This window comes from Liolophura sinensis, chromosome 6 (genome assembly GCF_032854445.1).
Source record: "Liolophura sinensis isolate JHLJ2023 chromosome 6, CUHK_Ljap_v2, whole genome shotgun sequence".
In the NCBI taxonomy this organism is placed as follows: Eukaryota; Metazoa; Mollusca; class Polyplacophora; order Chitonida; family Chitonidae; genus Liolophura; species Liolophura sinensis.
The window spans coordinates 32,624,743-32,696,831 of record NC_088300.1 but is presented as its reverse complement, the minus strand read 5'-3'; the positions used below and the strand labels follow the sequence as shown (position 1 = coordinate 32,696,831).

The following is a 72,089-nucleotide window of genomic DNA, read 5'->3' as shown; positions in this document are numbered from 1 at the left end:
TCACAGTTAAAGATCTCGACGTTCAACGAGGTCGAGATTGGACATTTCTCTCCGGCGAAAATATAGCGACAGATTTTAATACTGAGTATGAGATAAACTGTAGACGGATATACCGTCCATTAGACATGAACAGGCCCACATGCAGCTCTGAAAGCGGTGGAACTTTGAGGGCTGGAAGAAAATTTTTGATGGAAATCAATCTCAGGATATCATTTGTGTTTCAGTGTAATGTTCAATGAAGACCACTTCCACCAATAATGTGTGCATGTCTGTACGCCACATGTGGAAAAGATTGTCAATAACTTGTCAAAGGTCAGTGATTTACGCCGGGCACTCCGGTTCCGCCTCTCTTAAATCAGGCTGCCATGGTATAAGCGCAAAATTCTTGAGGATGACTGGCCCCGACAACTCAGTAAGTAGAGCGTCCGGTTCGGGGGCGGTAGATCCCGGGTCAATCCGCCTGGCATTCAGCATGAAGAGGATAGTGCAACGACTGGTTGACCTTCATCGTCATAAGACTGAACAAATTGTTAAACACGACGTTAAACCCCAAGCATTCACTCACTCACTCACTGTGTACGGTGTTACGCAACAATACAATAATTAAACACCAGATTTATAATCTAAATGGTAGTTGCAAGTTGGAGTTTTATACGCCTACACTGAAGAGAAAATTCATATCTGAGTAGCCACACAAACTAATAACACATTTGCCGTTTTTGTGAAAATGGCCATGGGGTAATGGAACACATACTCAATGCGCCAAAGACGCCCTGGTCCAAGTAAGTTGTTCGGATAAGTGTTAAGTGGTTGTGGATGCGCTTCCAAGCTCTTTAAAGTTCAAATCGAATTTGTGCCATTATTTTAGAATAGCCCGAATAATTACTTTTGACAAAATTTCTACGTAGTCTGTGCACGTGCTACCATTCAAACAGTTCCTAAATATATAATATGGGTTGCATTATAGCTTTTTAGTATTTTAGAATCATTTTACCACTATGTAAATGCGATAGTACAAGCCTGATATTTACAGGGAGGCAATCATTTGAGCTATGACAGGTAACCACAGACAATTTGAAGTGATTAGCGAAAATGGACCTATTTAATACCTTTGCTATGAACCTCATCCAGCTTCATTTCCTTACACTTTTTGCTTCTAATATCACTGTGATATAGAGATATTTACAAACATAGTATCTGTAATTTAATCTGATACTGCCGCCATTGGCTTTATTCATTTAAGAATTATTATTATGTTTGTTCTTCTTTAAACTAAAAAGTTCCAGGATATATTTTCATCAGGACTGTCATTGATTGGTTGGATGACTGATTGAATGATTCTTTCATTTCATTAACTCATCCATTCATTAATTCATCCATTCATTCATCCATTCATTCATTCATTCGTTCAGCGTTTATCGCCATTCTCAGTGTCTCTATCTTCGTCGCCATCTGCATCATGAGCAGTTTCTCTGATCAACGCCGTGAAACTCTCTATTTTCGTCATTAATCGCTTTGTGAGAATTTTCTCCAACCCACGCGATGAAGCGTTTTGTATTCATTCTATCCACTTTAGGAGGAGTATCACCTGACGGATAGGACAACAGACATTGTATTAAAAGCTACCCTACTTATTGTTTGAAAATACTGGTATGGGTTTCAAGTCCAGGCCTGGTTTCCAGACTTTTATCCCGTTAATTACGAAAGTGAGGAAGTCAGTATGAAGCGATATGAATATAAAGAAATCAGTCACAACTTTAAGACATTATCTGCCTTGGTAAAAGTCGTCGGGTCTTTTAACGTATCAGGTGAGAAACTCATTATGGATTTTTCCGGATTTGTTTCGGGAAATATTCGATACCTCTGTGCATTATCAAAATGTCCATCACTGTCTTCCATGTTAAATGTAATTTACATTTCACAGTCCAAAGGTGCCACGCTGATGAACGATCTGATTGAGATTGATGACCGAATTTCAGGAACAGCGTGTGTATATACTGTCTCGGAAAATACAAAGCATAATAACAAATGACCATTGGGGTTTCGGGGGGAGGGGTCTGTGGCCTAGCTGTTAGTGTACTCTCGCGCGTAATAACCAAGGAGTCTCTCACCACTCTCGACGATTTGTCGGTACAAATCCAACTGAATTCATCTGTTGGCAAAACGCGAGTAAGTCTTCCAGCAACTTGTGAAGTAGGATATGGTGGGGGCAAAGTACGTGTTACATATAAGCAATGTGTTTACAACATGTAATGTCGATATTTTTATCTAAAGAAACCGTTTTAAAGTTTCATGGTTTAATACGTTTAATTATCTTTTATTTCTCTCGAAAACTGACCAAACGCAAATCACTCCATTATGGTGTCATTCATTTCTGTACTCCATTTTCAGTGTTATTTATTTCTTTCCTATTCTTTGGACGCCTGCGGCGCTTCGTTATAAAATTTCAGCTCTTCCACATTTACCGGTCTAAATTCAACCACAATGACTCGATAAATAGTCATTATTTCTAAAAATCACGCTGACGCAGGGCAAATTACACAACCTTACTCCGCCGTTTCTCTGCAGTCTGTCGTCCGCTGTCAACACCTGCTCGAGACCGCCGTGGAAAGAACCATACACACACAAAGCAGAGGGGTAAACCAATTAGCATGAGTTTGTTGTCGTCTGCGTCAATGAATTTGTGGCCTGAACACTTGTGATAACCCCATGCTTTGAACTGGTGTCGTCCAAGGCGAACTTTTGTGAAGCGAGGCGTGAAGCGGGTATGTTCTGAAGCGTACGTCTCTGCTGAAACGTGCGTTCAATGTAGTAGAAAAATCCAAAATATTATAGAATTATATTTATTTGTGGGTATCATCACATTGCCATTGTTTATTTGCTTCTTTATATTCTGTATGTGTTGGTATGTGTTTTAAAATTATATACCTTCTACAGTTACCACTTATAAGCTCATTGTTATCATACTTATAAGCGGATTGCATGTTACTGTAATTCTAGAAGGGCTTTTATCACCTAGTACAATTTTTAAACCTTAGTCTGTGTAAGCCACGTTTCTAAGATTTATTTCATTGGTGTTTTTACGCCATATACTGAAGAATATTTCACTCATACAACGGGTTTGAGAGGGAACTAGGAAGAGCCTGGGAAAACCCTCGACCATCCGCATCTTGTTGCCAAACCTTCCCACATATGGCCGGAGGTGAAGGTAGAATGAACTTAGTAGCATAGCGACTGCATTGGTGAGAGGCTCTCGGTTATCCCACTGTAGATGACCAACTACAGCGTATCCCTCTGTGGATGACCAGTTCAAGGCTATCCGACTGTGGATGATCAGCTCCAGAATATCCCACTGTGGATAACCAACTCCAGTTTATCCCATTGTGGATGACCAGCTCCAGGATATCCCACTGTGAAAGACCATTCCCAGGATATCCCACTGTGGATGACCAGCTCAAGACTATCCCACTGTGGATGATCAGCTCAAGACTATCCCACTGTGGATGATCAGCTCAAGGCTATCCCACTGTGGATGACCAGCTTCAGGTTATACCAGTGTGGATAACCAGCTCCGGTTTATCCCACTGTGGATAGCCAGCTCCAGGATATTCCTCGGTGGATGACCAGCTCAAGGCTGTCCAACTGTGGATGATCAGCTCCAGGATATCCCACTGTGGATGACCAGCTTCAGGCTATATCACTGTGGATGAGGCTATACCACTGTGTAAACCAGCTACAGGATGCCTCCATTTGTTGACCAGTTCAATGATATCTTTCAGTGGACGCCCTGTTGTTGCCTATCCTTCAATTGATGTGCAGCTCCTGGATATTCCTGCGCGAATGACCGACTGAAAAATAATTCTCCGTGTATCACCTGTGGCAGGTTATCACTACACGCTGACCAGCTCCAGGATGCCCCTCCTTGGATGAACGGCTGCAGGTTATCCCTGCGGGTTGACCATCTCCAGGATACACCTCCCCCCCCCCACCCCACCCCCCCACACACACACCCCTTGGATGTCCGGCTGCAGGTTATCACTACACACACCCCTTGCCCGGCTGCAGGTTATCACTACACGCTGATCAGCTCCAGGATAGAGTTCCTTGGATGAACGGATGCAGGTTATTCCTACGGGTTGATCAGCTCCAAGATATCCCGTCTTGGATGAACAGCTGCAGGATATCCCTACACGCTGACCAGCTGCAGGACACCTCTCTTTGGATGAACGGCTGCAGGTTATTTGTACGGGTTGACCAGCTCCGGCATGCCCACATATGGATGACCGGCTGTAGGACATTTCATCGCATGTTACCAGCGCCGTAGCCGTGTGACTTTTTACTCAGAAAGAAGAAATGGATGTTTTACCTGCGAAAAGCAACTCCATGGGTCATTCGGTCTGTCGATAGGTCCATCGGTCCGTCAAATTTATGTCACCTTATCTTATAAGGGTCAGCGCTAGATGACTTGGACATTTTTTAGGGTCTGGTCTAAGTTGGAAAGCATCTTAATGTGATTGTGAACAATGTGCTAACTTGTGCTCAAACTCCTCACTCGTTGAGCCTCATTCGACTTCATAAAACTAAATAAAATGTCCTGATGCCGTCTATAATATATTACATGTACTAGGTGTAACTAATTAACTCGGTTTAGCTGACTGTTGTTGATCGCTATAATCAGAAATTTTTCACTTACACCACAGTGACAAGACTTGGGGAAACTGGGTTACACTGAGTGGAATCCGGACTACCGTGAAGAAACCGAATTACCGTAAGGAAATCTGCTTGACGTGAAGACACCACTACCTTCATCCGATCGATTTAACGAAGTCATTTCTGACTTACGTTAAATGTTTGGAAAACGACTTTTGCAGGTTATTTTGGGGCCCTGAAAATTAAAATCACTCCATAAATTTTGAAATGACAAATGTGTCAAAAATGCCAACTTCCAGTGTCAAAAAATAACCAGTGTTTTTGAATTTTGACATTGAAATTGTCTTTTTGGGATCAACCCCTGTCATACATCCATTGCCGATCTAAAACGAGAGCTGCATTCTAATCGGCAACCGAATTGCGACCTTAACCGAGATTAAAGTTATAATGCAATGAGATACATTCATGCGAGACCGTGGAGAACAAGGCGAAGAAAATAGTGTGCTAACAACATAGAAGTCAATTTATTTATTTGATTGATGTTTACGACGTACTTAAGAATATTTCACGGCGAAAGGAAATCGGGTTGAGCCCAGGAGTTAATTAATACAAAGCTCGCAACATACATATATGCTCAGATACGTAAATGTCCAACATTTACAATTGTTCTGCTGCTTAACAAACTGTAATTTCTAGTTATTGTCATTTATAGTTCTCAGAATGTCTTCCATTGCTGTTCGTTTCCATATACCTTCACATTTTATCTTTCACCTCGTCGTTTGTTTGTCAATGTTACAGGCAAGTGAAGTGTCAAGATGGGCGCGGTCATGAATGGGTATAAACGCAAGACAACATAACACATCTTGTATATTATGTCTTTATTCATCTCGATATCACACCTTTCCAAATGTTCGTGTGAACACATCTAATACTGTTCATCAAATTCATCAAAAAACACACACGGCTGCAAAGCTTACGCGAATAAATAAACAAGGCATACTGAGAAATCTATGTGAAAACCATTAAGAGATTTGAGAAACAGGAACGCAAAAATTGGTTTACCGCCAACATGCTTCACCTCGCTGGTTTGGATAACGGAGAGGAAAAAGGTTCTTTCTATTTTACTACATTTGTTTATTTTTCGTGTCTAAGAACATTAAAGTAAGTACAACAAAATTAGAAATAGAAATTAGAAATTTTTTATCTAGGCTTTGTTTGCTCATTTAATACAGTAACGATAATGGTACATGTGAAATATTCTTGAGTACGGCGTAAAACATTAATCCAATAAATAATAAACACAGTAACGAAGAACCGCAAAATATCTGACCATTGCACAGATGGGTAGCCTCCCTTAGTTGTTCGAACTTGGCAGAGAAGGAGATGGGGCTTAACAGTATATACGCTGTCCTGTTCATTTACACGAGCCAATACATCTGTATGTATAATGACTACCAGCTCTAGTTGCATTAGAGAATATGGTCAACAGACTTTCATTTCCAACATACATGTGACTGATCTGGGAGTTTTCTTTTCTTTTAACCTCGAGTAACATCTGGTAAAAGGGCAAACAAGAGTGGACGTCTGCTTTTTGCTACCAGTTCTCTGAGGGGGCGGAAACACCTGGAATTCCATATCCGTGGTTAGGATTAAACCATCGCCAAAAACCCCACAAACTGTTATTGCCGTTATAAATTATGACAAACTGATCGATCTAAAAAAAAAGTGCTTATGGCCTTGTGCTAGTATTGTGCATTTAGCTCTGTTTTAATATATCGTCACTAGTAATGCCCTACATCATCCTGTTGATAAAGTTAGTACCCATATTCAGTCGTCACACTTATCATAAAATGACTTCCTATTCATGACGAAATATAATATCTGTTATCATTGGAAGCTTACATTCCATACGAATAAACTTGCTGATAATGAGGTTAATAATTATACATCCAATCGTAATTGTAATAACACAAATTGTTTTTTGTTACTCATTAACAATAAAAATTGTTTAGTATACGACGCTAAAAATCAAAGCATACATACCTACTCATTACCATGCACGGTATCTGCTAGAGGTTTTGGAAATCTTAAAATACAATTGAAAGATCTCCACCATTACTTTTATGTGCGAAACTAAATTCATATATGGCTCAAAAAAATAATGGTATATATCAATTAGTCTTGCAAGCAGTAAAGCAAAACCGTCAATGCTCTCAAAATAACCATATTTACAGTACTACCTTCCTGGAATATCATCTCGTTATCAGAAAGGGCAATTTTTGCTATGGTCCAACGGGCCATTGTTTGGTGATTTTACCAATTTAACCTGCAATCCTATATGCACGCGACTTGTATTATGACATATACAACTATATCCAAATATCCTTGATTTTATCGTTCCAGTCCAGATCGTCACCATGTCATGCTTCCCTTACTGTATCCTTCAATACATGCACCCATATAAGTTTGTTTGGTTATTTATTTGATTGACTGATGTTTTACGACGTATTCAAGAATATTTCACTTATACGACGGTGTCCAGCATTACGATGGGAGGAAACCGAGCATAGCCCGGAGGAAACCCACGATCATCCGTAGGTTACTGTCATACCTTCCCAGGTACAGCAGCAGTGGAAGCCAGCATGAGCTGGACTTGAACTTGCAGCGACCGCCTTGGTGAGAGACTCATGGGTCATTGCGCCGAACTGGCACGCTAACCAACTCGACCACGCCCCCCCTCCCCCATCAACAGTATATACACATTTGCATGCATTCTTTAAAAAGATAAAAAGATAAATACAATTAAGTTTCAGTGTATATAATTTTTCCGTCCACACATCGCCTTCAAATATGCATCGATGCGGATCTATGTACAATTAAAACAATAATCTGGTAATTTTAACAGAAAGTCTGTTGCCCGAGTCATGCTAGAATGTATTCTGTTATTATGTATAAGACAAGACTGTGTAATATTTACATAATATCCTATTAGTCTAATACAATCCTTATGTTAGATTAATAGAATACATATGCTATATTTAACAGAATAAATTTAACAGATCACAGTACTGATCCATCCCGTACCGTAAACATGACATGATGTATCTTCAGTTTGCCTACATGTGGGCCTAAACCTGGAGTGGTGTCGAGAAAAGTATTAGTGAATGGTTTATCATTTGTCTAACTCTCACTGATTCAAGCCAGTAAAAAGCTGAGCTATCCCAATGCATGACTTTTAAGTTTCGCTTTCCCGTTTTTCGACGTAGGTTCTCGCCCAAAACTGTGCTAATATTACAAATTAGCCATTCGTGGTACTTTAATTATAATGTATAATTTCTGTTATAACTATACATTAATTTTAGCCTGTAATAGCGGATAATTGCGGAAGTCAAAACTCGATCTGCGTATTATTATGATTATATGCGAATTACTAACTACGCCGATTGTGAGGATGGACGTGGAGTCATTTGGTGTGAGTACATATACTGTCTTCTTGAGGCAGGGCAAGTCGCCACTGAATTATCATGCCAAAGACACCAGACATGTCAACCCACCCACTCACATCATCCTTTTTTCGTGCTCTAGCCCCTCAGTGTTGAGCGCCAAGCGAAGCATCAACAAGTGTATACCATTTTTTAAAGTTTAAGGTATGGCCCGACCTGGATAGATTTTCTCAAATGATGTGTGCGCGTCGAAGGAAATTTGTAACCGAATCTTTTGTGTCCACTACCGAATTCAAAATTGCAAATACCGGCATGATAATTGCAAATTACCGAATACAAATAAAGATGTTTACCATATATCTATGAAAGATCGCAATCTTTCAATTTACCATCTCGACGAAACAAGGTCTGTTATATAAAATGGTCTAAGATATTTGCCAAACATTCCAGTGCTCCTTTCTTTCCCAACTAACAAGGGTTAAATACGAAAATCCAATGCATTCCTTCGTCACAATATTATAGTTGAACAGCGTACACTGACGTTCAGATTTTAGGCATGTTCTCGCGCACATTGTAATGCTAAAAGCCTTGCCTTGGAAAGTTGCTTGGCCAAGTGCTCTGCTCCCTGAAAAAAAAAAGAATTTATTTGTTTGGGGGTTTTTTGCAGTCGATATGTTTCTTAACGACGCATTTTACACTTGCAAAACAATTGTCACTTATATGGGTGGGAGAGTTGAGAGTTATTTATTTTTTTATTTACTTATTTGATTAGTGTTTTACGCCGTAAGAATATTTCACTTATACGACGCAGGTCAGCATTATGATGGAAGAAAGCCGGGCATAGCCCGGGTGAAACTCACGATCATCCCTAGATTGCTGGAAGACTTTCCGACGTGCGACTGGGGAGAAAGCCATCTTGAGCCTGGACCTCAACTCACAGCGACAGCACTGATGAGAGGATCCTAGGTCCTTGCGTCGCTCGAGTGCCAGACTGGCATTCCCACTTCTGGGGCCATTTTTACAACAACAAAAATCTGAAGGCTCAACCCATTTCAAAAGGAAAATATTTGGTTATCGACTACACCCTTTTGTCTTAGATTTTGAAAGATACCCTCAAATGCTAAGTCGCATCCCAAAAGTTGGCTAGGAGGAAACAAATTCGGCTATAAAAGTGTTATGAGTTCTATTTTTAAAAGTCTTTAATTGCTTGGAGAAGCATAGGAATAAATGATATTGTATCAGCAAATGAAGGTATTTAAGGCTCACGACCCACGAGAATGCATACGTTGTTGTTGTTTTTGTGTCGACTGTGTGTTGTCAGAGTAATAGCCCTTCGTTTGAAAACTTAATCAAAAACGAATGTGAAGAAGAAATTATCATCTTTTCTTGCTGTTATAGCTGGGATGAATAAAGCAGTTCATACGCAGTAATTTAATGTATTTATATTCTGAAACCAGTTTAACGATTATTATCATTCTATCGATCACATTGTTGCAGAGATTTACCACAGCCGACAATGGTAAGCCGGCTAAGCTTTCCACGGTTTTACTTCTGTGAAACAACCTATATAGCCAGAGGTTTTCTCTGTTATCTGCTTACAGCGGTCGGTTCAGTGATTCTTAGCTACTAACAGGCCTTAAACGGGCATCTGACGCTTATGAGTTCCACGAGAAAAAGCGAACTGTGGAGTCGCTCAGTCTTCTAGAATATACCTTTCATCTTTCCAACATCGCTGAAAACTGTTGAGTGCTTGTCTTTGCATGATTCTGTCCTATTTTCGTACTTTACATAATTTCTTAGTTCTTTGGTAGTTTGTGTTGTACGTCGTTTTCAGAATTGGCCTTGCGATTATTGACCTGAAACGTCCTTATAGGTTGACGGTTGGTACACTAATGTTTCGACGCATAGTTGACGCATAGAATCCGTCTACGTGTATTAAAATTGGATTAGACAAAGTAAGTGAGTCAACATAAAAAAGTAAACTTGCATTAAGTATAGGATCTACAATTCAGACTCCAGCGATTCTTTATAAGACGTCAAGATCAAAATATGACATGTAAGAGAGTAATATTTAATAAACGAGAATAATATTTAATAAACTCCTTGATTTCCCATGGTACACCATATACCACAACTCTAAATTAACTTCTGACGATACCCACCTTTAGCTACTTTCATGAATGTCGCTGAACGTTGAGTGACTTCCTCTTCTTCATCGGTTTTTTTCTTTCTTTTGGGTATACCAGTGGAGACTGTTGTTGGGTATTCTGCATATGTCGTCTGGTCAGTGGTTGTCTCATCTTCCTTGAGTGTCGTATAATCGGCGGTTGTCGTGTCATACCTCATTGTCGCATCATCAATGGTTGTTCCGTCATCCCTGAGTGTCTTTTCATCACCATCGGTTCGTATTTCTTCGTCTGTTGAAATCGTTGGAGCTTAGTGACACAGGATTCGGATAATTAAACACAGTAAATATAGCGGAGAAGATGAAATCCGTCATCACAGACATGCCAATTCATTCAAGGTAAGGATTAAAAATAAGCCATAACAGCCTTACGATGAATAAGGGAACGAGAAAGGATCGGCTTAAGTGCTTATTACACTTCATCAGTCAAGGCTGTGCGCAGCAGAGTAAAACCTGGTGAAACTATTGGTTTGCTTATTTATTTTGTTGTTGCTTAACGCCTTATTCAAGAATTCTGACGATGGTGGTCAGCTTAGTGGAGTTGAGGAAATAGGAGTTCCCAGAGTAAACCATCGACCTTTGGCAATTAACTTACTGACGCGCATTTCCCAATATGCTCGCACCACTGGTAAAGACAAGTAGCCCTGAACCTACGTTAAACTGTTCAATCAGTCACACAAGCGTCGTCGACGGCTTATTGTCACCCATGCGTCACAATCAGTTAGAGTGGGCGTAAGATGGGGTGGGGGGATGGGGTGGGGTCTGCAAATTCGCTGTGCAAGGCCGGGTGAAACAAAACCACGCACCTACCCGGTATCGCCAACGTCAACACCAGTAAATAGACAGGCCCATGTCATTACGACAACAGAGTAAGGTCACCGTGCAAAATGACTTTTCCACCGCACGGTATGGTAGGGCGATACTTGCCTAACTTTCAACGTGGTAGTATCAGTGTCTAGTTCAAACTACCTACAGAATGTCATTAGTTTGGTGGAACAAAGAACTCAAGCTCCATCAAGAATATATAATTCAGAAGATCAGTCTAATCTTGTTTACACAGTTTTCCGTATTCTGTACACCACCCCATACTACAAATGACAGACTGTCACTACATTGATGTAAATGTAGCCTCATATGTCAAAGCGTGCCTAGTGATTCCAGTGAAAGCTAAGATTTGTTCTGATGGCATATCGTACACCTAAGAAAGAATGTGAATAACAAGGCGACAAAACTGCCACATCATTTTCTTGACCACGCTTACAATCTCAGGCTGACGTGTTCCACTGTCAGTTCTTCATCACATACATCATCGTTTCTTCGTTGTGGTTTAGATAACGGTTCACTGTCAGCACTATATCCCATATGTCATCGTTTCTTCGTTGTGGTTCAATTTGTGGCTCATTGTCAGCACACATCACATATACCATCGTTTCTTCGTTGAGGTTCAAATTGTGGTTCATTGTCAGCACTATATCATATATATCATCGTTTCTTCGCTGAGGTTCAAATTGTGGTTCACTGTCAGCAGTATATCATATATATCATCGTTTCTTCGTTGTGATTCAAATTGTGGTTCACTGTCAGTAGTATATCACATATATCATCTTTTATTTGCTGTGGTTCGAACTGTGGTTTCATTGACAGCACTATATGAAATATACCATCGTTTCTTTGCTGTGGCTCACTGTGGTTGAATGTTATATTCGTGAATGAAGATGTCATCATTATATGTCACACATATCATCGCTTCTCAGGTGTGGTTTAGAATGATTCCAACAACTCTTTTGTTTTTACTTGCCTAGACTCGTTGTCACAAAACTTCAGTGACGCTAATCTGAATCTAGATGACATCTTTAACGAGAAATACAGTTTACGAAGTTTTGTGAAAGAGATCCCAGAACTTCTCAATTCCAATTTCTTGTTTTGATTCTGACCAAAAGGCCCCTCTGGTACAAGTGAGATCGCTTATTATATTCTGTATAATACAGTAATGGTGGCATGTTCTGACGTCACGTTAGAGAGATTAAACGGTAAATGGCGGGGGGGGGGGTTGTTTGTTTGTTTGTTTTTGTTTTGTTTTTTTGTTTTTGGGGGGGGGAATAATTTTATAACACCTCTGAACTGATTAAGTTTGTAACTTAAATTTTGTCACATTGAGCTTACTATTGCATCCATTTAACACATATCCCCAATTTCACATTTTTGTTTTATTTATTGAATACGATAATAAAACGTGGTTTGCTAAGCCTTAGCCGTGATTCACAAAAAACATGTACTCACCAGTTTGGCAGATATAATTTAGCGGTGTGTTACAATACTGACGAGATATTCTGTAGATACCAGACAAAGTGCCACCAAAATGACAAAGCGTTGCACACAATGCTGGTGGTCCAGGGTGGTCAGACGAAAACAAACTTGTGTCCATTTCGGAACCTAGTAAAAAACAAAACATGATGCTCACCTTACCATCATTACCTTCCCGGCATGTTGGTAATCAACATTTAAGCCTTGTAAAAGATAAAAACAAACGCTCAGATGTATTTTTCGACTAGGACTTTAACATGTGAAAATTCAACATGTTGTTTTCGCGCCGTTTGTGGCATGACTGAACCTTGTAGCCCACCTTGTAGGCAAAAGCATGACGCAGTGCCGCCACTACATGAATCCTTTTACACATGTCCCAATGTTTACCAAAAAAAAAAACACGAAATACTGCAAAATTCTCCTCTCAATTAAAACTTTATCTCAAGTGTTTGAACATAGGATCCTTAGAACTCAAGTGCTTTGTCAAGCTCTGATGACTATCAGTTGTTAACCAATCAAATGAACATTTTTCTATAACTCCAGACGCATCGCTACCCTTTTTGCCATCTTGAATGAGCGCGTAAAGTACTAGTGACGCGATGTTTCTTTAAAGTCTGTTTCTGTTAACTGGTCGCCTTTATTGAGCTCTTTGTAGAATGCCTCATACTCATCTTCATAATTAGCTTTTATTCAGTGAAACACAACAAGCTCTACACACTGGCGTGTTGCACATCGATATTATTGCAACGAAAATGCAGTTAGAATACATTTTTTCTTGGCAACGTTACACTCCCATCATCTCCTTTTCGACACCAAGAACTGAATGGAGCGGTGGAAAAATCCGTCGTGCAACAAGGAGCCACATTACATGCACTCTGAGGACTACTTTATATGACTGAAAAATTACTGAGTACGACGTTAAACCCCAAGCACTCACTCACTCACTCCCTCCCTCCAGGAACTCATTGCCTCGGGTGTATGACAAGCCGTTTTACTTTTTCTAAGTCTAAATTTGTTGCTATGTTGAAATAAATTAACTTTAGATATCTTGAATTCATACCATGATATCATAAAATGGATTTATAATATCATGAATTGGATTTAAGACATCATCTATTCATTTCATGATATCAGGAATCGGGAACATTTCTTGATGTTTTGAATTGAGTAGATGACATCATTAATTAAAGTAATGTAACTTGAATTCATTTCATGTAAGTGATTTCAAGATATCAGAAATATATTTTTAATAATATCGTTAACTGAATCCAATATATCTTAAATTATTTTAACATATCTAAAATTTGGATTAAAAAGTAAGACAGCTTGCAACACGGATGAGGTCATTATTGTTACAAAACGAGGGCGTACTGGATGGTTTATTTTGACATTGAGCAACAGTTACTTAAACTGTGATCGATTTAGTTTAATCCATGTTTCTGACACTCTCACTTGTAAAATTGTTTTAAGTTTTAGTATAATGAAACCATAACAAATTTATCTGATCTTTTATAGCTATATATGATCCCATGGAAGCATCTCTTCAGAGATCCATGTTGGGAAACCTTATTTAAAAATGCAGTGTAATCTTTTCGCGGAAACAGTAGTGTAGGCTTTAGGCGCAGCTATAATAATGACGTCACCCGAGTTAATGCAGCGCTCTTCTCTAAAATAGGCTTATGAAGTTTAACATCATAAATTAGAAAAAGTATTATAACAGGATTTTCTGAACAATAAAATGAACGCCCAACATATCAATGTGTAGAGCATGTGGTGTTGGGTGTCACTAAAGAAAGGCAATTTAGGTAGGAGTACGAGTGATAGCTGAGAATAGGCGACTAGCTAAAGTAAAAGAAAGCTAAAATATGAACTAAGGCTCATCATAAAGACAGCTGAAAACTATGCATAAAAATACTCTCATTTACTTTTTTAAAAAAGTGTTCAAAGACATTCGGATATTTGAATACTATGTTGGGCTTTATGAATCATACAGGCGGCTTTTTTTCCTGATGTCCACCAGAAGGAAGGAATTTTTGGGAACATTATATCTTTTAATAATAATAATCTTTTACTCATAGGTACAAAGAGTTATTCCAACATTCAGTGTTGTGCTTAGAGTTGGGAAAACTGCATGTGACGTCAGAGTTCCTAATCTCTCATAGTATGGTCCATAAAGCCCACCTTAGAATTCAAATGTTCGAACGCCTTTAGCTCTATTCACAAAAATAAAATAAATGAAAGCATATTTATGCATAGGTTTACTTGGGCTGTTTATTGATGCAGACCTCCTAAGAATTCCAGGTCAAAACTGACTTACAGAGTAAACAAACCCGTCAGAAAAAGAAATGATTGTGGTCGTTCAGTTCTGTTTTCACCCGTTGTCCGAAAAAAAATTAGATTATTTGTTATCTTTTCTTTTTTGGCAGTTGAGCAATATTCTAAGAACAAATACTGTGAAAGCAGATAACAGTAATTTAAAAAAAAAAGAACAGACGTACAAAGTTATGCTTTAAACTTTAACTTTTCTTAAAGAGTTTTATAACAAGTGTTATTGATGTTGGACGGCACACTTACCATCTAGCCATTGCCATGTTCCGTGAGGAGCGGAGAGTCCTATCCAGGCACAAGGATTTTCTCTTTGGAACATTACCATGTACATAACAGTGTTTTCTTTATCTCGCCCGGTCAGCCTAGCCAAAGATCCTCTTTTCATCTTACAGGATTCGACAGCATACCTCCAAGTTGCTACTTTCTTGTAAACAGTATAACATTTCTTTTCATCCAGTGTATGATAACTTCTTGATAATTCATCCTTGGCTGTACATCTTGGGAAGCTCCATCCTGTAGAAAGTTGTAGGGAAGAAGTACTCACATGATATGTTAGGTAGGGATTTATTTATTTATTTTTTGATTGGTGTTTTACCCCGTACTCAAGAATATTTCACCTTATACGATGTAAGCCACCATTATGGTGGGAGGAAACCGGGCAGAGCCAGGGGGAAACCCACGACCATCCGCAAGTTGCTGATAGACCTTCCAACATAAGAGGAAGGCAGCATGAGCTGGACTTGAACTCCCAGCGACAGTGCTAGGTAGGGATATCTCAGAAATACTTCTACAAAAACATATTCTACCAGATATATTCCAGTTCAGGAACAGTGCTCGCAGCTCAGACACACCAAAATATTCGGCGGTATGTATAGGTTACACAAGCGCATTGATTTGTCTTAATTTTATGTAGTAAATTTGCAAACATTCTAAATTTCTTGTACAAACTCAGACACAGGGCATGCCGAAGGTTATGCATCTGGTATGATTGTCAAGGGGCAGTACTCCACCGGTTGCCAGCTGTGTAACAACGTAACTCGCAATAAAAAGTCACTCTGAGAGTTGCATTTCGTAATAAATTATTACTTATTATAACTCCCAGAGTGGCTTTTTATATTGCGCTATTACAATAAAAACTCAATTTGTAATAATGTTACAAAAAAGTACTGAGAATCTTTATCATGTAGGTGTTACTATAGCCCCGAATGCCGCCATGATGAGCAGCTACGCGCATGCCCTACTTTACATGGACACAAACCCCATTACAACTTCCGTTTTTCGGTAGGGTTTGTAGTTTTATGAATTTTACGGTATAAAGTCTTTTTTTGCTCCCAGGGGTCCATTTTTGGTGCACAGGTGCATGCTTGGTATTAAAATGCTGGAAACTGTCTAAACTTTGAGGAGGTATGAGCTTTATTGATGAAAGTTTGAAATTCTGGGTGAGAGGACACAAGGTGTGAGGTAGTGATGAGGCTGCGAGTGACGTCCCCTTGGCGTTGCTAGGCACGTCTCCCATCTGCCGGCATGGAAAGGTCCAGATTTTGACGGTCAACCTATGTCAAGATTTTTATAGCTTCTTTCTCACAGGCTGGGCCAGGTATGCACCAAAGCTCATTGGCCACGGAATGTTTGGGACTGAGCTACAGCGCTAGACGTTAACATTGTCGCTTATGGAAAATTAATGGGGGTCCGAGGCCACATTGTAGCAGTGGGAAGATGGCGGCAGTCGCCGAGGAGCATTTTTCGTGGAAGCCTTCATGTCTATAATAAATCTATTCTAAATCGAGTAGGGCCGTATGGTGGCGGTGCGGTGGGTGCGGAAATTAGATCTTTACGTTGGCGTCTTTTATTTGCGCTAAACTTGTTCGATAACAAAGACAATCGGCCTGGACCTTCACTGAGTACGAAATTACATTGTAAGTGTCGAGACGCCAACGACGCTGGGCCAGTATAAGAAAAGGAGATGGAGTCTTTGGGGCTAGAGTTTCTAGTATTCACGTACGTGTATACACAGGTATAAAAAAGCTCTAATCTAAGGAGATTGGAGATCCATGCTCTGGTTTTATTCTCAACGTTGTAGTCTTGCGTGATGGTTTATGATATGTATTGTGAATGTTCATGATAGATATGGTAAATGAAAGGTATGACAAATATGAGAAATGACGTTACATACTGCGTTATCATAAATTGCGTTCCAGGCGCTAACGCAAATTGTAATGAAACCGAATTTACAATTATCATTACAATTTGCCACTTTAAGTGGCTTCTGTAATAAATTATTACATATTACAACTCTAAGCGTGATGATATGTTATATTTGTTACATTTTGCAATCCTAAGGGTGTCTTTGTAAATATAAGAAAAATGACGAAAACTTCATTTATGAACTTGTGTTGTTTATTGCGTTATTACAAATGGCCACTCGTGGAGTTTCAATTTGCAATAATTTATTACAAAAACCCATTATCACTTTTGCGATAATTATTACAATTTGCGTTGATACACAGCTATCACTTTGTCGTCACCAATCTGGTTTTACTCCTTTGCCGTACGTTTTTAATTATGTTGTATTTCAGCATCCCTTTTGCATTGCCTTAATGTTATTACATGTTAAATGTGATCACAACACAGCATTTTGAGTAATTTCAAACCAGTGACCCAAATAAATTGCAAATGATATCCCTGCATTTTTTTTCCTAACTCAACTTAAGCCAGCTGAGGTAAATTGACAAGAGGCCGTATATCACCGGTTACGTGTCACAATTTGCCAGCTATCACACTGTGGTCGCTCCTCTGGTTTCACTCTCTTTACTGTATGTCTTTAATTATATATGTTCAAGCAATACATGTGGTAGGCTATGGATCTGGTATGGGCAATGTCAGACAGGTCACATGAACAAGCCACCTATGTCAAGCGGTGACTCAGGGTCAATCTCAAATTGGGTTATAATACTTTTAAATGAGCAATTATGATTCGTACCCGCTGGACGCGGGTAGATAGATTTACCACCGTCAGTACACTTAGACTGCGTGGAACTTCATATCTGATATTCTCAGCACAGCGTCCCAGTTAGATAATATCTAATTCTGTTTAAGCCATGGTGCTAGGGGGCCTGTAAGTTGCTACGATTTATGCATTTGCATGACCAGTCAGAATAAAACCCTGGCTGAGGTAAATTGGCAAGAGGCCTATTTCACCTGTTACGCGTGACCATCACATTGTGCCGCTGCCACTTTGGTTTTACCCTCTAACGCTTGTCTCTAATTATATTATATTCTACTTTGTTTACTTGCATGACGAAAAAAACACTAGCATGGTCTTACATTTTCGTTTTCGAATAATTCTTGCAGAACCATGTGACTGTTTTACATTTTCTGGTATGAAGACGTTTATATTTCTGGTGAATATAAACTTTTTCTGGGTTTTAAGCGTTCCAGTTGTACAAGGGACATTATAGAAGTTTCAGTATGAACTCACAAACACTATTTAAATTTATGATTTGCCTTGGGAGAAATGACTCGTGCATTAGATCACGACGTTACGTTATACCTTAGAAAGAACCGATCTTGTATAGACATGGACATACTAACATATAGTTACCCCACGGACTTTTTTGTTCAACCTCAGAAATAGTATGTATAATTTTAAAATATTACAAAATATCACTTAATGAACACTTTTTGCCTAGTTATGACAACTAGGAAATGGTTTAGGAGCATAGGCCTTGCGTTATTAAAGCAGAATAGGAAATGGAGCGAGTACTAAAAGAAATTCAATGTCAGTAGTGTTATGCTGTATTTTACCACAATGATGGTTTTCCAATGACAAAATTTATCTTTGCAAAGCGCACACATTTGAAGAACATATTTACCTGGACTGACCAGTATACTGACAAGCACTAAGGATGTCCATAACCTCCTGAATAGCATATTTTCCATCTTTGGCACAAAATACTCGAGTCCACCAGCGTGCTTAATTCTTGGTATAAATGTCTCCAAATTCGCTCAGTTTTATTATTTTGTCTTCCCTGTTTGTTTGAATTCCCTTAGCAACCCATAAATCCCCCGAGACCATACAGGTCGTGAGTGTCATTTGTATAGTTCATTGTACGTGTTTGTCTTGGCACGGTATCATGTTTTGGACATGTTTCGGACATTCACTGACCACACTAGCAATTATACCCTATTGTTTTTGAGATAAAAGAAATTGACTTCCATAAATGATGGATGATCGCCTTCTTGAGGTGATTAAGCAGGATAAGTGTATCTAATGTCCTACACGTTCGGGAAAACACACAGCGAGCCTCCCAGCGTTACAAATAATGCCGGCCGGCGTCGTATAAATGAAATATTGTTGAGTACGGCATAAAACTCCAATAAAATAAATAAATAAACAAGTCAAAAGGCCCCAAGTTTAGGGTAACAATATAGATTTGGTGCAGAGTTTTTTGAATCTGTTCATGTGGCCAAATTTCTTAACTGGTGAGTATATTGTCCGATATGATGGTTATAAGTTCATAATACAGAAGACATGTACAGCGTATCAGCTTTTTAGCTTCGTTCATTTTACTCGTTGTCAGTACACAACCAAAGTGGACTGACAATCAGCTGTGCCATTACAAACATTACTAACAAACTTGTCGATCGCTATAAAGGGTAGAACTCTTGCTGTCATGTCGTAACCGTTCCAATTTCAGCTACTTGCACATAGTGCAGGAATTTCATAAATATAACCAAAAGATATGGACCAATAAAATTATTTTAATTAAATTTATCATTTAAAATACAAACCATACTTAAGACATTTCTTCTGGACGATTTAATTTGATTCGATAATGCTTTTATTTATGGATCTGTATCCACATTTTAGTACTTACCCTTTTTTTGTATATTTTTTCTTCTTCCTTTTGATTTGTCATTCAGCATTTGATTCAGCAATTGCAGTTTTCGGGCCACGCTTCCATGTTCCTTATATTGCAAGTTTCAACAACTTTGTGAACTTCACTTCAATAATTGATGTTCCTCACAGTGCAGGTTTGAACAAGTGCAGTTTTAGGGCCACGCTTCCATGTTCCTTATATTGCAAGTTTCAACAACTTTGTGAACTTCACTTCAATAATTGATGTTCCTCACAGTGCAGGTTTGAACAAGTGCAGTTTTAGGGCCACGCTTCCATGTTCCTTATATTGCAAGTTTCAACAACTTTGTGAACTTCACTTCAATAATTGATGTTCCTCACAGTGCAGGTTTGAACGACTGCAATTTCTGGGCCACACTTTCATGTTCATCTCAGCGTGTACATTATTGGTAAATGTCATTTGTATCCTTTAGTCATGTTTTTGAAGCTATTGCAGAAATCATCTGGCATAACCTGTTTTCGTCAGATAGATGCATTTTGCCTCAGGATTAAGTGCTGTGTACTTTTTCTGCTACAAATACGATATTGATCGGTAAACTATAAAATGATATAACTTTTATTTATCTACCCCCATCCTCAAGATCACAAGCAGAAGCTTTTTCAAGGCTTGGTATAGAAATTCAAGTACCTTTCTGTAAAGACATGTAGAAACTATGGGGTGAATTCACTGTGACAAGAAAAGACTTGTCTGTCTTAGTCAGCTTTCCTCTTCCGTGACATGTCATTTCTATATACAATCGGATTGTTTCTACATTTTTGATTTGATAGATATTCATACATATATTTTAACTACTTCGGCTATAAACTTTGCATATGCCATGAAATTTACATCTATGCCTTTAAATGCCAAACAGAATTATTCTTTCCATACATTTCTCTCTTAATCTCTAAAATAATAGTCAGCCTTGAAGACAATTTACCTGTGCATAGCAGAAATCTTCGAAGTGTGTGCCTAAAAAATGAAAACTGTAAAATAATTTAGAAACTACTGTAGTTTTGTGTCAGTACATGACTCTCATCTCCGCTGCTAATTCAGTGCACGTTAGGTAATGGAGAAAAGACGAGCAACAGCCGATACTTGAAAAAGAATCGAAAATGCGGGGAGCGGTGGGTGGATTCTTTTTCAAGAATCAACTGTTAACAGTAGTTGTTTCTCCTACTTAAACGTGTTTGTAGTAATGTAACAACTATCGATTCTTTTTCAAGAATCCTGCGGTGTCCTTTTAAACAAATAATAAAAGAGGAATACACGTTCATGCCGGCCGAGCCGCATTATTTGCATAGTGGAATATAATACGTGACACGGTTGATCTTTCGTGACGGTGTTACATGAAGTTTTAGTGCAAAAGCGTTAGAGCTTTTAGCCAATGGGAGTCCAATCGGTTGTACTCTATACAGGTTACCATATGAGCATACGCTGGGTGTATAAGATTATGGACATTGATGGAAAGTCAGTCCGAACTGACTGAAGCTTACACATTATCTGGGAAAGTCTGATGGTAGATTATGCAATCCTTGTCACCTTGACCTAACCAGGCCTCGAGGTATCCAAAATGTTGGTAATCAGAATGCCACAAATTTAGACCCACCCGTTCACTTTAGTATAAACTTTGTTGTTCATATTTGTGCCTAAGAGAATTGATGACGACACTCTGCCCTTTCTCACACTGGCAACATTTGGCGCATTTCAAATGAAGGCCAAGAACGAAATTGTTAGAAAATAAATTTCACACTGATCAGAAACAAATGGACCCTTCAAATATAACATTATTATGAGCGATTAAACAAAGGATTGACGTCACAACAATTGTTTAAAGCCGTCTAATAGGAAAACGATGTATGGTCTTCCCGGATAGCTCAGTGGGTTATTGGAATGTTTTAAAGCCTTGTCTTCGTGGGCTCCCGCTCTACCGTACACCAGTCTAAGGTGCACTCAGGTGCTACGTCGTAACCCATCACCATTTAAACCACAAATTCGCAAGCCTAGATTCTTGAGAAATAATCAACTGTGCAGACAATAGCGTGACTTCACAGCAAACGTTCAGGTTGTAACAGAGTGTAGTTTCCAACAACGGCGATGCGGCTTCCAGCCCAATCGATCATTTGCCCCCTTGTAACCTTTATCGCAAAGGCAGGAGTGAACAACAGACAACACAGCATGGTGTTCGAATTACTTCAGCCTGGTTTTTCTCTACATACATATGGCGAGATCATATTCAAAATGACTTTTATTGCTGGTGTGTTTATTTATTTATTTGATTGGTGTTTTTAGGGAATATATTTCTTTAGCGTAATGACCCAGGAGCCTCTCACCAGTGTGCCTCTCACCAATGTAGTCCTTGTGAGATCAAGTCATGCTCATGCTGTCTTCATCTCCGTCGGTACATGGGAAGGTCTGTCAGGAACCAACGGGCTCTGTCCGGTTTCATCCCACCATAATGCTAGCCGCCGTCGTATATATGAAATATTCTTGAACACGGCGTAAAACATCCATCAAATAAATCAAATAAATAAATTAGTACCAACAAGACGAGCCCAGTGTATGTGTTCCATACTGGTGAAGATCTGCGAGATCTGCTATTAACGTCATGCGAGAAGATCTAAACAGCACAATCAGCCTTGACGATTAATGCCACCAATACCTCAAACGCAAGCTTATTTATAGTCTTCCCTGTCCGGCGCTGGGATAGAACCAACGCAACAAACCACAGAAGCCGTTATTCCCTAATCAAGTGAACAATTCACCGTTATAGTGTTCATAGTCTTGATTTGGTATTAGGTATTTATTGTACACTCCTTGTTCACATTAATACTCCACATATCATACCAATCACACTAGTGACAATGAAGTATCCACTCACCATAGTAGTAACACAGCATGGTATCTGGTAGCATTCTTAGAAAACCGGGGCCTCCGTGGCTCAGTCGGTTAGCGCGCTAGCGCAGCGTAATGACCCAGAAGTCTATCACCAATGCGGTCGCTGTGAGTTCAAGTCCAGCTCATGCCGGCTTCCTCTCCGGCCGTAAGTGGGAAGGTCTGTCAGCAACCTGCGGATAGTCGTGGGTTTCCGCCGGGCTGTGCCCGGTTTCCACCCACCATAATGCTGGCCGCCGTCGTATAAGTGAAATATTCTTGAGTACGGCGTAAAACACCAATCAAAAACAAAAAAAAATCTTAGAAAACCATATCTTAAAACGCTAGCCCTGATGATAATGCAGAGATACCGACATCCCATACTCATTATAGTGAAACAAATGAATAAGCTATTTATTACACAGCACGGTATCGGTTAACATTATTGGAATTCCAAATATTACGCCACGTGCCATTTTAATGATACAGATTCATTAAAAACCATGATATTTGTTAGTATTGGAGCTCAATATTCATATTATGCCAATAACCCAGCTGATATCGAGGTTAAAACCTTCATCCATTCGTTATTACAAAAGAATCTGCTGTCCGTCACAAACCATATGTGTTAGCATTCTTGGGACACTTAAAACTCGTTGAAATATGCCAGGTTAGTGGAAAGTAAATTTTATTTGATACCATATATAACTCGAAAAATAGACCCAATTATTCTCGCAAGCTTTAAAGTAAAATATAGTATGTTCTCCAAATAGCAATATTTACAGTGGTGCATCGTATTGGAACACGATGTCGTCACCAGAAAAGACACCCACCTCTGAGGCCGAGAGCAGAAGCATCGCGATTGACAACCTTTGTCAATAAGCGATTGCTTGCTGAATCCTAACGTAGATGTACCTATCAATTCCAGCTTCCTCTCCGGCCGTACGTGAGAAGGCCTTCCAGCAACCTGCCGATGGTCGTGGGTTTCCCCCGGGCTCTGCCCGGTTTCCTCCCACCATAATGCTGGCCGCCGTGGTATAAGTAAAACACCAATCAAATAAATGAAATAAATAAAATAGATGTACAATTCTACGCACACTTGGCCTGTTTCATTGTTTTCAGTGGTAGTGCGTCCAAGTAGTGCTGGTGTATTCACGACGAGTGCTTTTGTGTTCACGATTAATGGCGGTATGTTCACGACTAGTGGCGGCGTGTTTACGACTGATAGTGTTGTGTTAACGACTAGTGCTGGTGTGTTCACGTCTAGTGCTGGTGTGTCCACGTCTAGTGGTGGTCAGTTCACCATTAGTGGTGGTATGTTCACGACTAGTGGTGGTGTGTTTACGTCTACTGGTGGTGTGTTCACGTATAGCGGTGGTGTGTTCACGACTAGTGGTGGTGTGTCACAACTAATAGTGCTGTGTTCACGACAGGTGGTGGTGTGTTCACGACTAGTGGTGTGTTCACGCCTAATGATGGTGTGTTCACGCCTGGTGGTGGTGTGTTCACGATTAGTGGTGGTGTGTCACAACTAGAAGTGTTGTGTTCACGAAGGGTGGTGGCGTGTTCACGACTAGTGGTGGTGTGTCACAACTAATACTTTTGTGTTTACAACTGGTGGTGGTGTGTTCACGACTAGTGGTGTTTAGACGCCTACTGGTGGTGTGTTCACGACTAGCAATGGTGTGTTCACGACTAGTGGTGGTGTGTCACAACTAGTAGTGCTGTGTTCACCATTGGTGGTGGCGTGTTCACGAGTAATGGTAATGTGTTCACGGCTAGTGTTGGTGTACACGACTAGTGGTAGTGTGTACACCACTAATGGTGGTGGGTTCACAACCAGTGGTGTTGTGTTCATGAGTAGTGGTGATGTGTTTATAACTAGCGGTGATGTATTCACAACCAGTGATTGTGTTTCCATGACGTGGTGGTGCGTCCATGACTTGTGGTGGTGCGTTTAAAACTAGCGATGGTGTGTTCACGTCTAGTGGTGGTGTGTTCCAGCCTACAGGTGGAGTGTTCACGACGAGTGATGGTGTCTTCATGACTAGTAGTTATGGTGTCGTCACAACTAGTAGTGTTCTGTTGACAACTAATGGGGGTGTTTAGGACTAGTAATGGTGTGTTTACGAGAAGTTGTTGTGTGTTCACGGCTAGTGGTGGGGTGTTCACAATTCGTCGTGAAGTGTTCGTAACTACTGGTGGTGCGTACACACCTAGTAGTGGTGTGCTCACGACTAGTGGTGGTGCGTTCGCGACCAGTGTTGGTGCGTTTACGACTATAGGTGGTGTCTTCATGACTAGTAATGTTCTGTTCACGACTAGTGGTGGTATGTTCATGACTGGTGGTGATGTGTTTACGTCTTGTGGTGGTGTACTGATGACTAGTGCTGGTGTGTTCACGATTATTGGCAGTGTGTTTACGTCTAGTAGTGGTGTGTTCACGACTATTGGCGGTGTGTTTACGTCTAGTAGTGATGGTGTCTTCAGGAATAGTTGTGTTCTGTCCACAACTAGTGGGAGGTGTTTATGACTAGTGGTGGTGTGTTTACGAGAAGTTGTGGTCTGTCCACAATTAGTGCTGGTGTGTTCAGAACTAGTAGTGTTGTGTTCACGATTAGTGGTGGTGTGTGTTAGGACTAGTTTAGGTGTGTTATTGCCTAGTGGTTATCTGTTCACGACTTGTCGTGATGTGTTCGCGACTAGTGGTGGTGTGTCACAACTAGTAGTGCTAGTAGTGGTGGTGCGTTTACGACTAGTGGTGGTATGTTTACTACTAGTGGTGGCGTGTTTACGTCTAGTGGTGGTGTGTTCACGGCAACTTGTGGTGTGTATACTACTAGTGATGGTGGGTTCACGACTTGTGGTGGTGGGTTCAGGACTGGTTGTAGCGGGTTCACGACTAGTGGTGATAAGTTCATGAGTAGTGGTGGTGTGAACACGACTAGCGGTGATGTGTTCACAACAAGTGGTGTTGTGTTCATGACTTGCGGTGGTGCGTTCACGACTTGTGGTGGTGCATTTACGACTAGTGATGGTGTGTTCACGTCTAGTGGTAGTGTGTTTACGACTAGTAGTGTTGTGTTTACGAGTATCGGTGATGTGTTCACGGTTCACGGCTAGTGGTGGTTTGTACACGCCTAGTTGTGATATGTTCATGAGTAGTGGTGATGTGATTACAACTAGCGGTGATGTTTTGACAACCAGTGGTGGTGTGTTCATGACTTGTAGTGGTGCATTCGCGACTAGTAGTGGTCGGTTCACGACTAGAGGTGGTGTCTTCATGACTAGTAGTGATGGTGTCTTCAGGACTAGTGTTGTTCTGTTCACAATTAGTAGTGGTGTGTTTACGAGAAGTTGTGGTGTGTTTACAACTAGTGTTGGTGTGTTCACGACTAGTAGTGTTTTGTTCACGACTAGTGGTGATGTGTTCACGAGTAGTGGTGATGTGCTTACGACTAGCAGTGATGTGTTCACAGCCAGTAGTGTTGTGTTCATGACCTGTGGTTTTGCCTTCACGACTTGTGGTGGTGTGTCCATGACTAGTAATAGTGTGTTCTAGTGGTGGTGTGTTTACGACTTATAGTGTTGCGATTACGACTAGTGGGTTGTATTCAGGATTAGTGGTAATGTGTTCACGCCTACTGGTGGTGTGTTCACGCCAAGTATTAATGTGTTCACGACTAGTGGTGATGTGTTCACCAGTTTTTGTGATGTGTTCGCAACTAGTTGTGGTGCGTTCACGCCTAGTGGTCGTGCGTCCACGACTAGTGGTCGTGCGTTCTTGACTATAGGTGAGAATGTTCTGTTCACGACTAGTGGTGTTATGTTCACGTCTTGTGGTGGTGTGTTTACGGCTAGGGGTGGTGTTTTCATGACCAGTAGTGGAGTGTTCATGACTAATGGCGATGTGTTTAAGGCTAGTGCTGGTGTGTCCACGACTAATTGTGGTGGGTTCACGACAAGTGATGCTGGGCTCAGGACTGGTTGTGGCGGGTTTAAGACTAGTGGTGATGTGCTCATGAGTAGTGGTGGTGTGCTTACGACCAGTGGTGTTGTGTTCACAACCAATGGTGGTGTGTTCATGACTTGTGATGGTGCGTTCGCGACTTGTGGTGGTGCGTTTACAACCAGTAATGGTGTGTTCACGATTAGTGGTGGCGTGTTCATTATTTGTGGTAGTGTTTTCACGACTAGTAGTGTTGTAATCACGACTAATGGGGTGTGTTTAGGACTACTGGTGGTGTATTCACGCCTAGTGGTGGTGTGTTCACAAGTGTTGGTGATGTGTTCGCGACTGGTGGTGGCGGGTTCACGACTAGAGGTGGTCACGACTAGTAGTGATGGTGTCTTCACGACTAGTAGTGTTCTGTTCACAACTAGTTGGGGTTTTTACGCCTAGTGGTGGTGTGTCCACGACAAGTAGTGTTGTGTTTACGCCTAGTGGTGGTATCTTCATGACTATTAGTGTTCTGTTTACTAATAGTGTGGTATGTTCACTGCTAGTGGTGGTGTGTTCACGACTTGTGGTGTGTTTACGACTAGTGGTGTTGTGTTTACGGCTAGTGGTGTTGTGAAGTGGTGCCTTAACGTCTAGTGGTGGTGTGTTCACGACTAGTTGTGGTGCGTTCACGTCTAGGGGTGGTGTGTTCACGATCAGTGGTGGTGTGTTCACGACTAATGGTGGTGTCTTCTTGATTTGTGGTGGCGTGTTTGCGACTAGAAATGGTGTGTTCACGACTAGCAATGGTATGTTTACGACCCGTGGTGATGTGTTCGTGACTTGTGGTGGTGCGTTCACAACCAGAGGTGGTTTGTTTACGACCAGTAATGGTATATTTACAAGCAGTTGTGGTGTGTTCACGACGATGGGGGGGGGGGGGGGGGGGGCGTGACTTGTGGTGGTGCGTTCACGACTAGAGGTGGTGTGATCACAGCTAGTAGACTAATTGTGTTTAAGACTAATCGTGCTATGTTCGTTACTAATTGTGGTGTGTTTACGACTAGTAGTGGTGTGTTTGCGACTAGTGCTAGTGTGTTTACTACCAGTGTTAATGTGTATACGACCAGTGCTAGTGTGTTTACGACCAGTGCTAGCGTGTTTACGACCAGTAATAGTGTGTTTACGACCAGAACAAGTGTGTTTACGACCACTGCTGGCGTGTTTAATAAGTAGAGGTTTGTATCATAAACACGTGAGAAGCCATTGTACAACGGCTATGGTATACCACTAATCCGTTTCATGTAGTCCATTATGTAACGGAATCATCTAGGCAATGCACCAGATATCCCAATTCTCCCTTTCTTCAAAACCAACTTGTCCGTTATGCATAAATCCCTTACATTCCTTCGTCTTCGTGTTATAGTTGAACATCGCACAGTTGTGTCCCGGATTTAGACAAATCCTCGCGCACATAACTACGGAAAAAGAATTAGATCGGAAAACTGCCTGGCCAAGTATATAGCTCTCTACAAAACAAAAGAGAAAAGCGGGATTAATTCATCATTAGTCTGGTATTTGCTATGCATCACTGCCACCATGTGCAGAGAATGCATGTGTATAAAGTGTTAATAGATACAAAGGTTCAGACTGACACTGTGTTTTCTGACATAACTTCCTGCCTTATCACCGTGACCCCACCGGCCCCTCGTTTTTCAAGACTTCCGTACAAATTTTGCGGGTGGTGGCAGTGGCGTAAAGCGAACGTATGCGCTTTACGTATTATTGACCAAACGAGAGCATCGAGTTAGGCTGAGATACAAATTTCCCATTAGCGTGCAACTTTATTGAGATTTTTACCACGAGAGGTGGTAACTATATAATATTTTCAGTATTTCTTGTCTCTCGTGCACGAAATCTCACCGTTTGTGGTGGTTCTGAGGAAAGTGTTCAGCAGGTGATGTCCAATCAAGTATGACTACAGCCTCACGTGACACCATTACATCTACAGTCCACTCATCAAGGAGAAATTGGTTAAGTCATAGTCAGATTTACGTTGCCTCTACGCTGTTTAAACACAGCAATATAACCGTAAAGAATTTAAGGATTAAACAGTTGGGTAGATGTCAGAGAAGTTAAACTAGAGTGCCAACTGTTCGCCAATTTAGTTAACGAATACTGTGATTATTCACCATTTTAATTATTCCACTCTGAATTTTCACACCATAGTCTGTTTCTTTAACCAGTCCCCTTAAATCAGTCGTAATCACTACAAAAGTTGCCTTTAGTCAGTGACACGTGGCAAAACAATCTCTACACATGGATATGTTGAAAGTCCATATTCGATTTCGACGACAAGAACTCATTAAGTGACGATATAATTATTCATCAACTAGCGGCATGCTGGATATTGGGCGGAGTTCAGTATTTTTTACCAAAGGGCTGGTAGGTGGTGAGTTACCTAAACTACTATCTACTCTCATTTAAAGTTGAAATAGTTCGCACGTATACTATAACTTTCAAAAATTATAATGTGGAGGTGAGCCATGATCATTTATTCATTCAATCAAATGTGTATATGATCTCACGGCACCATTTTTAAAGTATTTGGTATGACCCCACTTCGAGGCGGACGCTCTTACCATTAGGCCACTAAAGCGGACCATTACACAAGCCCCCAATATGATAGCTTGGTAAAGTACAATTTGTACAGTTGGTACTCACCACTGTGTGTTTTCGTAAATCTAGATGAACGCTGGGTGACATCTCGTCTTTTCTTCTCTCCGCGTAAACTACTAGAGGCGGCTGTTGTGTATGTCCCCTCGCCAGCGGTTGTCGCGTCATCATTTAATGTCGTGTCAACTCTGAGTGTCGTGTCATCATTAGTTGTCGCTTCATCCCTCAGTGTCGTATCATCATTTGTTGTTTCATCCCCCAGTCTTGTTTCATCATCGCCGGTGGCGTCTAAGATTTATTTAAACAGAAAAGTAATTATTTAGAGCATGTAATAATAATGTAATTATTTAGCATGTCTAACAGGGACATGAAGTACCTGTTTTGGCGAATCACGTGATCGCAACCAGTACGAAGTGAGTCAAGAGAAACAGATATGTCCATGTATACAGGGGCTTTTATTACTTGACAGTAGATCTATATAAATGAATGTGCAATTTTTTTTTCGTCTTGTTATTCTCGTTTTTGATTTTTCGGGTAAAACAACGAGTTTGAACCATTTTGCAAATATTTTATTGGAGTCAATGTAACCATCACATAGACAGAACTGCAGTTAATAAAATTAAAGACATACAGCATGGAGAGTGAAGCCAGAGCAGCTACGTCACTGATATCTGGCAAAATGGTCACACGTAAGCTCGTGTCAGTTTACCTCAGCCAGGATTTCTTTCTAACTGTTCATGTAAAACATAAATTGTAGCAAATTGCATGCACGCGAGCACCATGGATTAAGAAGAGATAGGTAAAATCTGGGACTAATATGACTGTTACATCATTGGGTAAAACAAATGCCGTAGCGTTAATTGCAATTATTAGATACACTTAAGCCTGGATGGCTTGATCCCCTAATGATGTATTACCTTAAACCTCTAATCATATACACCCTTAATCCTTTGATAATATACAACCTTAAACATCTGATGATATACAATCTTAAACCCCCAATGATATACAACCTTAAACCCATTATTATATACAACCTTAAACCCCTGATGATATGCAACATTAAACTTCTCATGATATACAATTTAAACCTCTAATGATATACAACATTAAACCGCTCATTACACACAACCTTAATCCTCTGATGATATACAACCTTAAACCTCTGATAATATATAACCTTAAACCTCTAATGATATACAACCTTAAACCTCTGATGATATACAACCTTAAACTTCTGGTAATATATAACCTTAAACCTCTAATGATATACAACCTTAAGCCCCTAATAATATACGACTTTAAACTCCTCATGAAATACAATTTTCAAGTGACAATTTAAATGCATAGTTCAGTAAAGTTACACTTTACTGTGAATCTGTGAGTTTTTCTACCGACACATGGTACAAAGTCGATTTTTTTCATACCCTTTCACGTTAGTTTAGACACAGTTTCCCACAGTAACACGTACTTACCATATTGGCATATAAATTTCAAGTACACTCTGCAGTACTGACGAGATATTTCATATATGCCGTTAAACTCCGAGCCATAACGGCAAAGGTTTGCACACGATGATGGAGGCCCAAGGTGGTCCGACGAAAACATGCTTGTGTCCATCAAAGTACCTAGAAAATGAATGTTCCTATCATGTTTAGGAAAAGACATTTTACTAACAGGCATCTTACCAAGGGTAAGGACAAACAAACAAACAAATAAGTTTTTGTCTCCCTTGATTGTTGATGAAACAAGTCTGTGTAGTGCTTATATACCAGAGATCAGCTGTTTTGATAGCTATTCTGATTCTGATTGAAGTTTAATTAGATGACCATTGGAATTAGAAAAACAGTGTAATAAGTAGGGTATCTCCAGCGGGGGGCCCTGTAATATCAAATTTATAAAACGAGAGTTCTAAAATTTTGTTTGTTTTGAGAATTTTGAGAAACAACCGAATTTTTTGACTCGGGTGTAACAAATTTTATATCACAGGGTCACGAGTTTGGAGATTCTACTTATCCCATTAATGGAACATCGAGAACGTATGGAAGTATGCCTTAAATCAACGAGATTGTTTTGTCTTGTGGCTCTGGTTTCTGCGCGGAGTAATTTTAGGTGTGACGGCAGTAATTCGACCTCAGACCAAAGCGCAATATTTCACCGCACGATGAAATGGTAAACATCGAAAGGTTAGGACTACAGGGTGTTCATTAATATTCATGCCGTGACGCGTGGTATCAAGTGATTGCATTGTAGCTCTTCAACAGGAGTGTACGAATCGACGAATCATCCTGATAATTAATGCCATGTCGCTGGTGTTGATTGCATATGTTTGTAGCTATTTCCAACGCATTTTGTGATGTACTGTTATATTGTGCCAATCTGATGCTAGCTTCCATCAATAATTACTTTGTGTTGTGTGGTAAGCAGTCCTGAAGCGTCTTTCGCGCTTTCAGGCTGGGCATCATTGTGGAGATGTATTGGAAATAACGATGGCTATGTCTCTAATACATTACACCGATCAGCTCAATTTAAGTAACTCATTACCTTTTTCGAGGGTTTCAACGACCTCCCACACGTGTATCATTATCATCTACACCTCTTACCTTCTTACTACATGTATACCTCCTTGTAGCTCTTGCCTTTCTACCCATACCATATATATACACACACCTCCCTGTAGCTCTTACCTTCCTACCTATACCTCTCTGTAGCTCTTACCTTCCTTATACCTCCCTGTAGCTTTTGCCTTTCCACCTATACCTCCCTGTAGCTCTTACCTCCCTACCTATACCTCCCTGTAGCTCTTATCTCCCTATCTATATCTCCTTGTATCTCCTACCTCCCTACCTATGCCTCTCTGTAGCTCTTACCTCCCTACCTATACCTCCCTACAACTCTTACCTCCCTACCTATACCTCTATGTAACTCTTATACCTTCCTATCTATACCATATAGACACACACCCTGTAGATCTTATACCTTCCTATTTATACCACATATACACACACCTCCCTGTAGCTATTACCTTCCTGTCTATAGCATTATATCTATACATCTCCCTGTAGTTTTTCCCTCCCTATCTATATGTAGCTCTTACCCTCCAATATTTAGCCCCCAGTAGCTCTTACCTTTCTATCTATACCATATAGGCACACACCTCCCTGTAGCTCTTACTTTCCTACCTATACCATATAGACACACACCTCCCTGTAGCTCTTACCTTTCTATCTACTGCATTATATATATACACCCCTCCCTGTAGCCTTTACCTTCCTAGCTATAGCATACACACATTTCACCAGTAGCCCATATATTCTTACCTATAGAATTTAGTACACACACCAATAAGAATCAAATAAATAAATAAATATATATGGTTTGGTATTTGAAGAGTCGGGAGTTGTCCAGGCATATGTTAAAGTTTGCAATGATCAGTCTTGTGTATATCATATACCAGAGCTTTCAGCATTCATGGTGACACCTTTCACAGAAATATTTGCGTTCTCTGTTCATGTCTGTTAATGAAGTTTATGAACTGTACCAACATAGTTGTATTTTGAAAATCTAGTAATAATGAGTATTCAGTGACTTTGGATTACAGAACTATTAAATATTCTGGTACAACATGTACCTCTCTAGCGGTACGTTGGAAGGTCTCTCGGCAACTCAAGAATATTTCACTTATGTGACGGCGACCAGCATTATGGCAAGAGAAAACCAGGTTAGCCCCGGGGAAAATCCACGACCGTCCGCAGGATGCTGGATGACTTTACCACGTACGACCAGGGAGGAAGCCAGCATGAGCTGGACTGTATTCATAGCGATCGCATTTTGATGAGAGGCCCTAGGCCATTGTGCTGGGCTAGCACGCTAACGGCCCCACCACTGAGGCCCCCATATGAATAAATAGCTATTCTGATGCAATTTGCCATTAGATTTGTATAGCTACATCTAGGTATGATAAATAAATGATCAGATATGATAAACCGTTTATATGTACGCCTTATATATGAGGCATCAATTAAACACCTTGTATACGAAGAAATGAACATACTATATGTAGACCTAGGCATTATAAATTAAAAGGGCCTATATGTACAAACCAGGTAGTCTAAATTGATTATAAATACATTTATGTACATCTCTGGTAGGTATGATAAGTCATGTACACTTCATGGATACTGTTATAATAGATATATCTGGCGTTATAATGTACATATAAGGCATTTGCATACATGTACCTTGAAAAAAAAAAGAACCGTTTCCCTCTTTTAATTAGCAAAGTGGCGCAAAGCCATATGCGCCTTCATTCTTTCCTCATACATTTACATGTACTTATGTATGTCACACTTCTCAGTGAACGTACATGTATGTTCACAGAACACCTACAGTTAGTACAAATAAGCACTGCAGCACTACAGCAGAAATCGGTGTATTTTTATTGTGAGATGGACCCTTCGTATAGCCAGTCATTCTCCCATTATATACCGGTATGTACACCCCATGTATGATCAATTTTATGTTGCATACCAGTTAAATCTATTAATAAATGGAGACTTATGTTCATAATTTTATGTTATGCAAACATGCATAAAGGCTGAAGAATTACAGTACCGGTGTATACAGTTTAAAAATTTGCCTTATTTTGGGTCACTTCAAATGGTTTTAAAATATTATTGTTAATTTACATGATGTTGATCAATGATGTTGACCAGCTATGCCTTAGTATTTGTAACCAAAAAAAAAACATAATAATAAAAGAGAGAGAATTAAGGACAGGAATCTACATGTCTAGTCTAGGCTGATAAATGTATACACTTTCAAACCCTGAGGGTGGCCGGGGGTTTCCCAGTTTCCTCCCAACCTAATGGGCGCATTATGCTGCTTTTTATATACTTTTGTTTTGTTTGTTTTTACTACGGACTAAACAACGCACGATGTTTCCATCAGTCCCGGCAATGTAGGTCTATTTACAAGTTTAACCGACAAGCATGCAGATTATTTCCGATTATATAATAACTGATTAATAATCCAATGAGATTTATAACTTGAAACCGTTGAGGGAATAAAATTGATAGCCATGGCATCGCACTAACGGATAGAAAGTCACGGTAAATCTTCTGAATAAATGTTGGTCACACTCAAGACCCTTAACAGAACCGGAGGCGGAGCTTGTCTGCGCAAGCTACTTAATATCCATGAACTACCCTGTCGCCCTTACCTTTCAACGCTTTCCGATGAAATATATATCTACATGTGTGCCACACAAAAGAGTTCAACTTTAAAACTGCCCATATTCACCAAAATTTGGGTGCATTTGTTTATGATCTACATAATTAAAACTGAGTAACAGTTAAGCGCTAATTGTTTTCAGTATACAAGCATGAATGTCAAAGGAAGACCTTGAGGAATGGCATGAGTGCATGCGTAGCGTGTAGGCCTATGTGTGTGAAAAAGTGGGCTGGAATGCGCGTAAACGTAGCAGACATGTAAAACATGTAAAATCTTGGACTGCAACGTCATTTTTACGTTACAATTAGAGATGAAACTGATAAATGAATTTCCAAATTATCTGTGGCTATAGGGGCCTACAGTCAACATATGAGACGTTTACACTCATTGCAGACGACATAGTAACGTACTAAAATAAAATAGTTCGGCGCGGGTGTAGCATTTGATTGGCTGATTTTTATCAATGAACTGTCGTCAGCCGATCAAGCAAGGCTCTCAACATTGCTGACGAAAGATGGAATACGATATTTCTCCCATCCTCTTTATACCATGCATGTTTTGAGTCACATTTATGGGACAAAATGGTGTAACAGAAATGTTCAAAGAAAACGAAAATATGAACAGATAACTATTGAGGTAAAATAAGAATTGCTTTGGCGATTTCCACTTTCACTGTCAGCTTAAGATGGTTTATGACTACATGTATTGTGTGTGGGTGTTGATGAAAGACACACTTACCATCTTGCCATCGCCATTTCCCCTTGCTTTCCGGATCAGAGAGACCTACCCAGACACAAGAGGCAGATGCCTTCATGAACATGAACATGAAGAAAGCTTTTTCTTCGTCTTTCCCAGTCAGTTGTGCTAAGGACCCTCCTTTTCCCTGGCAGAAATCAGCAGCGTCCCTCCAAGTCGCTTCATGGTCATAAACAACATAACAAGCGACATCCTTCTTGGTGGTAGACACTAACAATTCTAATGGTCTAAGTGCGTTTGCACAGGCAGGTGGGTCAAATGCTGTAAATAGTTGAAGATAAAAAATTCCATTCATTATTGAGATGAGGTATGTCCACATAGTCAACCATTTTATCTGATTTTCGCAAACTCAGAAACAGCAGATGTAGATCACACATGTCTTGTATGAACAAACCCAGACATACCATATATGATGGCTTGTATGAACAAACCCAGACATACCATACAGGATGGCTTATATGAACAAACCCAGACATACCATATTCGATGGCTTGTATGACCAAACCTAGACATACCATATATGAACAAAAATTATGTCTAGGGTTGACACAGCCAGGAACAATTCATGAATATAGGCGTCGAAACAGACAGTCGCATGCTTGTCGACGTTCCAGGTCAATAGTCCCAATTTCCAAAACAAATTCAGAAAAGAACTGCCACCACCACCCCTCAGATCGTGTGTGTTTCTTGTTTGACGATTTCAGTCAACGTCAGAGTCGTTATTAGCCCAAAAACTGGTGAGCTATGATATACCATCAAGCGTCTTCACTCTGACCAGTTCGTGAAGGACCTCTTGCAGCTGCGAAATGACTCAATGACTTCCCCGATTTGCGGTTGAAGTTGATATGTAGCAGGTGTAGCTGATGAAATAGGCTACGCTAAAATATTTGTTGCTAACTATCTGTCTACTGTATGCGGTTAAATGTCTAGGATAATATCCTATTCCGTCTAATGTTGGTATTTGAAACAAGTTTTGTGTTGCGAATTATACCGTGAATATATGACAGTGTCTTAAATGGGCATTAATGACAAAGCTAAACTGATAAACAGATGCCCCCTTTCTCAATGGTATTTTACGATATGCTGTTAGCTGAAGAAAACAGCGTTGAGCTTTCATTAGACGAATACTATATAACCAGTACTCGCCCTGCCACAAGAAGACGAAGTATATGTACACGCATCTAATGAATCCTCATCGCCATATTACTGAGAAATTTTTCAGTACAACGTTAAACCCCTAAGTTAGTCCATTCATTCCATCCATTCCTTATAGGGATCGAACTCGTGATCACATTCCACACAACGCTTTAAAGAATGCATATTGTTTTCTCTTAAAAAAATATGTTGATTTAAATGAATAGGTTACATCAAACTAAAGCAAGCTCAACCTTTTAATTAAAATAAAATAAATAGCACACATTAGTTAAATGTTGTACCGCGCTGTCATTGAGAAAAAGTATACTTTACAATACACTCTTTTCCATGGTAAGATTATAGCAATAATACCTGAGTTGTCAAGTTTGATGTATGGGTTTAGAAGAGGAACCCCGCTTTTAAAATGATGTTAGATTGTACCCCCATGCAGTACACTACAGACAGTAAAATGCTGTTTCGTAATATGACGACAAACAATGCGAACAATGTGTTAGAAGACAAGAAATATTACGGTGAATATATGGTGAATTCCTCTGAACTTCCAAATTTCTTTTCTTCCTTTTTTTTTTGTCCATTTATAAAAATATGATTCCGTGGACCAACACGATACTTCGTTATAGCTTACATGACACCAAGTATGTGGAAATGATTTTGCTTTGTAATTCATATTCAAGAAAGTTTTACTTGTATTTCTGCATGAAAAAATTACACCTCACTGCTGCACCAAAGTGGGTCAATTTCCTGCGTAGTTGAAACGGACCCTTTTGTAATGAGTACAGTTCTCCTGCAAGTAAACTTGGCCGGAATGTCCAGAATCACTGGCACCTTGCCCTTTCGGGGATAGGGACAGTATTCATATTCATCGTTACTTTTATGCTATATTTTAAAAGTGACAGTTGCAGCCAAAGCACAACTGAGATACAGTTTTGAATTATCAACAACGCAATTCGTATACTGACTCAATTCGTTCGCTTTAAACATTTTCAATGAAAACTGACTGCAGACTGTATCTCTTTACATGAATCCGTCCTAATTACTACTCTATATACTTTTCCAGTTCGTTTGTGTTGAACGTTGTTTTCAGAACTGGCCTTGCGACTATTGAACCGGAGTGTCCACTTAGGTTCATGGCTGTTTTGACACCAAGATTTACGTTTCGAATGAAACTTTTCCATCCCAAAATAGCTCCCTAAGAGATAATTTATGTAGAAACGGAGAAGACAAAAACAGAGAAATATTGCTCGAATTGTGTATACAGATAAGAAGAACATAAGAGTGAGTTATGGGTCCCGCTCAAAAAAACTTGCGCAGAAATACACTGTTGATATATGGGTTTCCCGAATTTCACATAGACGTTATTAAAAAGAAATTCAAGCAACTCGATGAACAACGAAACATCCCATGGATCCCTTGCGCGTAGCAGAGCTGAAGAAGGCTCTGTTGCCTTTGACGTTCATGCAGCGGAGATCAGTTTTATTAAAATGTCGATAAAATTAGTAATGAAGTGCTGTCAATTAAATCTGTGTGAGAAATTGTAGTATACACAGTGGAGATATCCCAAGTAGAGATTTCCTTATACTACACACAGTTCACGCCAGAATGTTTTGGCAATTCCACAACAGTACTTTTTCCAAAATGACTGTACTTCTCGCAGTGCCTTTGTTAAGACGGTAGATACAAGGTTGGTAGTATAGTTTCTCGACTCCGCGAGCTTTGTATGGGAATTTATGCATATTTGGAATCCAGTAAAGTTGTGATATATGAATATGACGGGAATGCATGGTTATACTTCTCTGTTTGAGAAAGGACTCGTGTTTTTTAAAAGAGGTTTAGAGGTTACCAGTACTGACATGTTTACAAGTAAGGATGGTAAGTACAGTTTGACGAATCACAGTCACAACTGTACCGACCAGAAGTATAATCAGACATCTCAAAATCTTTATGCTTTCGCATAATTAAATATCTTGGAAGCGATTGGTTCATTATATTGGTAAGAAATTCGCGGGATCCTTCGCATGTTGGAATAATTCGGCACCGTATTGCTAACCTCTGGATCATTTAAAATGCTTGGCATGTTTATTAAATCAAGAACTCTGTCTATAGGTACTTTAATTTTTGAAACAGCCTCTTGACTGGTTCCTAAAATTACAGTTTCAAGTTTTTGAACTTTGTTTCTGTTAACTTAATTTTAATACCTGAACACGGCAATGTGCTATGTTTTGTTAATGGTCATGAAATACTTACCTTCAACAACTAAGATGTTAGCAGCCACCAACAATGGCCATAACCTTTCTCTTATCATTTCTTTTAACATTTTCAGATCGAAAACCCTCGAATCCAGAAGGTCTCTATGTTGTCATACACATTGGTCTTGTTTTAAATGCCAGCAGATTCGTTCCATTCCACGTGCATATTGGCTGGATGAATATCTCCAAGGTTACCGTCTCATACTGCACCCATTCAATGTACCATGAGTGACTGAAGTATCCCAGGACTGTTGTTGGTGTATGTATGTTGTTTTTGCATATAATTATGTATTGTGTGGGTTGATCTTTACATCCTGCCGTGGTATGGACAGTCTTCTCGCATGTCTCTGACGTTTCCGTTGTGTGGTATCGCCGTTTAGATAAAAGGTTATGGCTTCCATGGTGACATTTGAATGCAACGACGCCAGGCTATGCCTTGGCTTCAACTTCCTAAAAGATATAAGCACATGAAGAATTCAGAATGCTGCGTCTTGCTTGGGTAATTAATAGGAGTTTGCCTATAGAATATTTAAACGGGAGGATCAATAATCACAAGCTGTACATAACATACAGCAAACCGATTAAAACACGACAGCACTTTAACCCGGGCAAGGAACATTCCAGTATGGGAATGTATTGATATCGGTCTATTGATATTCTCCATGACATATATAGATTGTTTACAACATATATATACACCTTGTAACTGATATTGGACGCGACAAAAACCGACAGAGAAACCCCAAAGTGAAAAAGGTACTTGATAGCTTTCCGAGCCTTAGAGCCGACAAAGTTCTGAAAAATATTTGTCTGCACGAACTATATTTAAGCTCCTGTATACAAAAGCTAAACATGACAACAACAACTTCCGCAACATCAAGGTGTTCGATCGCGTCATGTGTACACTCTGGAGACACATTTTAAAGAACATTAGTTATGTCTCTTTTTTTCAAGCTATTCTATTTTTTAATCGTCACGTTAATACACCACAACTTCATTTGATTCCCCCAAAATGCATAAATCCACAAAGTTCGATTTATGTTGCCAAATCAGTAAGTTGTACCACAAAGCTTGCTAATAAAAGCTCTCTATAAAATGTGCAGTCAATTTGGAAAGACATTGAACTGTTTTTGCAAAAACTGAGGCGTCATTTATGTGGATTCTCGTGAACTCAAATATTCTGCAGGTGAGCTAAGCATACTTGAGGCGAGGTCCCTCTGCAATGTTTTAATGTTATTGAACGTTAAATGTAATGACATTACAGCATTTTAAACAAATAGATCAGTGACGCCTATATAATTATAATTAAGATCACTGTATCCCCCCCCCCTCCCCCCATAAAATCCACTTATGCCATGGTGCTAAAGGTGATTTGTTACTATTTAAGCGTTTACGTGATCAGTTGAAGTAAAACCCAGAGGTAAACTAACAAAGACTGTATTCCACCAGTTACGTGCATGCGACCATTAGCCAATTATTACACTGTTGTCTTTTATCATATTAATAAAGACACTCAAATACTCTCTCCGTACATGAATATCTCCACTTGGGATTTTTCCATTCTCTGTACTACTATTCCTCCCAGAGCTTGAACAGATGAAATTCCTTCATTAATTGTTTTACAAAAACCCATGACCGCTACATCATAGCGTTAAGGGAGACAGAGCTTTCCCCTTTTCCGCTACACACAGTTAAGGATACACAATTCTTGGGATGTATCGCGCTGTTCATAAAAATGTGGTTATACCCACGGAATCCCTATAAATTGTTCTCAACTTTTGGCAGACCTGTAAGTTAATTGACCTGTCTTCGTATGAATATGATTATAGATCTATACATATGTGCCTACTAGTATGCAGATGAGCTAGTTTTAACAACGCGTTTATCGGTAAGACTGTAATAGTAATATATAAGCCTGTCCACCTTCCTTAGATCTGAAGGAAAGTACCAGGGGGCAGCAATTTCAAAACGGTGGGGGGGGGGGGGGGGGGGGGGGGGGCATATGTTCACACCTCCTCTCACACACTTTTGGACCCAACGGTACAAAAAAAAATAAACCACACTGAACATTCATTGCTTTCTTCACTCTTTTTAATGGTTTATGCCCAACTTTCCCCATCTCAAAACTTCCACTTTTACCGTCTGGGTGGCCCCTGGTACACATTGGCGATGTGTCAGTTCACTGACTGAGTAGAGTCAACATGTAGTGAAAGGTTTGTCCATGGGTGGTGTAAATCCAGCAACTTAGCATGAGTACATTTCTGTCAACACTTTAATTTACTGACGAAAAGCAGCTGTCTTACCCTTCGTTCCCACAGATGAAATTGAAGAAGTGTGGATGCATGCCATATCTGAAGCTCCATCACCCAGACAAATGTCACGATGTATGGACTATATAACCGAATACTGGATCGGACGGGGTATGGGATATAACAGTCTTGAACCATCTGTATTCATATAATTAAAAGAGAACAGGCCGTGAGAGAAATGAAAATTGTCCAGTTGCAGCATGGAGCCACTGTCACCCCAAAGCGGAGGAAGTATCGCATTCTTGACCAGAACCTGAGAGAATTGAAAAAGAGACTTGAAGATGGTAAATTAATATGCTGATAGTGCCTCTTATTTTCTACATCTTGGAGAACTATAATATCTTGCAATTTAAATAAATATTAATAATTTAAATAAACCTCCTGGATAGAAGGCCTCTCCATCCAGAAACCCCATCAAAACTCAGTGCTGTATTTGCCATATTTTATGCATAATTTTAGCAAGGCAATAATACTTACGGTCGATACTAATGTTTTATGAAGCCATGCCTGCATGTTTTTTCTCACAAAGAACGCAAGAATATAAATATCGAGTTCACCTAGGTTTTTAACATAATGCTAGATAGGAATTCCCCTTTTGCGATTTTGTGGATGCTTCTAGCTCCCCGTTTAAATGATCTCCATCTCAGCACACAAATGTTCAATATTTTCACGTTAAAGTATCCGTACATCTGTTTGTATTTACTTTAATTGGTGGAAAACGCATTTACAACATGTTTCCTTCGGACGTCTGGAATCTCAGAGCTTCCAGAACCTGGCGAGCCCCTGGATCAACCCTCATCTATAATTCACTGGGATAGTCGTTCCGCTTGCCTATGCACGACCTCACTGCATGTAGGTCTTCCGCCCAACCCCTCAACACCCCCCCCCCCCGGAAGTTTTCCCCTCTGCCCCATCTCCCAGAAATTTTCCCCTCTGGACATTTTCTCCTCCGGACGTTTTTCTAGTGGGAAATATAAATATGATCTTCTAAGTGAGTAATGAATAGCCCAGGGGGTCAAAATAAGCGATTTTTTTTTACATATTCACAAAATTCAGGTATTTATCTTCATAAGGTGAAGATTTTAAGGCCTCTGAAGCTTGTCAGGGGGGTCAAAACAGTTGGGTTTTATATATATATATATATATATATATATATATATATATATATATATATATATATATATATATATATATTCACAAAATTCAGATAGTTGTCTTCATATGGAGAAGATATTATGTTGATAATCGAAGTGGAACTTGCCGTAATAATGCAGTAACAAAACAGTATTGTGATAAAAGCTTATAAATAGACCTGTGTTCTCTAGAATTTGGACTAAGCTGTGTTAAGTCATTAATCTTTACACCCAAAAAGCCAGGTATACTGGCTACAGTCATTTTATTTGCATTGCTTCAGAGACAATAATCTCCTGCCTGGTGTTGCAAATAATAAAACATCTATTTATCATGAATAAGAATTCCGTTTATTTTGTCTATTGTAATTTTCCCATATAAGACCTACGTTGTACCGACTGATTGTCTTACAAAGTGTTGACTTAATTGAATTGAACGCCACACATGGAAAAAAAACTGCTGCAAATTTGCCAAAACGTTCCAGTTTGTTAATGTTATAATGATTAAGATCCACTCTAACTATGGAAAATGGAGGACGGACCACAGAAGATTTTATCAGATATATTCACGTATAGGGAGAGGGAAATATCCTGGGTGGGGGAATGTCCAGAGGGAAAAATGTCTGGGGCGGGGGGATGTCCGGGGGGGGGATCCTTTCCTCGACCTCTCCACCTCGCTATCAACAGGCGAGATTACTCTGGCCAATGTGTTATAAACATTGTTCAGTTTATCCTCATGCGCTACTAGAGTAAATATTTCACAACTCACACAGCGCGTATCGACATTTCAACGGAAGGTGAGAATATATACGTGTGAAGTATGGAGATGATCCGGCATCTAAATTTGTGCCAAAATGTGTGGTATAGGGCTTCTTCGTCACAACCTTAAGGATGGATATTTATTTCGCCTATGAAGATGACAGTTTGGGCTAACGGTTTCCTGTCACTCCGAGTTTACGAAAGGGATAATTTCAATTTTCACGTTGTTACTTATACTTATTTGCATTCTGAATCAATTGCGCCCCCTGAGGAGGTGGGGGGAAGGGGGGCGCTTTACCTATAGCATTTGTTAGATCATGTGTGTTAATTGTGTTATGATTTCGATCAGTGTCACAAGTCATAGCCTCATGCATGAGTGGCCTATGCCGTGAAAGGCCGTCAGCTAAAGGTTCTTAAATTTTACAATTTTATAGTGGGCATCATTCTCTTTTAAGTAAATATCGCCTTAGTGTCCAGAATTGATGGGACTTTGCTTTGCAGTTGTGTCTAATGATGGGGCTGTGTCGTGTAAACCCTCGTGTATTTATCGCATTGAATAATATCGCCATGTCAAATCGTTGACCTAGTAGGGCTACACGTATACAGACCGAGGCCTATATGCTACTTATGTCGCCACGATATGGCTGAAATATTGCCGATGTGGCGTAAAGCCATAATCATTCATTCATTCATATGCCTCCTTCAAGTTCATTCTCAAGAGTTCAAGAGTTTATTTTAAAAGTGGAAGACTCAGTCTTTTGAAATACAACGACTTCATTAACGTTGTCAGGTATTAAGATTAACTGTGCAATGAGTGATCTTTTGTGACACGGTACTGAAATTACCCTGGAGCCGCCTGACAATTCAAAATCACTGGTGCGTGACAAAGGTTCGCGTGAACCAACTGTACGCATGCGCGTATAAGAAGCTGGTTTCATTTCCGCCATGTAAGAAAGCGGCATTTTTGCACCTTTCCCGTACCGTCTCGATAAACCCTAGTCTTGATGGGTGTGATGAGGGACTTTGGGAGGCTGCGGGGCTGTCTGATTGTTATTTTAATCGTACCTCTAGTCCACAGCCATGTCCGTTTTGTATGTCCCCGCCCGCGAAGCCCAAGAACAGACCTAACGGAAGACCAGGTAGGTTTTGTCGGCATTATCCCTGCTCTATCATTCTATATCTGTAGACAGGGCAGGTGAATCATGCGGAGATGCCGTGTGCACTAACTGTCACCATGCCGGCTATTTTTGATCTCCGAGTCCGACACTCTTGATATCCTGCTGGTAGGCCTACGGTATGAGATCATCCTGATTTAGTTATAACTTATATAGGCTGCAGTCTGTACAGTACAGTGAATGTAAACTACGGTAGGCCTCCATTTGTACATTAGTGTACATATGTAAGGCAGAGGAAAGCTATCGAAATTGAGCAGGTAACTTACATGTAGCTCTTTAGACTTAGAACAAAAAAAACAAACAATATCAATAAGCCCAATCGGCGTTTCAGTGATCTCGACAGTTCACGCAGATGTCGGATATCAGTAAGAGAGGCGCAAGTTAACGTATATAAAAGACATTATTTTACAGTAGTTGCTAGATTAAATACACATGTCTCTGTCGACTCAATGACGCTGTTGGCACCTAACATAAAATCACATCTTTTGGCTGCGGTATTTTGCGAAAGCTTCCTCAAGTCTCATCGATATCTGCGTGGACTTGTGAGACCCAATGTTTATTGGGCCTATAGGCATAGAAATCCTCTTCTCACTACATGGACATGGATTTAATTCCTACCATTTCATCCTTTGTTGGGGCATGTAGTGGAGTAAGTGTATGACCCATCAACTCAATAGCTCCTATAGTAGACACTAAAGAAACAGTATACACACACTGGCTTCCATGGCTGTTGAAATAGGGAACCTTTTCCCATTGAAATAAACTGTCAAAATGTAGTGTAAAGTAACACCTGTTTCATGATTTGTGCAGAAGACAAAGAATCATAATCAAAGTCAATAGCAGAATGGAAAAACCAATTGAGGGGGCATACAGATTTCACCAGAAATACAGTAATTTCCATTACACTTACAACTATAAATTAAAGACAAACAGCGGTAAGAAAATATGTTTTACATGTTGCTTTCACTTGGAAAAATTCAAAGAAGTTGAAGTGTTTTCCTGGTCTTTCATCTCATATATACTTCATTTTAGTGTTTTCTTTGCCTTTAAAGTAACTTGTGTAAACTGATATATTCTTCTGTAGTGTTTGTAAATACCAAGGAGCGAAATAAAATCACATTATTCATGGTTATGTTCCCTCCAGCTCGATGTTTATTCATTTAAGTTTCTCCAAAGTTTTTATCAGTCAGCAGGCATGATAAAGCAGGTGATAAGAATTTATATCAAACACATTTTACAGTATTCTGCTAACTTACAAAATAATCAAGTATGGTGTCAATTTAAGGAAAATCAGTAAGATGATTATGATAATAATGCAGCATTTTTTCTTTTTTCGAGGCTCAGTTAAAAGTGCATGTATCATTAGTACATTTTTTAGCTGTGGCAAACAGCTCTGGAAGTCGCGCTGTTTTTTCTGCTAGGCTTTCGGTCGGTCAAATTCTCGAAACCCAGCCTTTTAACATGAGTCATTCACTTAGCCAGGACAATGTCATGTCACTGCTGTTGTGAATTTTTACTGCCCTTTTTGTACAGGATGGCTAAAATACTTGTAATAACACTACAATTTGTTACGGTCGTGTGTGTCAACAGCCTCTGTCAGCAGCCTGCAGACTGTCATGTCTAAGAGCGTGGGTTCCTCCCACCACAAGGCAGCAGCTATCACGTAATATGAATTCTTGAGTACAAGCTCAAAGTAAAACGTCAATCAAATAAATAAATAAATCAGTTTGTGACACACTTTTGACATTTTATTAAAGCCAGGTACATAACCATTATATTTCTGCATTTTTTTTGCATCATACTACATGTGCATAACATAATGATTAATAATAATAATGAGATTATTATAATTTTGTCGTTGTTGTTTTATACACTTTTGCACATTCAAAATTATCAATTATCTTTGTGCTATTGTGTCCAACTTAAATGTACATTGCGATTCAGTGTACATGTAATGTTCCGTCTTAGCAATCAAGGCGGAAGAAATGCAGGGAATTTGCCTTTAGACAGGGATGCAAATTTTCAGGATTTTGTTGGCAATATAATTTGATAAATATTTCAGGTCTGTGTTCAGTGATAAAAAGCTAAAACTAATTTTAAAAAAGAGTGGCCAATAATTATTTTCAGTGTTATGCCAGGTATATGCTTGTTTTAATGATTTAAACAAACATATTTGAACAAGCATACTTGAGTTACAATTATTATATCGGGTATTCGTATCCAGTGTGTTTGTTGTGCCTGGGCATTAAACAACAATCAAATAAAAAGAAAAATAAATTCTTTTGTCTGCGCTTACATGTATGTCATCAAACAGTGAACAGGCATTGACTTGACATTGCCACGTTCAACATACAAGTAAATGACATCAGGACTTATTTACAACTAGACACAGATTTCCATTAGGAGTAAAACTACTATTGTAGCAGGTTAAATACAATGTACATGTTAATAGCTTGGAATTTGGCTGCATGAACCCAGTAATTATGGCTGGATGATTGTGTATTCATGAATAGGGCAATATATATGCAGATCTATATGATGATGTAAGCTATGTAAACTACGCTGTGTAATGAAGTGGACTCCAAACCTTTAAATAGGTACATGTATTGTAGTATGAGCAGTCATTCATGAAAACACCATACCTGTGGCTGCAGGTCACCTGTTCCCGGTTGACTTGTATTTAGTGCAAGGTTTAATACATGAAGAGCCTCCAGGGGTCTTGACCCCATTAATGTACCTGTACAGGTACATCACTTAGTCTTTAAGCCTACTTAGTAAAGTAAGCCTTGTAATCAGTTACTTACCTCTTAAGTTAATACTGAGCAAGGTACATACATACATACATACACATATATATATACCTGTAGTAAAAAAAATAAGTTAGCCTTTTTCAGTTTTCTGCTTCTTTGTTTTCTGATTGTAGGTTAGAATGTGTTTAAATCAAGCGATAAAAAAAGGGATCAAAGATGCTGTTTTTGTATTTATATGTGGTGTTCTTTTTGAAAACTGCACTTATCAAGGGATTAATAGGGTACAACGTGCTGTTTTATTAAGGGATTATAAGAAGGATTGGATACGTTGCTCTCTATAAAGGATAAGAAGGTTTAAACTTGTATTACTTACTTAAGCAGTAAGACATGCAGGATAAAATGTGTTGCTCTGATGAATGGGTATTATTGTTACGTGAATCCAGTAATTAAGACGAAACGGGCAGGCCGAATGAGCGTGTGTTCATGAATTAGGCAAGATATATATGCACACATACATGCACAGGCATGTTATAATGTGAGCGGTGTAAGGAGATGTACAATGCTGTACAGAAGAATATCTCATGTTAAGATTAACAGACACATTTTGCTTAATTCTGATTTGTTTGTCTGTCTTATAAGGCCATTTAAGGTTGTTGTTTTGTTTGTTTTTTTTGAAGTTAATATCACAGAAATTTAAGTGTTGGCGTCATGATTATCATTTGAGGCCTTCATACGTTTTTGAAATTAAAGTGTATTTTTACATACCAGTTTTGAGGTGAAATACAGGATGTAATATTATGTACATGTACAAAGGCAGTCATGTTTTACATGTGGAAGAATCCAGTCAGAAACTGGAGGAAACCACTGCCCTCAGCCAGGTGTCAGACAAAACCCCCTGACATAAAGCCTCAGCAAAAATCAGGAGCAAGATTGATTCATTGATCTTACTGGTCAAGGACCTTCCAGCCTATCAAGCAGGAATAAACCATTAGACAGCAAGTGTACAGTAGGATACAGATACAGGACACAGATAATGAGGAGTACAAGATAACACTCAGATTTCTGCTGTCCTGTTCTATAGGGCTTGTTCCTTAAAATTATAGCACGCTTAAACTGCCAGGTACGTGTAATTAAAACAGCTTGAGAAGCGTGCTGAAGTCGACATTGTTCTCTTGCAGTGCATGAGTAATGCAGTACTAGTTTGCTCATGAAACATTATTGAAAAGGCAGGAATGAATGATAGAGTGTACAGCTTGGACCTGAATTGTGCGTACATTACGTTTGGTAGGAAAGGAAAAGGAAAACCAGCTTTTCAATTTTGCACATACATGTTCACTCACAGAATGTACACTGAGTAAACCTTAATTACCTTGCGGTAAACGCAGTAAGCGGATCTCTAAATGGTTAAAATGTTTACCATGTTTTATAGAAATGAACTGTTCCCGAACACGTGAACAAAGGCCTTGTTACGTTCCAGGTAACGAGAGGTCACTGGGTGTTTTGATTACTTCATGTACCTGGTTGACCCGAGCGTGACAAACCAGCCTTTAGCTAGATTTTATACTGAATACTGAGTGTCTTTAATATAAGGGTGTAGGGTATCCAGTCAAAACGCCTACTATATCTATTTACAATGTACATGTTTGTGAACACTATTAGTACTGTGCTATGTCAAATTTACCTCGTCGTCGTATGACTGAAAAATTGTTAAGTATGACATTAAACCCCAAGCACTCACTCAAATTTACCTTTGCTTAAATGTTAATGATATGAAGCATTTTAACATAAGATATGTGTACATGTACATTTAGATGAGATAAACAGTGTGTTTTTGGAGGGTTTCAAGATGGTGTTTGACACCTCCAGAATTGAATATGGCAGTTGAGCTTACTGCTTGAAAATCTGGCTTGATGTGTGTGTCTATTTTTAGATATCAGAATATTTAATAATTACTTAGCACAGCTAGTGTTCTGGATGAGGCTGTGTGTTTTTTCCATGTTCAGTACACATGTAGTGTGGTCATTTCAGATTTTGTCACATGCTTGTCACTGGCTTGGCATGTCACCTTGTTGATTTGTGAACTTGATATACTTAACTACCAGTGAAGAATTTCACATATTTTTTAGCTTATGCCAGTGTATATGATGCCCCCAGCATCATTACAAGCAATGTTGGGGTACTGTTTTTCTAAAAAAAATAGCAAAATATCGTGAGGGGGAATGCACCATTGTTGATGTGCTGTGTTCATATAAATTACCATAAATTACAAAATTCACAAGTTAGTGTATTGTGTATTTGAATCAATGTTTAAAAGGTAATTGTTAGTGGTGGTACATGTATCTCGATGTGCATAAATTACACTGAAATTTGCTCTTTCATATGCGAAAAGGTTGAAGAATTAGGGTAATAGCCCGCAATAACATTCTCACGAGTGGATGTGTCTTTGTAGCAAAATGGTGCCTGTGGCCTTGGTAACCCAGAGGACAGCCAAAGGGATGAAGATGTAACAGTTGTCTCCCCTGGGCCTTTAACTGTTCGCTTTGAAGAAACCCATTTTCATACAGGTCTGTAAGCCTACACATTTCATACTTCATGCAGTTAGATGCAGATTTTGGAAGAAACTTTGGAAGATTTTGATATATTCTAAGAGACAACTCATCAAAAAAAAAAAAAAAAACAGATAACAGTGAGTACATATAGTAAAGTGAACTGCCATTTTGTGTGTTTTGGGAGTTCAGTTATAGGCTGAAATTATTTGTTTTTTGCTGTGATCAAAAATGCTTCACTTATATTGGGGAAGTTTATGTGTGTGGAAACTAAGGATGAGCCCATGAAGGAAAATAGACTTAGCATATCCCTGCAGAGATTTATCCTAAACTCTTTTTATTGACAAAGGTAAAAAAGTCCTACTGTATCATGTGACCTTTCCAAAATGTTCGGCAACTGTTACTGATTGGGTGTCTGATAAAAGCTTCACAAGAATTTATTTAGAGTAGAACAAACAATGCAAAAAATTTAGGAGCTGAATTTTTGTAAACTTGGGTTTCTAACGGAAGGATGAGTCAGTTGTGCCTCCCAAACACAGTGAGACAGTGATCAGTAAATTATTGTTCACGAAGGTTGCATAACGTTTTTCACCAGTCACTTACAGTAGGACTCTTTTTACCTTTAACGACAAAAGAGCTTGACCTGGAAGAGCCTACTTACCTTGAATGTGACCCCACTATAGAGCTATCTTCCCTATGATTGGTCATTTATATATACTAACAGGGGAAGCCTACCAACAAAGTATTATGTATTAAAGGGTTGTTGTGATATGTTAACGCTAGAATTTGACGTGACAGTGTATAACACAACTGTGGCATATGCACAGAAAGACACGCACAAATGAAACCGTAACGGTTACATATCGGAAACAATGTCCCCAGGTTAGGGATGATGTCACCTCATTTGATCTGGTGAATTTATACTTTGCCTGCCCCTCCGGCTGAAGCGATTAGCGCCATCTGACGTCAGGAGCCCGAAACGAGCTAAAAGTGACTTGATACAGTAGGACTGTTCTTACCTTTAACGACAAAAAAGCTTGACCCTGAAACTCCTCATTTGAGAGAACATTTCACTTGAGAAACATTTCACTACGCATGTTCAAAAGATTTCTGTTTGAGTGTATTTTGAGTAAGTTGCATGTACAGTGTATCTTTTTTGAAGATGACAGATTTAGACAAATATTTGCTTTGCTTGTAGACTCTCCATTCCATATTAGCCTTCATTCCTATGATAATGACACCCATTGGTGTTCTCTGCTCAACCATATACCTCATAATAACATGGCCTCTGTGGACAACCCAGGCTGCAAGGTAAGCTCTTGTCAAATACTCATAGTATTAAGTGTTGAGCTTGAACTCAAATAAATCGTAATGTCATAATAGCTGGTGTGTATGAAATGAAAACGCAACTTAAATCGAGCAGTAAACCATTTATTACATACATGTATGCGGTTCAGTCTTAAAGTTAAAGCCATCAGCAACTGTGACCAACTGTCGAAAGTGTATGCCGAGCATTAAATATCTTTGAATAATTTTTTGTTCAAGGTACATTTATTCCTAGCCACTACTAATGTTAGCATATACAACACTACATCTAACCACACTAATTACCGCTCCTACTGGTTCTGAAAATCCTTGAAATTACTGAAGATTTGTTAAAAGGCTGTCAATCCCTTGAAAAGGAGGTTATTAAGGGCCCTTAAGTACAGGATTTTCAGTGTTGGGGATAATACTGCGTTTTTTGGAAATAGCACATTAATAATTTACTAAAATATGTACCATTAATCTGTGCTAAAATGAAAATGGTTGGAAAACATCTTTTTTGAACAATGTGAAGTTAGGGAAATTGTTCTGGCTTTTGTTCTGGCTTTTGTTTTTTGTTTTTTTTGTGGAAGGGAAGCTTAAAAGCTTATAGTTATTCAAAATTCAGTATTTTTAATTAGAGTCTCTTTATTATTATTGATTGAGAAGTTTTCACACATCAAAATTCCATATTTCAATACATGGAAATACAATGCTAGTGGTGAGCTTTCCTAGAACAATTACATGTATTTGTCCAAAAAATTTGAATAGCAAGATGAGTTAGTTAAAGGCTGAAACTCAAATTTTTGCAGTAGGAAGTCATCCTACCTGTACTTTTCAGAGACATTAAAATATCTGTTCAAGATTACTAGAACCGTTGTAATCAGGCAAAGGATTAGCTTTTAGTCACATTATAAATTCAAGTCCTATACAATGGCTGTAATAGCTACACGAATTTCCTTAATAACAAGGGAAACAAGGAAATTCGAAGGATTTTAAATTTCTATATTTCAGGCAACATAAATATATTTGGATGATAAAGATCATACTGCAGGTAAATGTTCTGTTGGCGCTTTATGCACTAGGCCTAACTTTGCATCAAGATGTTCTTGTGAAGATTTTTCTGCTCTTTGTTATTAGTTAGTCCGCGTAGTTTGAAAAACCAAAATTTTATGATGTACAAGTACAGATTTTACTATTTTTTTTCTTTAACAGGACAGTGTCTATCCCATAGGACATTGTACAAAGAGCACATATTATGTGACAGTAAACATTCCAGATGTCTCTTGTGAACTGTGTTACCTCAAGCTGAGCTTTATAACCCTGGATAAAGTACCAATGTCGAGTAAGCCACAACCTTATATTTTCTTGTGAACAATGCTGTCTCAAAACAGTCTTTGTGACCCAAGTAACCTTAAAAACCCTTGAGCCCTTATGGAGCCCACATGTACGTGTGTTATCTTAATACATCTTGTCTCGCCATGGTATATGGTTGAAGTATTGCCACATATTCATCATTGTCCGTTAGCAGGGCTCTGACAAGGAAGAACAGATATATCAGCATGAATTACTGACAAGCCCCGAGGGATTGTGGCTTTAATTGTTAGAGGCAAAGAAAAGCACTAATATGAATCATATGTCAGATGAACAACCACTGATCACTCGTGGAAAATAGTTTAATTTCTTTTTTTAGAATTTTTAAAAATTTGTAAAATGCATTTGAAACATAGCATTTTATTCTGGCCAAGTGTGACCACGCTGACATCTCATAAGGCTTTTGCTAGCAGTGTGCATTCAGAATGCATATAGATACAGTGCTATGAATGCATTCACTAGATGATCCTCAAAGCAAAAAAGTCAGGAGATTTGTCAGGTACCTGGTAGAAGGCAGTGGTTTCCTCAGGCCACCTTGGTACCCTTTTTTCCCAGCAGCAGCCTGGTTACCTAGCGGCTCTGGTTTCCTGAAGACATTTTAGTTTCCTAAAGCATCCTGGTTTCTTACACGCTCCTTGGTTTCCTAGCGGCATTTTGGTTTCCTAAGGACATCTTGGTTTACTACTGAGGTCTTTGATTTCTTACTTGCATCGTTGTTTCTTCACATGGTCACCCTGGTTTCCTCCATTCCTAAATATGTCCCCTTTCCTCCCTGTGATGCACACGCAGGTGAAAAACTGTTGAGTATGGCAAAGTGTATTAATGTCCAATCAAATAAGTAAATAACTGAAATGTAAAACTGAGCACTTGTATTTACGTGTGTACTGTTTATTTGTTATAGAGTTACCATGTCAAGAACCAAATGGAACGTGTAAGACCTATGTCAGTTGTGCCAATATCAAAATCCAGTGAGTACAAGTATTGAGTGTACAAATTTGCAAAAATTAATCAACAAGTTTAGGATCAAAGAGTAAACTGTTTATTCTTAAAAGATAAGTAAACTATAGCTTACAATACGATGTGGTGGACAAAGTTTTGTTTTCAGTCTTTTTGACGTTAGACCATGTAATACATTCATTATGCGTATTGTCATTCTTTGTCATGAATGGTAAAAGAAAAGACAACCTTGAACCAAATGTGTGTATATATATATATTATGTACACATTCATAAAGTATCTCTTATAAAAGTTTAAAAGTATACCTTTGTCTTTATAATGTTGCATAACTGAGATATCGTAGTGCAAAGTAAGCAAAATGCCCACATTGAGAACATCGAAAAGCTCTCCCATGTTATCAGTTCAATCAGTCAGAAGCAATTTTTTTTCTATAACTTAGAACACAGCTGTTTCTGCTGATGTTAACAAGAGTTGCCAAGCACATCAGAAAATTATGGCTGGCCATTTAGATCTGTTTCCACCCCTCTTCCAAAATAACCAAAGTTATATTATTTGTTGTCTTTTCGTGTAAATTACTTGTATTTTACATTTTAATTACAATTCATATCAAAATGAAGTTTTGTAACTTGAACCATCTACTATGATATGGACCATTATATTACTTTTTAAAGGGTAAAAAGGTATGTTAAGCCCTGATGTAATATTTATTTATTTGATTGGTGTTTTACACCGTACTCAAGAATATTTCACTTATACAAGGGCCACCAGCAGTATGGTGGAAGAAAACCGGGCGAAGCCCAGAGGAAACCCACAGGCATCTGCAGGTTGCTGGCAGACCTTCCCACTTACTGCCGGAGAGGAAGTCAGCATGAGCTGGACTTGAACTCACAGCAACCACATGGTGAGAGGCTCCTGGGTCATTACACTGCGCTAGCACGCTAACAAACTGAGCCACAGAGGCCTCCCCTGATGTAATAATATAATGTAATATTGATAATATAATGCAATATTGATAATATCAACAAAAAAAATCAAATATTCAACCTTGAAGGGATACAAAATTGTTTTTGATTGCCTGGTGCAAGAGACAAGCAAGTCAAGGCACTGCCTAGCCTAAGCTGAGTTTTAGGTATGGCAGATTTATGTAAGAATGACAAAAGCTGGAGCGTTTAACCCAGATAATGTCATCTCCACTGTCAGCCAGTCGTAGTCGATTCTGTGTCCCATTAAGCAAGTGATAATATTTGCTACAACAACAACTTGTACACGTCACCTGGGTTGTTTCATGCAGAGGCCATAGTAGTGGTGGCAGTGATGACTCTCATGGCTTGGAGACATGTACAAACTACAGTGATAACTTACTGGGGAAATGGCCGTATACCCAACAACAGGTGTTCAAGGTAAAATCACATTTCATGATTTTTACCCAAAAAAAAAAACAAAAAAGGTACCGTTTTGAAAACAGGACGTATATTTTGGGAAAAGTATCACATATTAAAAGTTAATATGCATCTTTTATGTGATTTAGAAACCAGTTGATAAATGTGTTTGTATCAAAACTGACTTGGTCAAAAACGTGTGGGATAAAAAACGTTTTGAAAGGAAATTTCTTTATAATTGTGTAATAATTCTGAAAGGTGAAAAATATTAGTAAAATAAGAAAATTAGAATATATGTATTTTTCCGTATCCATGTTACTTACAACTTTAATATGCTAACACACTGAATGGAAAAGATTTATGCACTGAAAATAATTTATAGGTTAATGTGACACCACCACCTGCCTATTTGTTAATTACAGGCCACTCTCTCACCTGAAGTTGAAGCCACCTTCACGTTCGATTATTATGACATGTCTTTGAGTTACCACATTCCGACAAAAACAATTGGGTAGGTTTTATGGAAATGTTTTGGTTTTTATGTTGGAACACCCATTCAGTTGTGTGGTTTTCCCACTTGAAATGACATGTCTTTACTGTTAGAATGTACATGTAAATGGAATACAACATGTCCTTTTTTTGAAACTGCACACCAGAATTTAGACATCGTTTGGGCCTTGAAAACCTGGAAAAGCCTGTAAATTGAAAGTGACTCACCGATGACTTTCATTTCGAACAACCTCTTTTCTGGAAACCACAACACACTGATGTTCCGATTTGACTTCACAGTAATCCACATAGGAGATCTAGCATATTTGCAAGTAACTCTTGTAAAATAATTTTTGTCATGTAATGAGACTATCATGGTATATTTTAGGATGCCTTTGTAGGTAAAAATATCATCAAGGGAGATAATTCTAGTTAGCATTAGACCTGTAAATGGAGTTACTACAATTGAACTTGGGAAAAAAAGTCTTTCTCCTTTATCCATACTAATCATTTTTAAGAATATTAAATGATGATTTTCACTTGTACCTGTTTATTAAGTCTGTAAAAATATGGTTTCTTACCTCATTCTGTGTTACTGCGGAAAATACTCAATAAAATAAATTTGTAAAACAAATTTGTGAGAAAGTTCAACCAATCAAATTGCTTTAGCATAACTGTTGAATATTTATTCCAAGTTGCATGGAAAATGTGTATTTTGGGACTGAAAAAAAGTGTGGAAATTTGGAATCATTATGGTGTACAAACCCTGAGAATTACTTACAAGGGAGCTTCAGTTATTATGGTTTAAGCTGTGGCAACTTCACATTTGAAAATGTGCTGAAAATCAGAAAGAAAAAAGATTGTTATTTTATTTTTGACCATGAGTAAATAAAAGTCTGTATTTGTCTAGAACTGTGATGTCTGTGGAGTTGTACAAGAATGGTGAAAATAAGACGACCTTGCTCAGACAGTCCATCACCGTAGATGACAACACTGATGATGGTGTGACTGGGAAGTGGAAAAACCCTTCAATCCCCCTGCCTCAGTTAATTGTAAGCCTGTCGCTCTCTTACTCTCTGTGGTGGATGTAGTCCCACAAAAAGTACTGTTCATCTTCACCTTTTTCAAGCCCTAAAGCACTATTTCAGTGGAATTTATGCATATAACTATTATGAAAATGACACTAAAAATGATTTGTTTGTGTCACTTAAGATGTGAGCTTCATAAAACTCTGCAAATTATTTCTCCACCTTATAGTTATCAAAGAATGTTTCAAAATAGTGGTTGGAGAGACAGTTCAAAAGTTGAGGAGTTTGGATAGATAGATTCCAGATACAACACCCCCGTTCCTCAGTTAATTGTAGATTTGCCCTTCTCTTATTCTGTGGTAGGTGTTACATGTGCATGTGGCTTCACAAAAAGTAGTTCCTGAGATGTAGTGAACTGTCCTGGGGTTTTTTTTGAGCTGACTATCATGAACTAGTCATAGCTGTTTGTATAAAGGAGTGCCATTTTGAAGAGTTTGAAAAGGAGAACAAATCTTTGTTTCAGGTTGGGAATTACCAAGTGAAAATTGTAACCATAAAAAAGACATTCCAAAGTTCACTGAAGTACCTCAGAGATGTAAGTTATTTGACATTGTTCGACTTAATATTTTGGTTTAAAATGTTTCTCTCACTTGTACGGTGCATGACTTCAAGTCATCTGACACATGAGGATCCGGTTCAATCCTGGACTTAGATATGGAATTTGAAGACTTCCGTGCTCTCACTGTTTGTGTGGTATGTGGATAGTTCTTCTCATCATGCATAGTAAAGTTTGTGGGGGGTTTATCCCAGGCATTCCAAACATAAAATAGGCCACTGTCGATAAAAACACTTCATAAAGCATAACATGAAGCAGGAGTGAAAAAAAACAAAATGTATACGGCTGTTCTCTTAATGTCTAAAGTCATGTGTAGAGATACTGAAAAAAAGAAATGTCTGAGTTAAAAACGCAATCCTTGACGATATAAACCAGTTAAGAGAGTGGTGAAGTATGCATTTTTTCTCATGTCAGAATAGAGTAATAGGGTCAACAGATTTTATTTAGTTATCATTTTCATCTTCTGTGTGTCCTATGAAGTCTGATTTACTTGTGTCTAATATCACCCCATCATTTTGATTTTTGATTTTGATTTTTGATTTTGAGTTTTGAGTTTTGAGTTTTGATTTTGATTTTTGATTTTGATTTTGCAGATGCACCAGCCAGGGGTGTACGTACCCCAGAGAGCGTCCTACAGCAAGCAAGGCTGGCTGAATGGCCCTGAGTTTGTTGGTCCAGGAGCGAGTTACTCTGAGGGTGTTGAGCCATTTGGGAAATGTGCCCCTCAGCCATACTACTACATCGTAAGTTTTATCAGTTTCTAGTCTGAAATACTACCATTTTGGCATTAAACCCCAACCATTCATTTGTTCAGTATATGATCAACATGGTGTAAAAATTTTGTTTTTGCTTCCAAGAAAACCAAAAATATTTCACTTACTGTTACTTTGTGCTGGTTGTTGCCAGTGGTAGTGCCTCGCATTCAGTGTTTTGCAGTTGAATTGATTTCATTTCTTTTCTGTTGAACAATGCCAGTCTGCCTTATAAATTTCTTGAATAACTTATAAAGCTTTTTTCTTTTCCCAGTCATGAATATTTCTTACATTGTCTTCTAAACCTGTGGAGAAAGTGTCTGGTTGATATGACAATATGTAAATATCAGACTTTTGTACATGCTGATACAGGGCTGACTGCAAAAAAAACATTTCTGACCTAAATCAAGATTTAAAATCTCCTTTAATTTTTGGCACTGGAAATGTAAATTTGGACACATTTGTTTTTCAGTAACATGTATGAAGTGGTCAAACTGATAATTTGAATTTTTTTTTGCTAGGGCCCAGAAAATGACATCTGAATGTGTCTTACAGACTTTGTCAGAAATGCTTTTTGAAATCAGCTCAAGATTGACCTTCATGTATATGCTGATTGATGCCCTTGTCCTTTAGCCTCTTACAAGTGTAACTGCTCGGTCTATTCCACTTACGCTTGCCAAACTGCACCTTTATTTGTGAATATTTGAATCTGGTTGAATATTTTTTAATATGACTTGAAGCACCAGTCAAATTATTTATATATACATATATATATATATATAAACTGGTTGTTTGGCCAAAGTCATGGTTTCCTGAATGTTATGTGAGAATTGGAAACACTGCCAAGAAATCACTCCGCTGTTGTATTGTCTACAGTCCTCTATGGTGCCCCAGCTGAGCAATCTACACCTGAATCTGTCGCAGCACCCACCCCATGGGGTTCTGTCCGCAGCATTTACTGACAACCGTGTTCACATCACAGCCATATTCCACGGGCTCAGTGAGCATGCTCAGTTGGTCACACTGCAGGGCCCTGTTTTGGCAGGTAAGATGATTGCCTGGTATTGTTGGTACAAGTGAACAGTGCTTAGGTTTGTATATACAGGGATGCCTGCCTCCTGTCTTCAGTCTTATGGCTCATTATGGGTAGACTTAAATACATGTACATACATAATCACTGTGCTGTATGAACTGCTAAATGGTGATAAGTTGGTGAAAAAATCGTGTAAAATTATGTGTGAATTGTTGTTAATCACATACAATTTTTGCTTGATATTTCATCAACTTTGTGTAGCTTGTGATTATTTGGTGAATAAAACTTCATGAAATTCTAGATGACTTACTCTACCTAACAGTGTTGGTCCTGTTTTAATGAGGCAGACAGTGGTTCAGTGTAGCACTATTATTTACTGGGATATGCAAGCTTTCCCCCTTTAGTGAGGCATCTCTTTCACCGTGCACGGATTCAAACACGTACATTCCAGATCAAAAGCTTTAATAACTTTTAAACAAATGATTCCACTTAAAACTATTCTACTAGAAACAGAAAAAAATGTAAAAAAATCCAGAAAGAAAGAAGTTGTAAGCATGATTTAAAATGAAAAAAAAATGTACGAAGAGAAGAGAACTGTTCCTAGCGGGGAGAAATTACTTTTTCTGAATAGAGTCACGTCACAACAAGCGTTTAATATTTACAACCACACAATTTGTATTGGTTGGTGGCAATAGTGATATTTGGGTTGATTACCATTCCTGTTCATGACAGTCCTGTATCCAGTGTAAAAACAGTTTCACTACTGAGTTAGAACTGGCAGCACGTCCCCATACTGACTTGTTGGTTTGTACTTGATCTGAAGAAACAAATACTCTCAACCCATCAGCTGTTGGTCTGCAGTCGTATTCCATGTTGCTATAGTTCGGCATGGGAATCACCCCTTTTGTTCATTTTGTGGTCATTGTGAGTTCAAGTCTGGTCTTCCAGCAACCTGCTTATGGTTGTAGGTTTCTCCCTGGCTCTGTATGTTTTCTTCACAACGTAACGCTGGTCGCCGTCGTATTCGTGAAATATTCTTGAGTGCAGCGTAAAACACCAATTAAATTAGTAAACCTTTCTTTTATTTGTGTATAGAAACTGACATTCAGATTGATACTGTGAAGGTTTGTCCACTCAAGCCTCAGTCGTGACCTCTGATTTACTTTTATTTATTTATTTCATTGGTGTTTTACACCGTACTCAAGAATATTTCAGTAATATGATGGCAACCAGCATTATGGTGGGAGAAATCTGCGCCAGGTTGGTGTTTTGTCAGCATTTTTTTTTTCTTATCTTTCTTTAAGTAGGTACAACTTTGTCTGAAATGAAGTATTTTGAACAGATAGCTCATGAAAGTAAATTATGCATAAAGCTGCATGTAGTTTTCCAGGGTTATTCTCCATAAAATGCTTGGCTTGAATTTTAGCATACAATACCAATCACAACGGGAAGGTCAACATATATTTACTGTTCTGACAGGAGCAAAGCCCATGACAATTCCCCTGGTGACAGTCGAGGGTTCCAAAAGAATTTCTACCACTCTGGATGCTTCTGATGCAATGCCTTATGCAGGATCCAGTAAGTCACATTATTATTGTCCTTTTCATATCTAAACTACCCTAACCAGTAGCCCTCGTCTGATTTGAGGTCACCTGTTCGAATCCAGCATCCACTTTCTGTCTCTAACAGATATACTTGTATTGTTTATTGTACTTGGTTAACTACAGACACATATCTGTTTGCAGTGCAGGGATTCATAGAAGTCCAAATTTTTACAACCGAAAACTCAAAATAGAGTTTTTTTCTGGTTTAGATTGAGTTTATTTATATTTTAAACACTTGCTATAACCTGGCATTGAGTTTATCATGCTTTAGCGATGGGTAACTTTGTGAACGTGAAAATGTATATGATTTTCCGGTATATATGGGAGAGAAAGTGTTAAATTTCATTCGAGATTAATTTCTGATTATGATCTCATTGTTGGTACATACATATACTATAACAAGTACTAGTATATTATCCTGATCAGAGATAGTCATTGTATAACAAAACAGATATAAACCATGGTGATGCATGTTCAGATGTTGGTTGTTGTATTTAAGGAAAGAAAGGAACTATCAAACATTATATCAAAAGTAAAGATGTGCAAAATACATAGATAAGGCTTAACCTGTTGAGAGGTATATAATGAAACAGTTATTAACCATGCATATTCAGTTGTTGGCTGTTATAAATATTAGAAGATAGAAAGGAACTAACAAATATTACATAAAAATGAACGTATAGGCCAATAGGCAATCAGATAAAAAAGTCAAGGCTTATTCTGATCAGACGTATGCCTATATACTGTAAAGTATTTATTATTCGCTGGAATTCATTTTTGCGGATATACTTCAAAGATGGTTTGTGAGTATTTAATGTTCGCGTAATTAAGCAAGGCAAAAAAAATCTTAAAACTGTTTAATTTTCTGAGTTATAATCGTAAGGTCGAAATTACTCAAGCACGTGAAACAGGTTTTATCAAGTTGCTATCCAAAAATTTGAGTGTTTGTACCAGAAAAGCGTAGATTTAAGGGTTTTTTTACCCCAATATTTTTAACTGAATCTCACCACCGAATACTGGAGTCTAAAATCGACATGTATGAATCCCTGCAGTAATTGTAACAAGTAATAACAAGACAACAATAAACATACATGTGTTTGTACGACATATATCCGTGTAGAGGTCACACTTTTCCTCAGAATATATCAGAATACAGAGCCTTGAGTGAACACAAGCAAACAAGGCACTGAAAGATAAAGAAAGAAATGTGTGCATGACAATGTACTAGCCTTGTTTCATAAATCCTGACCTAGATCAGACTGAAGATGTTGAAATCGTACATGTGCTGGAGATGTGTTTGTGTTGGTGTTCAACCAGCAAACACCTGGTTCAGGTATGCTTGTATAACATAGCATAAAGTCTTCACAGATCATGTCTAAGACTTCAGAGATGACAATCTTGGAGCCGCCTCCCTTCACATTCAGGGTTTTCGATTGGTCGACCCTTGATACTGTAACTGATTTGAACAAAAGTCTGGCCTCTTCCACACAGCAGGGTTTTTGATTGGTCGACTTCGTATACTATAACTGGGCTGGACAAAAGTCTGGCCTGTTCAACAGACTGTTTTATTGAGGCAGCACTATAAGTATGTTCTCATTGGGACAGACATGACATGGATACATCATCACAGTGTAGCTTGGAGAATATTGAAAGCAACATTGTTAACCCCTAACATTAAAATCGTTGAAATGTCTGTGAAAAACTGCCCGGAGGAAATACCTGAGTTAACTCCGAGCAAACCAGAAGACATCAGTATTAATCCCATGATTGTCTTTGGCAGCTCTGTTCTTCAAACGTGTGAGCGTGACAACAGAATCTGGTAAGGAGGAATTGTCAGGAACTCTGGAACAAGGAATGAGGGTAAGGCATGGCTGGATCCTCATGGATGATCTGAAATGGGGATAAAGTTTCTTGCGTCTTTGGTAGAATGATTGTTTGCCTCTCAATCATTGTAAGGCTTATTATTTATACATCTGTGAAATCGAGGGTGAAAAGTAGATAGATAACTCATTCAGTGTTGGGTTTAATTGTAAACCAGATTGGGATAATAGCGTGAGAATGAATGAATAGGCACTTAAAGCTCTGAAAACCCAGGCAGCATCTGCTTTTATTAACAGAATTTTGTGATTCAGCAACAAAAAAGCTTCAGAATTGAGCTCGTGTGCGGGTAACCACAACAAGAATTCTTGATCGACGATGTTGAATCAACGAAGACTTCAGAAAATGGAAAACAAATGTTGCCTGTGTGTATAAGTGAAACATTTTTACTTCAAAAAATGGGGAAAAAATGTTGCCTGTGTGCATAAGTGAAAATTTTTTACAACAGTGAAATATTAAAATCCAACATGATATCTGATTGCTAATAACATCTAGAATCTGAATCTGAGTGCCATGAAACATTTGGCAACATATATTCTTTGTGAGGAAATTCATGGGGCACATTTGTCAATACTGAATCCCAGGATATAGTGATTTGTGTTGAAATGAGGGAGAGCTATAGCAAAAAGTACATTGTTGACTTTGTTGTAGTGGTACTGTAATTCTTCATCTTTTTCATGTGTCTGTGAGATGTTCATTCAAGCATTTTCTTTAGGCACTATTCTGTCTTGACTGATAAATTCATACTGTTTGTGAAGCCCTTGAGTTGACCAATTCAACCAATGCAGTTTAAATTCCAAAACTCCAAAATCAAATTAAAAATGTGCCAAAATTGCACTCAAGGTTGCTCTTTTGTATATGAAAAGGTTGAGAAATAAGGGTATTTGTGCTAGACAGATTTATGAACGGTTAATTTTAAGGGAGTGTACAGATGTATACTTTAGTGTGATGTACATCTACAATGTAAAACTGTCAGTATTTTGTTGTTGTCGTTGTTTCAGGCTGTCATCAGGAGCCCTTCAGGTGTCAATGGCAATGCTGTTTTCCAGTTTCTAAAAGATGGCTCATTGTCCTATTCTATTCTAGTAAGTAGATGAATGATCAGTTAGTTTACACTTATTTGTTACTACTTTGATTTGAGCAAAAATCAAATCATTGTTATATTTGCATGTACATACATATATTTATTAATGGTTTCAAAGTATTAGTGATTAAATGTACCCACATTTACAATTTATTCCTCTTGTTGTTTTTCTTTTGTTTTTCTTTTGTTTCCTTTGTCTGGTTTTGTTCCTTTTTTTTTTACCACGGTGCTCTCCCTTTGCAGTTGGCTGTGAAGCATTCAGACAGAGTGAAGAACATCACCCTGAATGGACCTGCCCGAGACGGATCTGTTGGCCCCGTGATACTTGAGCTGACGGACTACTTTATACAGGACGTGACAGATTTCACCTGGTATGCCAACAATACCGTCCAGGTAATTAAAAAACACTGTAGGGTTGACATGTATTGATCTTGACAGGAAATGCAATGCCATACTTTTCTTACTTTACATACGCTTATTTTCATAGCTTTTAGACATTTGAATATTTGAGAGATCAGATGGTAACATTTTGATCCAATATATCCAGAAATGTACAGGATTTTAGATTTTTTTTATTTATTTATCGCGGTCATCGAAAACTTGAACAGTTTTGCGTAAAATAAGGGATTTTAGGTAAGTGTATAATATCCAGATGTACTGTAATTTATTGTGTCCGTATTTAAGTTTGTCCAGTCATTTGTTTTTTCGTCTTTTTTTTAATTCTTCCCTAGGACAAGTTGACTAGTGAACTGTTACTACATTTGTGGCAAGGCCATCTTTACATTGACGTCAAATTAGAGGGGGACAAGGAAAACAGTAGACTCATTAGTGGACAGGTGAGTCACTCCATATTTGCATAAATTTTCTCATCCAGCATATATTCACCCTTTTTACATGTGTGGTTTTCTCACTATTCATGGTTTGAAGAGTCCCGTTTCTTTGCCGGTAGCAGGAGGTGATGAATAACATTAAGCCAAATGGGAACAATGAAAATTTTTGTAGATTGCAAAAGTTTAAAATATGACAGGCCACTGAAACTGTAATGACTGAAGACTAGACATGTTCTGATTACTTTTACAGAAAGAATTTCTTACGTAAAAAAGTGCATTTTTCATTTTTTTTATGGTAAAATCTTATTAAGTGCTTATCCACCCCCGGGTTAAATTCATCTTTGGTTTCACCTCTTTTCAGTACTCTGGTCAAATAGTTAAAGATTGTGATGATGATCAGATATAAGATCGCTGCAAAACTATGAAGTGGATGACACGTGGGACGAGTAACATAAGGGGCCTCCGTGCCTCAGTTGGTTAGCGCACTAACGCAGCGTAATGACCCAAGAGTCTCTCACCAATGGGGTCGCTGTGAGTTCAAGTCCAGCTCATGCTGGCTTCCTCTCTGGCCATGTGTGGGAAGGTTTGCCACCAACCTGGGCATGGTCGTGGGTTTCCCCCGGGCTCTGCCCAGTTTCCACCCACCATAATTCTGGCTGCCGTGGTAAAAGTGAAATATTCTTGAGTATGGCGTAAAACACCAATGAAATAAAGAAATCAATCAACAAGTAACATAAAACAGCGAAGATGGTTGGGGTCTTGGGATGGGCTGTGCTGTGTCCAAGATTCAGTGTATAACCTTTTATCCAGCCTGTCTGCTTTAATTTTCAGATTTCAAGGCCTGGTTCATGGTATTGTGACAAACCCCAGACATTTTGTAAGTCATTTGAGAGAACAATTTTGATATGGCTATGTCATGGACACTATCAATGATAAAGCTTCAATAAGTCATTGTGAATTTAGTATTCAAACTTACAGGTAGATCTAATATTTCCGAACTTTTTATCATTCATTGTCTTGTGTTGTTGTTGTTGTATATCCAAGTCCTCACATGAACCTGTAGCTCTTGCTCTGTAACCATGGTAACATGTTGTAGTTGTATCACCCAGGTCCCCACATGAACCTGTACCTACATGGCCAGAAGCCAGACCCTGGACTGCAGACAGTCCCCACGTCTGCAGAGGCAGTGTTCTATGTGGACAGGGCTAATGCCTTACAGTATAGGTAATTATAATCCCATATCGTATTCTGATTTCCAGAAGTTTGTCAAAATCCGCGTGTATCATCAGATAAAACAGACAGGTTACAACATTATCCTGTTTTATCTGATATAATACATACTTTAATAGCAGATGATCTTTCTGCTGTTCTAGTATAACATTATATCATGTGTGTTTAGAGGATCTTAATTCAGTCAAATAATTATGATGTGGAAGGAATGATTAACTCAGATTAACATCAGATGTTTTGAAAATTTGTCTCCAAACTTCAGAAAAGTTACCAGTATTTGGAGCTTTAATATTCACCCTTGTCCTCGGATGCGGCAGAATTGGTCTCACTAGCTGGTATTTGATTGGCATTTGATTTAAATGGCAAGAGACAATCGTTGAAGTGTTAGAAAACTATCAGGAATAAATCTGTCTTGTAATGCAGCCTTTTTCATTTTGTGGTTTCAGCATTCAGGTCAAGTTTTCTAATCCCCATGAAGTGGCCTTATCTGCCTCAGTAACAGAGGGACAGAAGACTGCACTGACTATCAGTAAATTCAAGTCCAACAGCCTTGATAATCAGCACATACATGAAGTCAATGTAAGTACCTGTTTGAATCAAAAACTTGAGTCCTGTTTGGCATTACCTAGGCGGAAATGTCAATATCCAAGTTATATCAAGTTTTTCTCAGATTGTGTTCTTAGATGTTTTTAGTTCAATTTTTAATGTTATATTACACAGTGTAACTTATCTCTAAACTTAAATCAGGAATGTCCAGCTTATGCTGGCTTCCTCTCCAGCCGTACGTGGGAAGGTTTGCCAGCAGCCTTCGGATGGTTGTGAGTTTTCACCTGGCTCTGCGCGGTTTCCTCCTACCGTAATGGTGATCACTGTCGTAAGTGAAATATTCTTGAGTACGTCATAAACCACCAATCAAATAAATAAATAAATAAACCAGGAATACTTTGTGTTCTGAGAATGATTTAATTGTAGTTAAATCTTTTTTGGGATTACTGTAATTCTTCAACCTTTTTGCATATTTGCAAGGTGTTTATTCAAGCATATTCTTAAGGCATTACTCTATGCGGACTGATAAAAATATATTTCTGTAAAGCCCTGTTTTTGGAATTTTTGTCTCCAAAATCATATTAAATATGTGCATAAATTGCACTAAAAGTTGCTTAACCATATGCGAAAAGGTTCAGGAATTAGGGTAGACCAGGTAAATTTCATCTTAAAAAAAGGGTAATGTTTAACAAATCCAGTATTTTCCATGTTATATGTCCTAAGTGGATTTCATTAAAACTTTACAGTTTAACAAATCTGTAATTATTACAGTTGTAATTTTAGGAGATGTTCATAGGTTTATCCATGGGCTCTTTGAAACACCCTCTTTTGATGAAATCAACATGCGGGAGACATGTGTAGGTAAAATAGCAGAAAGATTGGAACTGAAACTGGCTGATTTCAAATTCTGGCTAAATATATGGAGGATGTTCTATTGCAGATTAAGTAGATAAAAAGCATTCAGAGCTTGAAATGTGCAGAAATGACTTTTAGAATAAGCTCACCCAGTTATTGGTCTTCTCTCACTCTAGGGTCACCTGCCTCAGATATCCCCTGACATGAAGAAGTTGCTGAGTGAAGGGAAACTAAAGCTTGTTGTCTCCACCAGTGTAAACCCTAATGGGGACATAGTCGGGGATATCCCCAGTGTGGAAAGGCCACACTGTATAAAAACGGTAGGTGCCACTACCACAGAAGTTATCAGGGTTTAAACATATTTCATTGCACTACATCGATTTTGTAAACGTTTTGGTTTCTTCGACGTGATGCTGGAGTGAGCATTGCTGAATGCGTCCTTCTAAGCAGAGACATTGTTATGATATCAGTGAAAAAATAGTGCAACTGATAGTAAAAATGAAGATATATAGGTGACAAACTCATTATCTTTTTTCAGTGTAAAGAGATAATTAGCTATGCTTGCCCTAAGTGACCTAACATTTCACCCAGAAAAGTTCATTTCTTTGGCAGTGAAACTTGCAAGTTTACAGTAGAATATCATCCCAGGTTTCTAGCAAACTTCAAAACCTTTTTCTAAAAGCCATGAAACTCTCAGAACCAGGAAAAATGGGCAAGTTGGTCACAGATGAAATTTATGTTCATGTAGAGTAGTATGTCTTTAGTTAAACTGGTATAGCATTTTGTCCTTAAATAACTGCTCTAGTTCAGAGAGAAATTTGACTGAAATTAATTGCTATAAATGAATTATCTATAATCTTGATTTGCTTTTGTACAGTTTTCCTGATCTTATGTGAACATATTCCTGTTATTTTGATGAATGAAAAGTAAAGCTGTATTGGGTATTGGAATGACTATTAAAAGGACTAGTAAAGTGTCTTATATGTTGGTTTTTAGGTCATCACTATGTTATACTTTTAAAAGTTTTAACAATAAGGATAAGAGATAACTGGGATTGCTTTGTTAAATTATGACGCAACATTAAGCAAAAGTGGAAATGATTGAAAATATTAGTTTCCATGGAATCCTCTAAGTCATGCAAACCATACAGTGCTAGCTTGTAAATTGTTTATAGGGCATCCATGGCTCAGTTGGTTAGTGCGCTAGCGCGGTGTAATGACCCAGAAGCCTCTCATAAATGCGATCGCTGTGAGTTCAAGTCTAGCTCATGCTGGCTTCCTCTCCGGCTGTACGTGGGAAGGTCTGCCAGCAACCTGCGGATGGCCGTGGGTATCCCCTGGACTCTGCCCGGTTTCCACCCACCATAATGATGGCTGCCAGCATTCTTGAGTACGGCGTAAAACACCAATCAAATAAATAAATAAGTAAATTGTTTATAAATAAGGAAAGCAGCCAAGATTATCTTCATCCTTATTATTTCACCCTTTTTTTTTCAAAGAAAAGACAACTGTAAAACAGAAAGCGTATCTATGTTATCAATTTTTATCAACCAGGCGCATGTTACTTCTGCAATACGAAAATGTACGTGTTTCAGTTGACATCATCCAGACATTGGTTTGGCTTTTAGCCATATGGTCATGCGGTACAAGTGACACAACATCAGATTTCTAATTTCTCTTAATATTGCATATCCCTTGGCATCATAAGAATTCAATTAAAAGTTGATGTATAGAGTTACCAAACACATCAAAACAAATTGACTCTGGCTCTTTCCATCCTCTTCCAAAATAACTAAAGTTGTGCCATCTATTGTGTTTTCTTTTAAAAGGCATATTAACTGGCATAACTTGTCAGAAGTATGAATGACTTGGCTTTAATGCTACATTGGTATCATTTTAAACATACTGTGGAAAGATGGAGCGGCCTTAATCATCAGTGAACAGACATGGTCTAATGTCCTTGTGCGTTTTTTTTATTTTCCAGTCTCGTTTCAATGTTGCGTGGGATTTGCAAAACGCACCACTGGATGGACTCAATGTTGTAGTAGGGGATGTTGTCATCTTCACGTATGGACAGAATGAGACGATCTATCGGCTACCAAATAGGGTAAGGCCAATCTCCACACCTGGGAGAGTTACCTTTCTTCAAAAACTGTCTTGTTCTTCCCAGAGACATCCTTTTAAAACACTGCTGACAAATTATTGGAAGATAATTGAATCATTTTCTGAAGGCATTATTTGTGTGTCTCCTAAATCAGATTAAAAAGGTGTATAAATTAAACTGAAAAGCTGCCCTTTCACATGTGAAAATGTTGAGGAGTTAGGGTATTTCTGTCTGGTCTACCTCTAACCTCTCATGGAAGCAGGTGTTGAGTGGTTAAGAGTGGGGCGCATACTTGTTTCTGCCCCTCCCCCCCCCCCCTCCGCGCACACACACACAAAATGGCTCTCATTACATGTATATGAGTGCAAAATTCTTGAGTATTAAACAGCAATCAAATAATTTACTCTAACCTCTCATCAAGAATAGTTAAACACTTTATTCCAATTATGAATTTTAAATTCGGATTTCATTTTGTGCACTACAAACTCAGTTTTGCCTTCTTCAATGCAAATTTGTTGACTATATATGGGAGCTTTAATTTTAATCAAATTTAAATGACATTTACAAAGAAGTCTTTTGTGTGTAAATAAATATGAAAAATATTGTTACAAAATTAATTATTTTGGGGCTTCATTTCAGATCCAGTACAGGTCATGTGACTTCTCTGATGCCAGAATGGTTGCCGCCCCACTCCATCCCAAAATGACGAGTGGACAGGTTCAGTTAGACATGAAAGAGCCCGGGGAGTTTTATTATGCATCTGAGCAGAACTGTAATAATTCCCTTTACATGACTGTTACAGTCACAGGTAAGATGAAGGCCTGCAGAGACTTGGGGGAAATCAGGACTGACATTTCTCAATTTAGCTGTCAACAAGTGACTATTAATAGATTCTAATGTCAAAACTTTTAAAAATGAGAAAAATTTGTTTTATGTATGTAGAATTGTTTTATGTATGTAAAATTGTTTTATTCTCATATGAGGTACATGTAAGTAATAAACACATCAAACAAGTTTATTTATTGATGTACATGGAAATGAGAATTTGGAGCCTGAAAAAGCAGTAAAAATGCCTGGAAATTTGACATCTTTATCATGTGCTGTAATCAATTTACAGTTAATTGACTATAATTTCCTGGAATTTTTCACAAACTAATCTCCCTGCTTTGTAATGTTTGAGAAATTCTATGTGATTTTACTGTAATTGACATATTCTTGATTCTTTTTCTATTCTTGATTTGTTTTTTTTTTTTCCTCCAGAGAATGACACAAGGCCATTTAAGGACTGTTCAAGGTCGGCCTACCAGTTGTGGCTGGATCAGAAGTTGTCTGGGAGAGGAGGATCAGGTGCTGTGGGTGCCATCATCGGAGGGTCGTTTCTGGCCGTCGTCTCACTGCTCCTCATTGCTTTGCTCGATCGGAGGCGAAAAGTCAGGTCGAAATCCAGCAGTGGCTTTCAGCGGTTTTGAGGTTGACAGCGGCCAGTTGTTTTTGTTTGATCAAAAAACATAAGGTTCTGTTCCTTATTGTGTGCTGGTTAGCCAAGATTTTTTGTTGTCATGTTCAAATACTCTGTCTTCAAGAAGGGTAAGCTTCCTGTTTAGCTACATAACCAAGATTTGTTTTTGTGACTTAACAAGGTTTATTTTTGAAGGTCAAATTTGTTTGAGGAGACAAATATTTCATTCCTTTGCTGTGTTGTTCAGCATCATAATACATGCATCACTGAAGTCAGGCCAGTGTACATGTAGATGTAGAACATGACAGACTGTTGTCAGTTTTCCTTTTGTCATCACCTATTGAGGTACATGTATTTAAACACCATTTAATATGTTATGGCTCAGAAATTACCAGGCAGCCTTTTATAGTGGCATACATGCAATACCTTGGATAACTAGGGCATACAACTTGTGGGTGCACCAATTTGGAGGGGGGTATGGGGGTTTGGGGGGGGGGGGGCTAAGAATCAAAACATGCTTGAACACATGATGTATGTAATGTTGAAATATAGTCAAGCTGGAAATAATACACAGCGTTTATTTCAATGTTCAATGCCCACACCACATTTGACCGTTCTTCTGTGTATATGTACGTACATGCAAGAGGCCATACATCACTGACTGAGATTATCAATGTTTTGTCTTTTTGATACTTCCTTGGTCTCCAGTGCTCACATCTCAATTTTCAACAAACTTATGAACCACTTTCCTTCGTAATTGTGCACAGCAGTTTTTGGTAGTTTAATTACATTGATGATATGGAACTAGTATTGTTTTTTTGTATAATATTTTTAAATCAGTCTTGATCCCAAAGCGTACATTCTTGTTGAAAATATTGTGGACCAATAGTCTTTGAAATTACATGTATACATATTTAAATGGAGAGAATTCTAGTACAAGTTTATCTGTGCTATTTTTATGAACATATTGTATCAAAAGTCATGCACCTATGCCTCTGGTACATTCAGAGATAAATTCATTAACTCCTTGACATATGATCAAAAGCCTTATATAAGTTGGTGATTACTCTTCAGGTAGATATAGGTAAACCTGGATTTTGTCAGTTTTGTAATGATGCAGTTGTGAAAATATTACTCCTATACATTTTACTGTCTATTTTGGTATGTAAACATGCACTACACACAGGCCTTAAATTGATGCCAACACTTAAGCTTATCCGATAAGAATTTAATCAAACACCGCAAGAAACTCTGAAGTTGCCCTATTGTGTGGATGAATCAATCAGAAGCAAGCAAAATATGGTGCTTGAAATAGGTGATTGTAGGTGAAGTGCAGTAAAGAGACGGCCCTTTGTCACTGAAGGGCTCTTTATCAATATAATCCAAGTTGAGGCCATTTTCATAAAATTTTTGGTGACCTTTTTTTCATACATGAGGTCTACATAGGTTATATTGCCATAAAAGCAATATGTTATATGAGTAAAAGGGACGAAAAGTTTTGTGAAATTGGACTCAGACCTGTAGAAGTTCTCCATAATCTGCTGTTTTACTTCTTGCACTGGATAACCATGTGTCATTATGAATTTTTAACAGTAAGTGTATGTATATATTGTGGGGAAAAAATTGTATAGTTTGTTGCTGGTTTGTAATAAGAGTACTGACTTGGTAAACCAGTTTACCTGGTACCCATTGTTTTTTGTGTGTGTGTGTGTGTGTGTGTTGTTTTTTTAACTACCGTATTGTATTTGAAAAGATCTCCAGAATCAAGTCCAAATAAGACATTCGGTGTAGAAATGGATTTTTTAAAATTCCAGTGTTGTTGTTGTTCTCGTTTGAATGTGTGTTATGCTTTGATCACAGTAAGATCAAAAAGCTGTGGATGAGCTGGTTGATAGGTTTATAGCTACTTATGAGTAAACATAAGCAGTTTGCAATGGTTGTGATGGAGATTTACGTTTCCTTTACAATTTTTTACATTGTTCAATTTCGATTATATTTTGAAAGGTTTCTTAGTATTGTCCATGATATTGAGCTGCTGTAAGCACTAGAATTGATAGGTTATACACAAATATTGTAAGCTGTTTAGTCATGTAAAATATTCCTTGTATATATACGAACATATTCATATACAGTGCTCTCTTATACTTGGATGTATCCCATTATTATTAGCATACAAAATTCACCGATAAGCAAAAACAGCGAGATGAAATTTTT

The 72,089-nt window shown here is 38.5% G+C and overlaps 2 protein-coding genes across 2 annotated transcripts; both read left to right on the top strand.

Annotated features, from left to right (window-relative positions):
• Nucleotides 1-43,840: 43,840 nt before the first annotated feature.
• Nucleotides 43,841-59,437, top strand: LOC135467105 (uncharacterized). Its single transcript, XM_064744866.1, has 12 exons — nucleotides 43,841-44,024; nucleotides 49,260-49,374; nucleotides 50,555-50,667; nucleotides 51,874-52,003; nucleotides 52,934-53,000; nucleotides 54,281-54,389; nucleotides 54,791-54,879; nucleotides 55,768-55,909; nucleotides 56,409-56,480; nucleotides 57,095-57,244; nucleotides 58,130-58,298; nucleotides 59,382-59,437. The coding sequence occupies exons 1-12, from the start codon at nucleotides 43,890-43,892 to the stop codon at nucleotides 59,435-59,437; spliced, it is 1,347 nt and encodes a 448-aa protein (XP_064600936.1). The 5' UTR covers nucleotides 43,841-43,889.
• A 2,169-nt stretch (nucleotides 59,438-61,606) lies between these two features.
• On the top strand, nucleotides 61,607-70,326 carry LOC135469134 (uncharacterized). Its single transcript, XM_064747669.1, has 11 exons — nucleotides 61,607-61,750; nucleotides 62,770-62,853; nucleotides 63,096-63,245; nucleotides 63,584-63,688; nucleotides 64,514-64,559; nucleotides 64,792-64,906; nucleotides 65,359-65,491; nucleotides 66,490-66,633; nucleotides 68,297-68,419; nucleotides 69,056-69,224; nucleotides 69,677-70,326. The coding sequence occupies exons 1-11, from the start codon at nucleotides 61,745-61,747 to the stop codon at nucleotides 69,883-69,885; spliced, it is 1,284 nt and encodes a 427-aa protein (XP_064603739.1). The 5' UTR covers nucleotides 61,607-61,744; the 3' UTR covers nucleotides 69,886-70,326.
• Nucleotides 70,327-72,089: the final 1,763 nt, after the last annotated feature.

Excerpts from the sequence above, each read along its gene's own strand:
- LOC135467105 (XM_064744866.1), top strand. The coding sequence starts at position 43,890 with ATGGGTGTGATGAGGGACTTTGGGAGGCTGCGGGGCTGTCTGATTGTT. Across the intron at positions 54,390-54,790 it reads CCCAACAACAGGTGTTCAAG|GCCACTCTCTCACCTGAAGT; the intron begins GTAAAATCACAT and ends TGTTAATTACAG. Across the intron at positions 56,481-57,094 it reads CACTGAAGTACCTCAGAGAT|ATGCACCAGCCAGGGGTGTA; the intron begins GTAAGTTATTTG and ends TTGATTTTGCAG.
- LOC135469134 (XM_064747669.1), top strand. Across the intron at positions 68,420-69,055 it reads TCTATCGGCTACCAAATAGG|ATCCAGTACAGGTCATGTGA; the intron begins GTAAGGCCAATC and ends GCTTCATTTCAG. Across the intron at positions 69,225-69,676 it reads CATGACTGTTACAGTCACAG|AGAATGACACAAGGCCATTT; the intron begins GTAAGATGAAGG and ends TTTTTCCTCCAG.